General features: G+C 26.9%; 1 protein-coding gene, 1 long non-coding RNA gene and 2 pseudogenes across 6 annotated transcripts; 1 reads left to right on the top strand and 3 right to left on the bottom strand.

Moving 5' to 3' along the window:
• Nucleotides 1-5,173: 5,173 nt before the first annotated feature.
• Nucleotides 5,174-8,030, bottom strand: LOC126555290 (uncharacterized; annotated as a pseudogene).
• A 20,536-nt stretch (nt 8,031-28,566) lies between these two features.
• Nucleotides 28,567-30,615, bottom strand: LOC126555289 (uncharacterized; annotated as a pseudogene).
• An 11,634-nt stretch (nt 30,616-42,249) lies between these two features.
• LOC126555291 (death-associated inhibitor of apoptosis 1-like) lies at nt 42,250-43,739 on the top strand. Of its 5 annotated transcripts, none has more exons than XM_050210231.1 (3): nt 42,250-42,627; nt 42,845-42,859; nt 43,590-43,739. In XM_050210231.1, the coding sequence occupies exons 1-3, from the start codon at nt 42,285-42,287 to the stop codon at nt 43,667-43,669; spliced, it is 438 nt and encodes a 145-aa protein (XP_050066188.1). In that variant the 5' UTR covers nt 42,250-42,284; the 3' UTR covers nt 43,670-43,739. The 5 variants fall into 5 exon arrangements, with proteins under 5 accessions (XP_050066188.1, XP_050066187.1, XP_050066190.1 ...); XM_050210230.1 differs by having other exon boundaries at nt 42,845-42,863; XM_050210233.1 differs by having other exon boundaries at nt 42,845-42,863; nt 43,459-43,725.
• Nucleotides 43,740-43,930: 191 nt separating this feature from the next.
• Nucleotides 43,931-44,854, bottom strand: LOC126555292 (uncharacterized). The gene is made up of 4 exons (XR_007606803.1): nt 44,727-44,854; nt 44,490-44,581; nt 44,219-44,421; nt 43,931-44,122 (listed from the first exon to the last, which is right to left on the bottom strand). It is a non-coding gene; the product is annotated as an uncharacterized LOC126555292 (long non-coding RNA).
• Between the last annotated feature and the right edge of the window lie 10,171 nt (nt 44,855-55,025).

Raw genomic sequence — 55,025 nt, 5'->3', positions numbered from 1 at the left:
ATAAAATCATAAACCAACTATTCTGAACGGAGTAAAGAATGTATTGATTTTACAATGATGTATGTTTTAGATTCTGAACGAAGTGATGAATGTATTGATTTTACAATGATATGTGTTTTTTTTTTTGTGTCTGTGTACAGCATAACTAGTCGAAATAATGCTCCAATTTCAAACTATGGGGGTGGTTTCCGATGTAAAAGTGAATATCCTTGGTGCATTATAGAGGTAAAAAATTAACATTTTCCAACAGTTTTCAAAAAAATCGAGAAAAACAAAAAAAAAAAATGACGGAAAAACGGCAATTTTTACGCAAAACCAGTTTTCGACCAAATCGATTTTTTTTTATTGTTGTAATTCAAAAACTAATCACTGAAAATACTTGAAATTTTCACCAAATGTTAATGTCAGTGGTATCTGTATATAGTTAAATTTTCAAAAAATTTTGACTTTTTTTGAGTTATTTATAGACCACTGAAATTCTCGATTTTTTTGAGAAATTTTTTTTAAAGTGTCGATAAAAAATTGTTGGATGACCAAAAAGTTTTGAAAATTTAATACAAGGTTCCTTATGAGTTGTTTTTATTGTAGCTAAAAAAAATTAAAAATTGTTAGTCACAATTTTTTTTTATAAGAGTTTATAATTCAAATTTTTACGAAATCTGTCGAAAACGCGAAAATTTGCAAGTAATTTTGAAGTTGAAAAATCATAAAATTTTTTTCTTTTATAACTAAGTTTTGAAAATTTGGTACAAGGTTCTCCATACATTTTTCTTCAAATATCTGTAAAAAAAACTCAACCGGATTCAGACAAAAAATTTTTATGAGTGTTTGAAATTTAAATTTTTACAAAACCACGTTAAATTACGGTTTAGCGTCAAACGATTTTTGATATTTGTTATTATTCAAAAAGTATAAGTCGTAGATACATGAAAATTTTACCAGTTATTTAAATTGGCATTTTCTTTACATGATTTAATTTTCAAAATATTTTGAGTTTTTTTGAGATATTTATAGACAACTGAAATTTTCAACTTTTCTGAAAATTTTTTTTTGAAGTGCCGATAAAATTTTTTTGGCCCTATCAAAATACTTGAAAATTTTATACAAAGTTCCTCATATGCTATTCTTATAGTGATTAAAAAATTATAAGAATACATAGGCACAATTTTTTTTTATTAGCATTTGAAGTTCAAATTTTGACAAAAATTCGTCAAAATCATGAATATTTGCAAATTATTTTGTAGTTCAAAATTCATAAAATTGTTTGTATTTATATCTAACGTTAAAAAATTCAACACTAAGTTTTCCATAAGTTTTGCTTCAAAAAGCTATAGAGAAAATTTTAAGTGTCATTATAGGAAAAATGTTTTGAGCGTTTGAGTTTTAAATTTTTATGAAATCGGAATATTTGTTTCAAAATAGAATATATGACAATATTTAATTATAATATATTCTAGACTGACAAATCATCTCCGTTCAGAATCGTTTTTCGTATACAATGATACCTATCATTGCATTCAAATTTAATCTACCCTAGTCCGAGGTCCACCCCACCCCCTAATGTACAGCAGAGCGGTACCCACTTGCCGACTTTTTATTTTTACTACTAAAAAAATAAAAAAAATTTTTTATATTGTACGTGTAGTGCAAGGATCTTTTTTTATTTGTATCAAATAATATTAATTTTATTACAACTTAAATGTAATATAGTATATCCTAGGACCGAGGCTGACAAATCATCATTTTTTTTATAATTATTGTAGGTAACCAAAACTTACGGACAACCTTCTCTTTTCAATTCTTAGCTACAATAAAACTTATACATTTTGAACTATAAAATAATTTGAAATTTGCATTTTATACATTTTTAACTACAAAATGATTTTCAAACTCACCGCTCCGCTAAGAACCTGAAATTTGTCTACAAAATTTTATGAAATTTGAAATGTACTTATATAACATATTATTGTTACTAAACCCTTGAACTATATTCTTACGGCCATTACAATTATTTATTTTAAATTTTATTAATTTTAGGAATTTCTGAAAATGAAAATGAAAAATTGAAAATGAAAAATTGTTGCAACTAAGTCCTAATTATAATGTATTAACTCCTAAAAAATGTTATGAGCATCATGCGACGTCTGATGTAAAGGAATTAATATTTTCAAGTCCTATTATGACCACACCCAAAAGACGAATACAAGATATAATAGATATGCCCAGTTCTAATTTAAAAAAAAATTCTTGTGATGACGATACACCTAGAAAAAAGAAATTAAAAGCACAATTGCAAAATCAATCGAACAAAATGAAAAATAAAAGATCGCGTATTAAGTAAATTAAAAAGAAGTATACAAATGTTTAAAGTCCGTAATGATGTTAATAAGGTTATTGATACGTTTCCATTCCCTTCAATTAACTCAAAAGCACTGGTAACAATGCAAATAAGGAAAAACCGCCGACGATGGTCACTGGAGGAAAAACAATTATCTTTATCTTTATTTTACAAGTCTCCAGCTGCATACAATTTTTTAAAATTGCAAAACGTCAACTTACCAGGTACGTCAACCATTCGCAGATGGATTCGTGAATCTAAATTTTTACCTGGTTTCAGTAGCGTATTTTTAAATCATCTAAAAAAAAAGTTTGAGTATAAGACCGATAAAGAAAAAAAATGTACAATTTGTTTTGATGAAATATCTATAAAAGAGTGCCTAGAGTTTTCAAAACATTACGATTTTATTGAAGGGTTTGAAGATTTTGGACATCTTGGCAGATCAAGTAATGTAGCAAATACCTCATTAGTGTTCATGGCTAGGGGCATATTTTCACCTTGGAAAATACCAATAGCATACTACTTAGTTCGTTCAGCTGTCAAACATGGCATGCTTAAAGACTTAATTGTACATGTACTTCGGACATTATTAGAAGCTGGTTTACATCCTAAAATTATAATTTGTGACCAAGGCACTAATAATCAAAGTGCACTTAGGGCATTAAACGTTACCGAGCATAATCCATATTTTTTTATAAACGATAAAAAAATATATGCTATATTTGATGTTCCACATCTTTTAAAAAGTGTAAGGAATAATTTAATTGGGTCCATATTTAAAAAAGGAGAAAAAAACATTTGTTACTCAGATATTAAGAAAACATACTATATCGACAAAAATAACAAAAAAAGCAGAGCTTTATTAAAAATTACGGATACGCACATAAATCCAAATTCATTTCAAAAAATGAGGGTAAAATTTGCTGTTCAAGTTTTTTGAAGATGAAAAAAAACATAACATTTGCTTCTTATTGACAAATCGCTTGAATCAAGATGTACTTGAAAATTTGTTTTCAATTTTTCGACAGAAGGGGGGTTACAATAGAAATCCTACGTCAAGAGTTATAAGAACATCGTTTAGAAGCACAGCGATTTATTCGTTAGTTTGTACTTCAAAGGGTACAAATTGTGATCAGAATTTAGACACAGAAGTAGATGATACAATACACACAAATAACCAACAATCTAGCATTACATGTTCAGATAACAACATAGACTTAAGTGACACAGAATCTTTATCGTCGTTATCATCTAATGATTCACATAATAATTTAAATAAAGATAATGAAAAGGTGGAAGTAACACTGGAGGACTGCACTGTTGTTTATTTTGCTGGGTATTTAGCACATATTTGCTTAAACAATTTTAATTGTAATGTTGTAAATTACAGTTAATAACCAACACAGATATTATAATAAAGATCAATTATTTCTAATTAATAAAAATTTTGAAAATATTAAAACAAATGGTCTTAAATCTCCATCAAAAAAACTTGTGGAACTTGTTATTTGTGCGATTGATATATTTGAAGATAAATTTGGCAAAGTCCAACATAAAAAAAATATTAAAATAATATTTATGACATGGTTTAAACGTCGTAACCTAATCAAACATTGGCTCCATGAAAATGAAGAATGCGCAGACCATAAACTCTTCATTCTTGACAAATTATTGACTTGTAAAATATTTAAGAAATGCAAAGATCATTCAATAACAACAAGACAATCGAAATTAAATAAGTTAAAAATTTTATCTCATGTATAGGTAGTATTATTATTTATTAATAAATTAATTATTTAATTAATATCCTATATATTATTATGCTTATTTTTATACTTGTCGATTGGTTTAGTCTAAAACATTTCATATTAATAATATAATAATTATTATTATTGTAATTGATGATTTAAATAATATTATTTATTATTTCATTTCATAAAACGAAAAAAGCCTATCTAAACCGGTTTTATAATAATCTAATCTAAGAAAGCCAACACCGTCGGCCGTCGCGCGTCGTGAATCGTAAATAATAATATTATTTTATCGACTATAAATAACACTATGCAGTATGCGATCTATCGGATTTTTGCTTTAATATTATTCGTGTTTCTAAATAAACAGCCGTATGGCTTATCTGTATATTATAAAATCAATGGCCGTGGTTTGAACATTATAATCTATACACCCACAAAGCAAAAAATAATTTTAAAACCATTTTTCAGAAAATAATGAATATTTTCAAAACATCTTTTAATGATCAACATTTATTTTCAAAATGTTTTCAAGATATTTTTTGGCCTGAAAAAATTATCTTCAAAATATTTTTGTTTTATTTTCAAAATATTTTTGGGAATATTTTTAAAATATATTTATAATTCGATTTTAAAAATATACTGTAAACAATGTTTTCAAAATATCTGATAATATTTTGTATTAATTTTTAAATTAACTTGAAAATATAGTTGAATGTACTTTTTGCGTAAATTGTAAGTTAAATTTACTGAAAAAAAAAATTAATATTCATGTTAGAGTTGATTAATTTAAGCTTTAAAGGAAAAATCATTCTAGTTATAAAAGAGGATTTAAAATGTTGTTTGGATTCTTATGGCATCAGCGTAAAAATAATGAAGGTGCAATCCTGTAATTAACATAATATTAAAAATAGGGTTTTGATTATGAATAATAGACAATACGATTTAAAAAAAAACTTTTAATTGTATTTATTGTAATTAGGTGATTAACAAATTTATTTTTAGTACTCATACTGATTACAATCTTCTTAACGTTAGCAAATAAAACAAAACATTTAAAATTATATATAATTATAACAATCAAAGAGAGTGATTTTTTTGTTGTTTCTTTTCCTCTGAATTTGGCATTTGCCATGAAGAATTTCGTTGGTTTTAATACTTCTTGATTTATGCAGTTCCGATGCTTTTGTACACTTCTTAGAGTTTCTAAAATATTAAGTATATTTTGTTTTATTCATATAGGCAGTACAATATAATATGGTATAATATTATATAAAAACATCTGTGTTCTATTGTATATATTATCAAAATGGTTCAAGTTAATGTAAAATTAATAAATAACTTATGTTCTTATCTAAAACATAAAACCAGTTCTTTCTTATTCTTATTAGTTTTTTTAAGTTTTAGTAATTATACAACAAATACAATTTGTAACTTAAATGGGTAGGTAGGTATATTATAATAAATATATTAAAAAAGAAATAAACCAAATCATTTAAACTTTATAATGTAAATGAAATATAACTAAATTGTATAATTAATTAATTTTAAAAGATTTGTACATTTAGAAATAATTGAATAGCTAAATACCTATTAAAATTGTATTATATTATGTAATTAAATATTTAAGGTTCATTATTAATATTTAATTAACCTATTATTATATGATATTAATTAAAAAATTAAGTTGTAATTGTATATATTTAAGGTATTAGCAGGAGCATGATTTCATTAATAATATACTGCAGTAAAATATAATATGTGTTATTGGTTTGCATACCGATACCGTACCATATGAGAAAACTTCAATATTAAGTCTTTTCTTTTGGATAATTCTATTTATGTTACTCTTTATCAGTTGACAGCAGTTCTGACACATATTATTGTATAAACAGTATTTAGTATACAACGTATTATAAACTATATACATACAACTAAAAAAAAAAAATTACCAAATATGATGGAACAGGAAAGAAGCGTAGAAAATACCATTTTATGTTTTTGTCCTGCATACGAAAATTGTGATAATAAATTATTATGAAACATTTTGGACATTATTTGACGTGTCATATCTGAGACATTATCACGTTCTAATCTACTCAAGTAATTTACCTGTAAAATAATAAAAAATAATAATTATGTTTTACTAAAATTATAATTCAATTTATATAAAAATTATTCAAGATTTATGAAACCCACCACTTTCTGTCGAAATTCAATGTCACCTAATTTTTCTTCGAATATATTAAGCTCATCAATACTTGTCATTGGGAATTTATATATACTTTCATTGACTAAACAATTAACTTCTTTAGAAAAAGATTTATTTTGAGATTTGTATGTATATCACTCAACATATTTTCAATCCTATCAATCTTTATCATATATTTTTTCATATCGTACTTTATGTTAGTAATGGAACGAGTCAAATTTATTAAAATATTTTTTAAACCTGAAAAATTATAATCAATTTTCATTTTACATAAATTTAACAAATTATAGTTATGTTTTTGAATAATACACAAATTATTTATTTATTATATTACCATCATTAGTATAAGGACTACAATAAGACATAGGTGACGGGTTAAATTCAGCTGGAGTAGTAGCAACGCCATCAATATTGTGATCATTAATTTGCCAGTTTCTTGTAGGAGACTTAAGCACATTTGTATTTATGATTTCTTAAAGTAAAAAATTAATATAAGGAAACTTTTTTTGATTCATATAGATCAGCAAATGTAAATTTGATTTTACCAAAATGTTTTGGAGATTGACTGACACGGCGATTACCATTACGATTCCTATTAACTTTTTGCAACATTGAATCAAAATTTAGTTTTCTTTTTGACGACTTAGTGGAACTTAAATTATTATCATCAGTTACTTTCCATGTTCCTGATGATGGTGAGTTTAAATTAATAATATTTGAGCTTAGTCCTATAATAAAAATATAATAATAATAATGACAAAAATATATATAGTTTGATTCATATATAGTTAGCATAAACAACATCTAATGGTGTTTCTAGTTTTTATGGATGTTAATTTAAATGTAATACTATAATTACCATCATTAAATAGCTTTTGAGAAGACGATCGATAAATATTGCTTTTTGACATGTTTTGTTGCTTATTATCACTCATTAGTTTTACTTCAAAATGTTTTACAGGAGACTTCTTTATACCTAACAAAGTTGAGTAAGGTACTAAGGTTAATTAAATGAATATATTACCATTAAAATAAATAATTATTGTAATTTATTCATATCTTACATGAATTCATAATCGGAGGAATAAATGTACGGTCAGCATCAGAATCATCATAATCTGAATGTCTAAAAAAAAATTATAAATTCAACATTATATTATAATAACTATGTTTAATTTTACTTTCAATGTAGGTATACCTGTATCAGCAATTAATTTGGGAGGACTAGATATTTTTGACGGTTTTATACACGCGGAAAGATTTTTTCTTTTTTTTTTTTAAATAAAAACCATAATCATTATCATCATCAATTATTTTGCATCGAAGTTTTCTAGTTTCTTTATTTTCATTTTCTGATAAATCTGAGGTAAATGTAGCTTTACTACATTTGGTTTTGGCCTCTTTTAAATTTGCTGAAAATATTTTAAATAGTAATATTATAATTAACAAACTATGAATAGAAATAGACCTTATATTAATTAGACAATTTTTATTGCAAATTAACAACTATTTCATTTGAATATTTTTACTTACCAATATCTTTTGCTAAAATACGAACATCATACCAATTGAAATCGAATGTATTAAGATTTGTTTTTTTCTCAATCTGTTTTTTTGGATCAAGATGTCTATGTGGCCAAGCACAAGTAATTCCATCTTTTGACAGCCAATGAGATGGTACAACTTCAACTGCATTTTCTTTTTTGAATATAACTATATGATAAGTCATACTTTTTATTAGTTTAATACAAAATATATAACTGTAAACATAAAATTAAACTAATTTAGGTTAAATAGGTACAAAAAAAAAAAAAAAATTAAACTACCTAGGTGTCTTCTAAAATTGTTTTTTTTTTCAAAAGTTTAATCATCATTAATTGAATGAATAATAGGCAAAGCTATTTTTTCATTACATTTTTCCAATAGCATAACCTTTTTTTTTAATTTTTCATTGGAATCCAACATAGCTCATTAGATAAATTATCAACAATATAAATATTAAAAATATCTGAGCTAAGTGGCTGTACATAAAATGGTCTTTTAGATTGAAATATTTTCCCAATAAAAACTATTTCATTAGTATCTTTAGTATGAGCAATGTTTAAGACTTTCATAATATTATTGTCTATAGTTAATATAAATTGATCAGCTATACATGTTGTTTTGATTTTTGTGTTAAGTAAATGAACAATTTTAAATTGTGATGCTATTAAATCATTTAACATAGGCCCATTTGTGTGTTCATTTTTAAAAACAATTTCTGTGTTAGTATCTTTTTGAGTATTTATATTTTTTTGTTCATAGAATCTTTTTATAATTTGTTGTAATGGTTTATCGTGTTTTTTAATCAATTTTTTAAGGGACTTCATATAATTTTCAAAAGGAAATGCGCTTATGTTGTCGAGAGGACCAAAATGGGTATAGTTATCGGAGATATGCAAAAGCCCATGAACATTATGAGAAATAAAATGCCTGCCATAGAGATTTTAAAAATTTTGAACAAAATATTTGAGTAAATTTCTAGCAAAATCTATATACTTTTTTTTTCATATTATCAGTTAATAATATAGTCATAGCTATGTCAAGTGCCATGAAGTGCATATAACAGCTGCTGTTTATGTTGTCTTTGAAAACGACCTGTCCAGTATATAAAAGGATTTGTCGCAGTTCTGTGGCCTTAAATCTTGGCAATTCGTTTAAGACCCTGGGTTTTCGGGAAAAATCACAAGGAACACTCTTTTTAAATGATACCAGTTGGTCTGATATTATATTTACAACACAATTAGGTATTCGGACATTCAATGGTCCCTTGTTCATCCATAAATTAATTAATTTTTTCATAATTCCTATGCAAACAAGATGCATGTAATCTAATGCAAATGTATCTACAATATTTACACCAGGTAAATCTGATAAAATAGAGATTGTATTCCCAACATGATGTTCTTCATACTTCATATTAATGTTGTCATCATGTGTGCGTTTTTTTTCACTACTTGCTGTATATGGAAAACATGACCTATTTTTCAAATACTCTCCTTCTTCTATGCACCGGGTGCATGAATCATAACCACTGTGACCTTTGACTTTTAGAACAAACGATTTAGCAGGGGCGTCTAGAGAAAATCCATCGATTATAACTTTGAAAATTATTCCATTAATACTAACTCCATTTGTTAACAACTCTTTAGCTTCTACAAAAAATTGTTTTAAATATAAATTAGAATCTTCAGGCTTCTCATGGCCCCAGTATATACCAATTGGAAACACAGAATTCTTGAATGGGCGTATATAAGCCAAAATGGGCCATAATTGACTTGCACTGCTTTTAGATATAGGCAAGCCATCAATGCCAATAACTATTTTGATAACATCAATATTAATTGATGAAATAAATTTAAAATGTTCCAGAATAGCTGATCTCAAACCAAAATGGTAATATAAACCAGGGTTTATTGTAGTTAAGCACTGTGTTTCATTTATTTTTCTAGTATCTAAAATACTACGTAAATCTTTAGGAAGTTGTGATAATGTTGGATTTTTTTTTTAAAATAACCAATAATCCATCCTAAGCATTATGATTAATGTTAAAATTGACTGCCCATTGGCATAAATTATGCTTGAATAAATCACATTAATTAATAGTTTCAATTGGTTCGTTAAATGCATTATTCTCAGGAAACTATAAAAAAAAATGTTTTTGTTTAAAAACTGAATATTTTATTTACATTCAAAAAGATTCCCCTGTAGATAATATACTAAAAATTTAATTTAAAGATTGGCAATTGAACTTATTAAATACACTAAATAGTATATAATGTAATTTTCATTTTCATTAATAACTATACAGGGATAGAAAAATGGTATATTTAATGCCAAAAAATAGACATAGGTTAATTATTGGAGACTCTATCCTAATATGATTATAATATGATTCATTTACATTACAAAATGTTGTTCCAGCTCTGAAACAATTTTCTTCAATATTTTGTTCATAACTATTACATATTGGAGTACTGATATTTTGTTCATAGTATTTATCATCTGGATTATAAGCAATAAAATCATCATTGGAATTCACATTCACTTCTTTACAATAAGTACGTTGTCTTTTCTTTTGCAATTTTGAAAAGTTAAGATCAAACTGCATAGATTCTAGCTCTTCCTTAACTCTTCTTCTTTTTGTTCTTTCACTTGTCATAGTTTAAATAATATTTTCAATTCTAGGTTTCAACAAATCATAATCAAATAAGATAGGTATGTATATGCAGCTAAAGATAATTTTTGAATATCATCCAAGTACCCTACATCATTTATTTAAACATTGGTGATATCAAAGAATTTACATAATTATATAGTTTATTATTTATGTTGAAAAATTTACTATATTTTGGATTTGGCTTCCCCCCCATTTTAAAATAATATTCAGCTATCAACATACAATATTATACTAACATTTATTTAAAGCCTTAAAATTTTAGATAGATAAGTAGGTAATTTAAAAGTTGTGCAGTTAAAATAATATAAATTAAATATTTGAAATAGACAATTCAGCAATTGTTCTAAATAATTCATTCAATAAATAAATTTAATAAATTGATTAGTTAATACAATTAAATAATTACAAATTACAATACATTTTTCTCACATACATATGCGAGTACATATGTAACTAAAATAGGTATTAATATAAATGATCTTTTTTTTTCTATTCTATGTTTATATATTATAGGTACAATATGTGCGTATAATAGAGCATTTAAATTAGTAGGTAAAATTTAAAGAAACTATGAAACTAAACTCTTCAGTAATTGCTAAAATTATAATATAATAAAATATATTCTAATAAATTAATGCAAGAATATTAATGGAATAATCCTGTAAAAGTTTGTTGTATCAAATGTCTATTATTTTATGTTCAGTGTCTTACATTAATAAATTGTACACTTTTGAATCAATATAAGTAATAGTTCCTAAAATATGTGAATTGTGTGTTATTGTTATGTGTATGGTTGGTAGGTACTTTGATTATAATATTAGATATTTCAGATATTTGTCTAGTATATTGTTATGGGCTATGGGATATCTATAAGATATCTACGAGATTACAAGGCTAAGTTAGTATGACCATGTCTCGTGTCAAGGGTAATGCGGATGCTACTATGACCATGACACGTGTCGGGATAGTAAGCGCACCAATAATTACAGTGCACTAATGATGCATTTGAGATGTTATTGCACATTCTCAAATTCGTGTCCAAATTTGCAACAACAACAACAAGGACACCTGGTTTCGCCCAGAAGGTGACCACACGACGTAAACAAGAGACGCACCACAATATATAAGGAAGCCCGAAGACAAGCAACGGCAGATGTACCAAAGCTATCAACAACTGAGCACTTTCACGTCACTCAGCCACTTATTTTATTTGTTACATGTATTAAGTTTATATGCAATAAAGACATATTTCATTATTAAGTTTAACTTTCATTCAAATTAACCATTTGGATTCAAATCTGATACTGGCACGCAACAATATTATAGGTACTATATAATATAATATGGTTATCCAGTTTTAAAAGTAAGATTATTATTTATAACGTTAAGAATGTAGGTGAATATGGTATAGATATTAATTACCTAATAACATTAAAATCCGTGTTTCACACGGAAATTCAAAATTGTGGTCACACAACTACCCAAATACCCGATACAACTTTAGAATTAAACAGATGACCGCATAATTGACCGTAAATAATTTACAGTATTTGGTAATAGGTACCCATCTAATAAAATGAACAAGTTATAATAACTTAGTACTTACCTTAATATTGTTGTTTTCTTATGGTAAAAACCTCGAGTTTCGAATAAAAGATTCCTGTTCGCACAACACGTCAACACAACCGTTAATCGTTTCACCAAAAATGGCGCACACACTACACGCACAACAAAATGAACACCGTCACACCACGGGCAGATAGACATAGCTATTATGTATCTTAAACCGTGGTCAACACCACGATTATAAAGAACGATTATAATCTCTTTATAATTGTAGTCAATACAGATAACATAATAAAGTATAATAATTTTAATAATAATATTATGTCAATAACTAATAAACTTAATAAACGTAGTTATTATATTTATAGAACAAATGTAGTATAATATTATTATGATCCGTATTACTGTGGCCGAAAATCATAACACAAGCACATACATGGCTAAATAACTAGGTATGATCGCAACTTTGTGATACGCAGGTGTCATGGCCGCCACTGGCAGTGATAGATAAGACGTATACCAACCAACGTAGTACGGTAATAAAAATCACTGCCAGTTAAGATTTCTTTCCATGCCAAATCGTGAATAGTACGTGCGCAGCCCAGAACGCAAATGCGTCTTAATGAGATCATATCCAGTTATTTAGCCATGAGCACATAGCTATAAAGATGAAAGAACGTTTCGTAACGTTTCACACCACAGATATTATAATATTATAATCTTTACAAAAATTAAACACTGCACCGTTTCTACTGCCCACCCAAGGTTTATAGATAATAGAGGTTGCCTCATAGTCATGTAAATAAATCGATCACCCCGCACCATTCCTTATCTACTGACGTCACCCGAAGTACAACATTCAAGGCGGTGCGTTGAGAAATGCTGTCAAAGCATATACTTTATATCTTTATTTTTATGCTAGGTATTTTTTTTTTATTATACTTATTGATTTACTGCTATTATTAATATCGATGAATTGTTATTGAATATTTATTTTATTATTTAGAAATATTATGCTTTATGGGTAATATAATTCGTTATTTTTCGCTATTTTTTTGGACAGGTTTTAATTACACCAATAATAGACAACAATCAAAATAATATTATTTAACTATTTTTTAATTTTTACGAATTGTATCTAGTTGTAGTAACATGTAATTATAAGCATCTATACTCGCTACTCATGTACTAAATTTTTTTGTTAACCCAAAATTGTAATTCAACTATTTGAATTGAGTTAAAAAGGTTGATTATTATAGTTATTACTTACGTAGAATTGTATAATTATGAAAAAATATTGCTATGAGACATGAATACTTTCTTTAAAACTCCTATATAAATATGTAGTGTGTTATCATTTTTCTAAATTTTTAGAATAAAATTTACTAAATTAACAACAAATATATAAACTTATATCATATTTGATATCACATTCATATTTTTCAATAATTAATGATAATTATTATTAGATTTTCCTCCAAATTGATTATTATTATATTAATTAGATAACAAATTAATCTAATGGTTATATTTTCTTAAAAATAGTTAAAAATTGTATGAGGGAACTCGGGGACTCACAAAAATTTAAACACGCAATTATATCACTTAATGCATGCCAATATCAGAGTTGAATCCAAATGGTTGTTTAAATGGAAGTTAAAACTTAATAACAAATAATGTCTTTATTACGTATAAATGAAATATATGTAACAAATAAAATAAGTGGCTGAGTGTCATGAAAGTGCTCAAATGTTGATAGCTTTGGTAGGTACATCTGTCGTTGTTGGTCTTCGGACTCCCTTATATATCGTGTTGCTTCTATTGTTTGCGTGAAAGTCTGGGTGAAACCAGGTGTCCTCGTAGTTATTGTTGCAAATTCGGACCCGATTTAGAATGTGCAATATCATTGTGAGTAGCATGATTAATGACTATAATTATTGGTGCAGTTACTTTCCCGGCACGTTTCATGGTCATAGTAGCGTATGCATCACCCTCGACACGAAGCATAGTCATACTAACTTAGCATTAATATCTCGTAGATATCTTATAGATATCTCGTAGCCCATAACACCTCCCCACAAAAAAAAGGTTTATGTCTGCAAGACAGAAATCTTTACAATTTTTTCTTAAATGCACTCAGTTACACTTACAATTTAATTTTACATTGATCACTTAATAATAATGTTAGTTGTATCAAATTTAAATCAATTAAGAATACAATATAAAGTATTTCAGTATAATATATATTATTTATAATTTTTTTTTAGTATTTAAATCTCCTTCACCTTGATTATTACAATTAAAATAATAAAATAAATTCGTGAACAATTAATTAATATTACACACGAATGTTACATTCTACCCATATACCAAATTAAATAACTGAATAACTGAACTTACACATAGGATATAATTAATATTTATATTTCAAAATGCTTTATTAAGTTTTCATATCGTTGTTTTTTTATCATAATATGATTAAATATATTATATTTAGTAAATTCTACATCCATTCTTAGATCTTGAAATTGTTTTAGTATAGGTAGTTACTTTCTCTTCTTCCGTATACTCTACGTTTTTGCAGTTTTAGTATATGCAAACTATAATTTTGGTTTTAGTCTTACGAAATATGTATCGTAACATTGACCTTATTTTTTTCACATTCTAACTCGTCATTCATATCTAGTTTACTATTTATTTAATTTTTTTTTCAACAAACCTTTCTTAAATCTATTCATTTATACTATCATCTTATATTTAATTATTCATTTGCTTTATCATTTTAATACCGTTTTACATTATTTTTATGTACGGTAATTCCTCGTTGGCCATGTTGTATACTATATTTTCATCTCCCATTTCTTCAATTACTTCATATGGTCCTAACCATAGTGAATTAAGTTTGTTTTTATGTGCGTTATCTTTTAAAAGTACTAAATCTTTCACATGTATATCTATAGGATTCTCATTTTTATCATATCACTCTTGAGCTTTTACTTTATGTTCAATTAACTTCTTTCTCTCTCACTAATTTATGCGACACTTGCATACTTTGTTTCAAATCGTATAAATAATCATCATAATTATATTGTGGCTCTGGTTCGGATTTTAATTTAATCGGTTTTTCTAATGTACGCCTATACACTAACACTAACGCATATAGTTGAAAATTAATTGATATATGTACCGATGAATGATATACAAAAAATACATACGGTAACAAATGATCCCAATTATTTAAATTCTTATCCACATAATGTCTTAAGTACTCGGCCAAAGTTCTATGTGATTTTTCGAAACCTCCATTTGTTTGTGGGTGATCTAAAAGGACTAGTATTAACTTTATTTATTTTTAAAAATTTGCAAACTTCCGTAAATGTTTTGCTAAGGAAATCCGTTCCCTGATCTGTCAATATCGTTCCCGGTATTCCATGTACACACACGAAATGTATAACAAAAGCTTCCGCGACCGTGTTTGCCTGATGATTAGGTATTGGTACTCTTTATGTGTAAAGATAAGTTATCTTGCATCGTTAGAATATAATTATTACTATACTGCGTTTCACAACAACTGTGACTCGACGCTAACGCACCTCGTGGTGTTTTTTCATCAGGGTTTCTCAAACTAGCGTATAATAATCCGCGGAAAATTTAAAATTGATAACGAATATTTTACACTTTTTCAAATCATACATTTATTAAATAAGATAATCAACGAATCATATTTTATATTACACTTAATTATTTTTAAATAACTTAAAACTATAAAAATACGTAAAACAATTACATAATATTTACAGATGGTTAGGTTGGTAAAAATATGTATGAAATATATAGAATATATTTCATATCTATTTTTATTAATAGTCATCATCTTCGCTTTCACTGCTATCGTCTGGATTAATTGTCATGATTATTTGTTATAAAATTTCGTCACGTAAGCCCTCTTTGACGTAATCATTGTTTAGCAGTTTATTGCAATGTAACACACACCCCTTCCAGTCGTCAATTATTACGGAATCCAATGCATCATGAGCCAATTTTTCGACGTCCGCGATTTTAAAGCTAGTATTTTCTTCGGCGATTTTTCCTTTTACTTGCGCCCAAATTAGCTCTATAAGATTATATTGGCAGTGATACGGAGATAGCCGTATCACCTCATGACCCATTAACAACGCAACCTGATCCAGCTCATATTTTTTTTCTTGTGGTATTAATTGCTTGACTCGCTCTCGTAACTCCGCTAACGTTTCCAGGTGTGAAAACTGAACTCCCTTTCCTTGTAGCTATTTTTGGATATTGATTTTTTTTTCATTACTCTTTGGATAATTGTCACAAGACCAGAGTGGTATGGTGCATTGTCCATAACTATGACACATGGCTCTTCCAAATTGTTGAGCATTTATATGAACCAGTCTTTAAATATAACAGAGTTCATATGGGAGTGATAGTCTTCAAATGGACCCGATTTACACCAAAATACTAATTTTGAATTATTCACAAACCCAAATGAACTCGAACCAGTGTGGCAAATGATAATCCGATCTACCTTACCTGTTGGTTAAATCCTTCTTTACGCTCCAAATTTTGCCAAATGTAATTCCGTGTATGATTTTGGTTCACCGATGTCTCGTCTAAATAGACAACTGGTCGAACACCATTATTTTTACGAAGGTTAACCATTTGTCTCAAAAACCGTACACCATAGCGACAATATTGTTTCTCTCCATCAAAAATCGACGGCCGTCATTGCATTTTTTAACCTAAATTTTAATGACTTCAAAATTCTCCACATCGACGTTTTAGAACCTTTATAGTCAGTTTTTTCTTGGAATTTAGATAAAATTGTTATGGATGTAGGAAACTCACCTTTATCATAATACTCGTGGACCGTCCGTCATACAACCTCTTGGTCAAAGTCATCAATATCTGTAGCAAATTTAATTCGTTTGAATGTTTTACGAGGATAGGTAAATTTCGGTCCTTCAGTTTCTGGATCTAAAGGGGCTTTAGAGCCTTCCGATGTTATTCTTTTAACGTTGTCGATGCTAATACTACATGCTTCAGAAGTCTTTTGTTACGCCAGTAGAAAAAAAATTGCTACTTCAGGATTCGTCTAGTCTTTAGATAATTTTTTAAAATACGAATATACACTAAAAACCATTTTTTTAGTTTGAGAGTGAATATCTACTGAATGGTAAGACATTTTTAAATAAATAATTAACTATATTAAAAAATATATATAAATCGCACATACGTAATACGTAAGTAATGCGTAAGGAATAGTCAACAACGAACAACAGTACAACAGTACGCACTACACACTGGAGTCTGGATGGCACAATAACTATAGATGTAACAGGGGTTGTTGTTTGACCACATTCCTACGCATGGGGTCGGTAGGGAGTATCAAACCTACTTATACACAATAGTGGTACATAAAATAAACATTCTATACATTACAGAAATCTCATCTAAAAATATATTGGATGTTATTAGTCCTGATATTAATGATGGTTTTCTCATAATTCCTCCTGTTGCATTAATACTGATAGTTGGAGTTTTAGTTGTTTTTGAATATGTACGGTACAGAGTAATTTCTGCTGTAGACCAATAATGCATAAAAAAACGGTCATACCTAATATCATTTATTAACTCATCGTACGGTGATAATTCATTCATAATAAATAATGAAATAATTGGATCATCATTATGCAGTCCTTGTTTTATGGCTTTGCATTTGATAACTCGTAAAGCATTAGATGATGGTGTTGTATTATATGTATGAATATTTTATAAAAGATGTTAGTACGTAAGAAATAAGTTAAGAAAAACTATAGATAATAAGTAAAACAGTAAAATTCAATAAGTTAAGCAATACTTAATTATTCACACAAATAGGTTAAAATAACAATTGTGCAATTCAGTGTCAGTAAACTTTATATTACAGTTAGCATAGTAAGCAAGATATAATAATAAGAAATGTAAATAAATTTGTTTAATAATTATTAATCGGGTTAAAATAACAATTACATAATAATCATAGTGTCATAGTGTCTAAACTGTAAATTAACGTAGTAATAGAAAAATGTAAAACAATCGATAGTAATTCGATTGTAAGTGTAATATATAAAAGAGATGGCTAAGACAGCAAAGAGAGTCAGTGGTGGTGATCGTGTGACTCGATCACCACCGGACGTCGTGTTCAAACTTCAAATAAAGTACTTTGCGTTATTTTGTGTTTTACTTTATTTTGGTATACGTCCGAGTAATCGGCGTATACGACAATGGTAAGTGGCTTGGTTCTTGATCACCAAAGTTCATCAAATTTTTTGCCATCTCTCGTCTCACATATGAAGCAGATTTACATCCTGTCACCATTTTTGCATTTATTTTTTGCTCTCCATTTATTCTGCGTTTACTCGAGGGTTTGCAGGTCTTAAAGTTTCCAATCAACGAACATTTGATTACAACACGGCTATTAGGTTCTGCTTGCTTATTAACAACACCTTTAAAATAACTCAAACATGTTGAGCAATAACCTAGTATATCTAAGTAAAAATTGCCATTATTATAAATTTTTGCCCTTTTATAAACAATTGTACACGGTAGCCTTGTTTGCACAAAAAAATTCTGATGGATTAAAGGTGCCCAAACATTACACTTTTATGTTTGGTATGATCTAATACAGCGGTCCTCACTAGGATTTTAGAAAGGGACAAATGTAACTTTTGAAAATTATTTGCGGGTCGCATACATTATTAATGATAGTAATTAAAAATATAAAAATTATATGTATTATATATATGTTAGGAAAGGGTATTGTAGTGCTGTTAATAGTGCGGGCCGCACTAAATCTGAAAGGGCTGAAGCACGTGGGCCGCGTAGTGGGGACCACTGATCTAACAGGAAATTTCTTATCAGATCGTTTGTACAATGTTTCTGTTGGCTCTTGAATACTGTTCCATTCTTCTTTTGATAATGTTATGTTAAAGTTTAATATAAGCTCTTCGTAAAATTTGTAGTCATCTGAAAAAATATTTAATTCTTCATCATCAATAACCTTCTTTTCAATTGTTGTTGTAACAGAATCAAAATTGTCCATCAACTTATCGTTAATGCCATATCTGTTTAATTTAATAACGGTATAAATATATTTTAATGAAATATTATAACTTAATTGTTATGCTATTTCACTCCAGCAATCTGATGTAGGAAGATTTATAATACCGTTTTCAAGGTTTATGATTTTAGATTTATTTGAAATCAATATTGATACCTAATAAAGAATCAATATTGAATTTTGATTGTTCATCAATAATTGAATAAAATTAAAATATTTTAAATATTCGTGCTCTGAAATTAATAATAAAAATATTTATAGCTAATATGGCACTGGGATTTATTAATACTATAATATATATATGTATTCTTTTTTGTATTAACTAATTAATTTAGAGTATCAACTATCAATATTTGTAATATTTTGTTTATTTTAATATTGTCAATTTATAATATAAGGTTAATTCATCATTTTATTTTTTTCTATTATTTTTATTTTGTATTGTATAGTTAATAGTTTTTAAAATATAAATATAATTATTTATTGATTTGATTGTTTTCTTTGTGGATATTTGTACCAATTGCCAAATCGTGGTATAACCTTAAAAAGGGAATCAGTATCACATACGTATACTTACTATACTTATTAAAATATTAGATGATACAAACATTATTGTTTAAAATCTAAACATGCTAAAAACCTGGTTTTGTTTTTATAATGATTGTATAACTGCATAAATGTAAAAATAAAAATATAAAAGGCCAGCTGTTCAAATTTAGGATTTTATTTATTTATTAGAACCATCCATACTTGGATGGAGGAGGGAGACGTAATTTTTTGCTACGTATTCGGAACCTATATTAGAGAGTAGGTATCGTAACAGAGTAATTAACAAAAACAAAGACAAATTACTAGATAGGCATAAAAAAACAAAATTTCATCACATAAGCAGTTTTTAAAACTAATTAAGTGGAAAAATTATAAGGAAATGTTAAATTTTAATAACGTGTCACTTATCTACAAACAGAACACGGACAAATCAGAATTCTATATAAACCCGAAATTAACCCAATCACAACAAAATGTAAAATATAATGAAATGCATTATAAACAAAACGAAAATACTTATATCATTTCAAACAATGTCATTCGTCAATACGGAATATATATATACGCTTTAATACTAAGTTATATAATTATTCATTCAACGATAAAAAACTAATGTTGTATTGTGTGAGAGAAACAAATCGAGATATTATTAAAACTCAAAGAATAAGAGGTCGAGATAGAATAGTGAAATATTATCAATTAATCATATATGTAATTTTATTTTTAAGCATAAGGATAATTTATTTACTTTTAAAAAGAAAAAAATGTTTAATAAAAAAAGTGTAAAAGCAAAAAAAAAGAGTGAGAAAGTTCTTAAGATCACGAAAGTATCGATTTATGGCTATATCCATAAACCATAAGCATCGAATCCAAGACATATGGTTCAATCACGGCATTTCAATACACTACAGTCATACCCGTACACCAATCCGAGGACAGATATTGGTAACATATATCCCTAAATTCAACACAAGTTTAAGGGCTGGTGACATTCATGGAGATGGATATTCCTAATCAATCGACTGAACGGGTTCCTGGAGGAATGATGTTTCGAAGCATTAAAATTGGATAAAGGAAATACTGTAGATTTATTATAGGTTAATTATGAGATATAAATGTATATAATATATACAGGGTGATTTTTTATCAAACAACACTCATTATTTCAAAAAGTATAGATTTTTTTTCAAATTCTTAGATACATGTTTTTCTACAACTGTATAAATTTTTAATTTTTTTCACTCGTATATTTAATAGTAAAATAAATATCAACTTTTGTTTTTCAAATGGCAACCTATATTAATAATTACATAAATTAATAAAGGCATTTTTTTTCATGAATTTTCATTGATCCGTCGGCGAGTTATAGCTGCTCAAAGTTGGTTGGTTTTATAAAGTTTTTACGTGTTATCCTTCAGTACTAATTAATTAAAACTAGGATTTTTATTTGTTAAGTCCAGTAGCTATAATAGTTATGAATTCGATATCATCGATCCATGGTGTAGCGGAGAGTGGTGATAATATTAATTTTATACCTGTTATGGTTTATTATCAATTATCATATAATTATAATTAATTGGACTAAAATTACTACTATTAATACTATTATCACAGAATAGATTAAATCAGAAGGGACACTTTCAATGTAAACAAAAACGTGGCGGCCATGTTCCCGTTGACTATTTTTATCAATTAAATGTTTCAGTTCTTATCCAGCGTTTGTCACGGATAGTTGTTATTTCGTAGTGCTCCGTTATCGCTGTTTTATTTAATATATATTATATACACTTTAGTCAAGTTATTATCTTCGTTTTAAATTACATTTATAATTATGTACAATATGTCAGCTACGTGTCTGAAATGCCACGCAGATTTAACTCAAAATGAAGATAAACTTGAATGTTCGATATGTAAAGATATTGCTCACTATTATTGTGCAGGGTATTCTGAACATAACTTTAAGAAAATGTCTAATAATACAAAAGCCAGATTCACCTGTGAAAAATGCCTAGTTATTAAGCATAATTCTCCAAAAGCGAATAACCCAAATAAAAATTTCGGAACGTACTTAGAAAATAATATAGAAGAACTTATGAAATCTGTATCTTTTATGAGTGAGCAATTCGATGACTTTAGTACAAAACTTTATAACGTAATTATGGAATTGAAAAACATGAAAATTGAAAATGATAAAGTTAAATCAGAGAATATTCGTTTATCTGAGGAAGTAATTGTATTAAAATCTAAAATTGACGATATTGAACAAATTAATTTAGGTATAACAGTTGATATAACTGGAATACCTAAAACAACAAATGAAAATTGCAAGTTAATTGTTGAAGAAATATGTAAGAAAACGAATACAGAAATTAATATACTTGAAGCATACAGAATTGACTCATTTTCATCTAAACGTAGTATTATAGTTGCTAAGTTAGCTACTCGTGACATGAGAAAAAATTTAATCCGTAATGTGAAGTCTGTTAAATTAACAACTGATAAAATAAGTAACAGTTGGCAGAAAGATAATATTTTTATAAATGAACGTCTTACTAAATTAAAAAGAACACTTTTTTATCAAGTTAAATCAGCTGCTAAAGAAAAAGACTACAAATTTGTCTGGTTGTCCAACGCAGATATTCTTGTGAGAAAAAATGAAAGCACGAAAATTATAAAAATTAAATCGTCTCAAGACATATTCAATTTATAGTTAGTATACCTTTATTATATTATTTATGTTATATTTCTATGTATATTCCTAATTTTAAAATAAGAATTCTAACTTATCTAATATAGATCACCTTTTAAATTTAAATAATGTCAAATCCACTTATGTAGATTCTATAAATAATATAATATTGCATAAAGGAGAATTATCTATCTTTCAAATAAACATTAGTAGTATTAGTGCTCATTTTAATGATCTAGAAATTTTATTGAGCTCATTTAAAAGTTATTTTGATATTATTGTGTTGTGTGAAACGTGGCTTTTAAATGACTTTCAATTTAAGTTAAATGATTACATAACTATAAATTCTTTAGGTACTTTTAACAAAAGTGATGGTGTTACAGTCTTAATTAGACAATCCATTAAATTGTTACAAATTGAAAAACAAATATTATTAAACTGTAATTCAATACAACTTATATTTCAAATAGACAAGTTAGTATTTTCACTTATTTGTATTTATAGATCTCCAAATGATAACTTGGAATTATTTCTTAAACGTTTAGACTTATTTTTACCGGAAATTAATGTTCGCTATAAAAGTATTATTTGTGGAGACATAAATATTAATATATTGAAAAACTCTAATATTGGCAATGATTATCTAAATATTATGGCGAGAAATGGATTTCTGCCTTGTATCAACAATTTCACTAGAGAAACTAATCGATCAAAAACTTGTATTGATCATATTTTTATTAAAAACATTGTTTCTACTACAGTTAAATCTAATATTTTAAAGTGTGATATAACTGACCATTATCCCACAATTTTGATTATATCAAATATTAATAATAATGAAAAAATTACTTGTAACAACTCAATAGTTAATAAGATTGACATCAATCACTTAAATTTACTAATCAGAACTGAAAATTGGTATAGTTGTTTGAATTATGATAATGTAGATGATATGATAGAAGTCTTTAATTCAAAAATAAAAGAATTTATAAATTACTCTACTAATTTTAAATATAAGATTAATAATTCTAAAAAATGCAGAAACTTAAGGATTGGATTACTACTGGTATTGTAACTTCTATTAGGAAAAGGGAAAAATTATATATTAAATTAAGATCCAGACCTTTTGATATTAGATTAAAGCAATATTACAATTTGTATAGAAACATATTAAATAAACTTGTGCGTCTATCTTAACAGTTATATTATCAAAAAAGATTACAGTATGCTCAATCTGATCCTAAATTAGTTTGGAATATAATAAATGAAATCACTGGAAAACCGAACCAAATTGTTAATAAAATTAATAAGATAAGAAATAATGCGGGTATTGTCACAGATTCTAAAATTGATATCTGTAATGAATTTAATGATTTTTTCGTTAATGTAGGTAAAAACTTAGATATAGAACAGATAAATGCTAATATCACATTACCTCAAAATAACACTGACATTAATGATAGCTTATTTCTAAAACAAATTGACAAGGATGAAATTACTAAACTAATTAATAAAATTAAAAATCATAATTCTTATTTCGAAAATAATCTAACGAATTATATACTCAAAAATGTTTCAAATTCTATTGCTTTGCCTTTATCAATTATTTTTAATCATTCATTTTCAACGGGTAAATATCCTACAAGCTTTAAAAAATGTATAGTCATACCATTATACAAAACAGGAGAGAAATTATCATGTGGAAATTACCATCCCATATCATTATCATTAACTTTGTCTAAAATTTTTGAAAAGTGTATCAAAATCAGAGTACTTGATTATCTTGAAAAAAAATCATTTTTTTCAGTTTCACAATTTGGTTTTAGAACTGGTCTGTCAACAAATGATGCACTTTTTCGGGTTGATAATTTTATTAGAAAAAATATAGATAATAAATTTAAAGTAATGGGTATTTTTTTAGATGTGCAAAAAGCATTCGATTGTGTTAATCGTGAATTATTATTAAGGAAATTAGAAAACTCTGGAATACGAGGAGTTTCAAATAACCTCTTTAGATCTTTTTAAGTGATAGAACACAAAGCGTTAAATGTAATGATTTTTCTAGTAAATCTCTTAATGTATCTTGTGGTGTACCACAAGGCACTGTATTAGGTCCCTTGTTGTTTATTATTTTTATAAATGATCTATTACAACTAAAAATAAATTCAAGTTTAGAAATACTAAGCTTTGCTGATGATACAGCTATTTTATTATCCGAATTAACAGTGGATATATTATATACAGAAGCCAATAAATTATTAAATACTGTTTACACTTGGTTTTGTAAAAATAAATTAAAACTGAATCTGATTAAATCTAAATATATTTGTTTTGAACAGCAAGTATCAAATTGTTTGTTAAGAAATAACCTTATTGTTCATTCGTTAAATTGTAATTATAATCTTAGTACAACTTGCTCTACTAAATGTATTATACTTGAAAAGGTAAATGAAATAAAATATCTTGGGATAATTGTTGACTATAGATTTAAATGGGAAAGTCATATTAATTATATTAATAATATTCTGCGTAAATTCTTTTTCTTCTTTAAAGAAGCAAGATACATATTTAATATAAATTATAAAAGATTAATTTTTTTAGCATTAGTTCAATCAGTTTATTCTTATGGTATTTCTATTTGGGGAGGTGCTGCAAATAATGTTTTATCTAAACTTATAGTTACTATTAACTGCATTATCAAATTTTTACTAAATCTTCCTATGACAACTAATACCTCTTCAATTTATAAGGAAATTAATGTAAAACATTTAAAATGTATCTATAAATCATCAGTGCTTGTCCAATTGTATAAACATAAAAATTTAATTACATTGCTAGATCATGAGCACAATACAAGATATAAACAAAATATTAATATACTCCTACCAAACCTTAACAAAGTATTTAGTCAACACAGCATGTTGTATACGGGTTTGAAACTATGTCTTTCACTAAATATTAATATTAACAGCTTTAATAATGTATTATTATTTAAAAATTATGTAAAACATTTAGATTTAGCTAGTCTATAATAGAATAATTTAAGTATTAATTGTTTTGGTTTTTATGTTAAACTCTATTTCAATTTGTTTGTTTGATTTTAAATTAATTAATATTCAATATTTATCCAGTTTGTATTAACTTTAAATAATAAGAACCGTGCCCCCAGAACAAGCTTTGCTTATAGGGGGTGCTGCAATATTTTAATCCATTTTTACTGTAATTACTATATATTATATTCCATTGTTGCAATGTTTAATAAATAAATAAATAAATAAAATAAATAAATCGATCGGCCGCCGTCGCACCACTGCAGACCCCCTGCCCGACCTCCGCCACAAAAAAATGTTATCAGGTAAAATACTGTTAGTTAATAATTTAAGGTTACTAAAAAAACAAGCATTTGTTACACGTTTTTTAGCCAAAAATATATTAGCCGAACCGTATTTTAGCCGAAAAATATTTCACCCGACAATATTTTAGCCGACAAATATTACGGCCGAAAGTATTTTAGCCGACAATTTATTGTTACATCTTATCAATTATACACAACCATATACCTGAACTGGTGGTCTGTTGTTAATTTTGTGGTGATACGGTAGTGTACTATCACTGCTATCACCACAATTTTATTGATAAGTGATAACAATAACAATATTATAGTTATATTAGAGGCCGGTAAATCTCAATTACAGATGTTTGATTTGGATGTTCTTTTTTAGTTTTTGTATGTAAAAATTAAATAAATACAAAAAATGGTAATTGTCAATTGAGTGTCTAGCTATCAGTCCTAAACCGATGTAATACCGTGTTCCATTGCGTGCTCAGTTTTTTTTGTATATAAAAAATGTATAGCGAAAATGGTAGGTATTTGAATGTCTAGCTATCAGTCATCTGACATCTCATAATGTAAATCGATATCCGAAAGTGCAATACTGCAATCCTCCTGTACGGCGGATTGTCATACCTCCTGACTTCGAAAGTTTAATGTTGTATTGTAGGATAAGTTAAAGTCGATTAACATGTGAACATTCAAGTTAAGTTGTCAGTTATCAATTTATCATTGGGAAAAATCGATTTACTGGGTCAATGTACTAATATGCATTTTATATTAGATGCTATTGATTTCAAAGAAATATTGAATATAGTAAAAAAGTCTACATCATTGATGAAAACCAGATGTTATCGGCTTAAAGACCTAAGTTAATTATAATATTATTCATTTTAAATTTAATATTCATGTTATAATTTTTTATAATATAAGATTAATAATTATATGTTAATGTTATGGCAATGTGTTAATAAAATGTTACTTTTTGCATTTGTTTTCTAATTTATTAGTAATTACTATAGATGCTACAGATATATTTTATGTATGAACTGTAAAGTTAAATATAATTTATTAGTGTTGGTTGACAAGTATTTTTTTTTATTTATGTAAACAATGTTTCATTGTTTCAATTCATAATATTAAACAATCTAAAACCTCTTTTTATAAATTATTTTCGAGAACATCAGTAAAAAGAAAAATTAAACTTAAATCACAGTATCCAAAAGTATAAACATATTTTATTTAATTGATGAATTTGAAAACTAAAAAGTGTGAAAAGTTAAAATGTTATTGTACGCTAGGTGTTGATTATGGTTTACGTTGGGTAGAGGCCAATTTTTTTTTCAGAATAGTCAGTCAATTGGGTCGTAGTCCGCGCCTGGTAGTAACCAATAGAAAAAACTATTAAAAAAAACCCAAAGTTCTCAAACCGGTAACTTTATTTGTATTCTTGTTATCAAAAAAATTAATAAAACTAAAATAATTAGAAATTTCAAATATCTACAAATAATAGCACAAAAACAGCCCAAGTATTTTTCAAATTGTATTGGTAAAGGAAATATTAATATTTTTGGTGAAAATAACCACCATACTTTTGAGTTTTAAATAAATATCGATTATTTTTAAACTAGTGTTTCGTAAATATTTTCATTGTTCCGTATGCCCCCCTCCCCTAACTATAAATTAGAAAATTATATATTATTGCATTTTAGAGTACAAAAAACGAATCTGAGTATAGGCGGTAAGCCATAGATGATAGATAGTATATATCATATACATATTATACCTAACTAAATACTTCTATTAATTAATTTAGTATTATTTATTATGTAATATTATAGAAGCCAGAAACCGCAGAAAATTATGTATAATTATGTATCTACCAATGAAAAATAAAGTTATTTATAGATTTACCTATAATTAAGGTAAACAGCTTTACTCGGTACCCATCATTATATTTAATAATATATAATACTTATCTCATAGAAATATTGCTAGTGCATTAGTGCCTATTTATTATCATTTATCAATATTATAACATTATGTGGTATTACCTGTATTATACCTAATATTCACTTGTTAATTTGTCATCATTGATCATAGAAATATCATTGATAATTGATCATACTGTAGTAGAATGCATGATACAATAGATTCTATTATTATTTATCTTTTAGATTTATTTTGTCATGGTAGAGTGTAGATCATAATAGTCATAATACCATATCTATTCTATTAGTAGGTAGGTATACTAACTAGGTACTAACAGAAAGGTACTCAGTACCCAATAATCAGTAGTAATCACTAATCACTAGTCAGTAGGTACTCAGTTGTAGTTACTACTCACTAGACATATTTTGCTTTTGGAACTTCAAACTTGTACAATCGATAAGAAAATAATCTACAACTGTTTAAGAAATAAGGTATTAGATAGGTAAGAATTATATTATATTATACTTATTAAAATTAACATAATAATATGACGACTAGACATCTACATAAAGAAAGTACCTATTATACTTTTTAATAGTAAGGCTCGAAGATATTATATTATATTATTATATATTGTTATTACCTATTTTATGAAATTTCATTTTTATTATTTCACATAATATGTCAAATGTTGTCTATTAATCTCAACAAAAATAAAAGAATCCATAAACAAGTTGAAATTGTGTCTACTTTTTAAACAATTTATTTATTATTATACTAAACCTTTTTTTAAAATTTTTTTTTTTCAAGTTTAAACCGACGACAGCGTGGAAATCATAATTACCTAGGTACCTATTTACCAAATACGTAATGCCATATTAAAATTATTATTACATAATGGACATCGTTGTGCTTGTAACTGTGTTACTCAATCTACACATAACACTTTATGCCCACAAGGCACAAGTGCATGAGTCCTCTGTTCCACTCTGCACACAATACAAATATTTGTTTCATCTGCAGGAGGATAGAGTTCATATAAATTTGGAGGAACTTCTACAAAAGGTATTTCTTCTTCCTCGTCGGTATCATTCCAAAACTGTTGCCATATATCCAATTCCCTATCTTCAGGAATAATAAAGTCCATATCATCATAATCTAGTAATAAATAAATGATTTAGTTATAATTTACTAAAGGTACCTGATTAAAAAATTGTTTTTTTTGATAGAGGTACCTACTTTATTATTGGTATTATTGGTAAGTATATATCTATATAAATCAAATTAAAAATATTATTTTTGAAGTCTTTATGTAGATATTACCTTCTATGTTATTAACTTCTTCATTTCAGCAACTGGAATGAAATCTTTTTCAACTACACCTTCAGCATTTCCAATGACTGGAATGGGTGCATTTAGTAAATCGCCATCCTGGATCTCATTATCAGAATCTGTTATAAAAATCAATATTGTTGTTTTCCATAATGTAGGTATATATTGTAATTTTTGTTAACTATTAATAATTATTAATTAATATTTATAATAATGACATAACAATTTTATTTGTCATTTACTAAGTATAAATATATATAAGAAGGTAATTTATTTGATTATTTTTTTGAAGTCTTATTATGTAGATATTACCTTCCATGTTGTTAACTTCTTGTTCAATATTCATTTCAGCATCTGGAATGAAATCTTCTAAAATTATTGGATTGACTACACCTGCAGCTTCTCCAGCGGCTGGAATGGGTGCATTTGGTATATCACTATTCTGGATCTCATCGTCAGAATCTATTATAAAAATCTCAGAGAATTAAATCGATATTGCTGTATTCCATAATGAAGGTATATATTGTAATTTTTGTTAATTATTAATAATTATTAATTAATATTTATAATATGGCATAACAATTTTATTTAATATTGACTAAGTACCTATAAATATATGTAGGAAAGAAGGTAATTTATTTGATCATTTTCTCATTGGATTTACTTGAACAAAAATTATTCATCATTTGGCAAATACTGATCTGTGTACTTCATAGGATTTTTATGCATACAAATTAATCAAAACATAATAGTATGATTAGTGATTACTATTCACTATAAATAATATTATTTTTCATTAATTGAATATTTATTTGAATTTATAATTCTTTTTTAAAATTGTATTTTAAGTTATTAGATATTGAAAAGAATTGATCAAAATTCGCTCAATTCATGAAATATTTAAATTGTTTTTTTGTTGTTTTTTTTTTTATAGGTACATACCATCAATAGCATCATGCCAATTTAGCTCTCTAGTAACTAGAGTCTAGTTAAATATCCATCAGTGCAGTGTGAACATTGTATCAAAAACTCCTTAATTCTAATGACCCCAGTACTGAGTAGAGCTGTAGAATTTTTGATACGCATAGAGTTCAAAAACGATTGGATCTGCGCCGGGACAAATCCCAACGTTCCAAGTGCTTATCACGCATGCGCTAGGACTTCTTAACAACATAATTTCTTATCAATGATGAATATTTTCCGCGCAATATTTGAAATATAAAATATTTTATTTTTGTTTGTACCTATATAAGTACAATAATTAATTAATAATAATAATTTATTAAATAATATATAATTACTTCAAAAAAGTAACTCAAATCACAAATAAATTATTTACAATAAAATGTAATTAAATTACCATATTGGAAACTGTTTGTTCTACTTAATGTGGATTACAATATTATTATTAGGGCTCGAAAGTTGATGCATTTAGCATTTTTTTTTTTGGAACTTTTTAGACGATGCTCTCCTGGCCACACATCAGGTTCAAATATTATTTTTATTTTGCATTTTTTTGGTGTTAATTACTTTTAAAGTCGTTTTTTGACATGTTTAGGTCATTTCCCCACATTTTTACTGATTTCACACTAGTTATACTTATCGTTTCTTTTAGACCATTATACTGATATCTTTAAACTTGAAAATTACGACAAAAAAATATTTGTAAATTTTTTATTTTCTTATTTTGTGGGCATTTTTGTCATTTTTATGTCATATTTTGAGTAATTCTATGCTTTGATAAGTTTATAAAGAATTTTGTAGTAAAATAGAGTAAAATATTTAAAAAAATTTATTTTTATTGATTTAAAACTAATATTTGTAATTTTTTCAGGTCATTTTTTACCATTTTATGTCATTTTTGCATAGTTTTTAGGTCATCAACTTCCGAGCCCTAATTGTTATATTATAAATAACAACACAACGTATTTTATTTGTAATTTATTGTTAACTGTATAAATTGTAATGATGTACATAAAAATACAAAAACTATTTTACCAAACAAAATAAAATGTATTCTTAAATGATTTTAAGAACTTATAGAAGGTTAATAATAAGCATTGAGATACAATAAGATAAGTATATGATATTAAATATCAACAGATAGGTAATAAAATATATAATATCCGTATTATTTATCTAAGTTATTATATATCTAACAGATAATACATTTATACAACTATTTATACACATAACTTGGTATTGGAAATGTTAAATAATCTGTTTTCATCAGTCTACTGTTCATCATATTTTTTTTTTGTGGTTATGAGTGTTTGATTTCTTGAAACTGTTTTAACTGTAACAAAAAGTTATTTTTAAAATGTCCGTTAAATGTGAAATATGCAAAAAGGATTATTCAACAATGTCTAATTTAAATAAGCATACGAAGAAAAAACATTTGGATATTTTATCTGAGGTATTTAATATAATTTTGTCATTTACACAAAAAAAACCATCATACTGAAAATCAGAAAATGTATACTGATTAATATTTTTTCACCATAGGTTATAGACAAAGTATGTTACAAATGTAATTACTGCAATGAAACTTTTAATTTAAAAAAAAAAACTAGCTAAACACATTGATCTCCATATGAATAGCAGTTAACTGCATACAAACATCATATGCCAATTTGACAATTGTAATATAAAGCTAAAAACTTTCAAATTGCTCATAAGCCACTTACAAACTGACCATAATCAGACTATGAAAGTAGAATCAATCAACTTTAATACTATGGAAGGTAAATTTTAAAATTGTTTAAAAAAAGTTAGGAATATGTTTTAATTTAACTTAAGATAGATACTTCATACTTGGTCACACTTATCAGTTTTGAAATAATTATTAATAATATATTATGTTTAGAATTTGATGAATGGAAAAAACAAATAGAAGACAAAAGTAGTAGTCAATATGTTATTACATCAAAAAAACAGCCCGATAGAGTAGAATATATATATTTTGATTGTCATAGATCTTATAATCCACGTCTTTCAAGCAAGGTAAAAGTTGTATATTATACATTTTAATTTATTAATTTACATAATATACATAGTTGTGGTATTGTAAATTTGTATGTTATTTATAAAGGGAGAATCAAAGGCAAGTATAAAAATTGGATGTGTTTGCCCATCACGTATACGCTTACATAAAAAAGAAAGTAATATAAATGTACAATACTACAGTACTCATCTATGGCACGCCAACGAAATAGGAAAGCTGAGATTGCATAAAAATGACAGATCCCAATTAGCTGGTACCTAAATAATTTACATACATATCAATTTACATTATTATCATTAAGCTACTTACATTTTACATTATAACACTACTTCTAGGTAAATTATCCATGGGTGTACCAGTACAGAGGATATTAAATGATGTCCGTGATTCTGCAACTGGAACAGAAATACAACGCATACATCTTTTAGAAAAAAAAGATTTACATAATATTAGAAGAGATTTTAATATAACATACTCTACGAAGCATCATGAAAATGATGCTGTAAGCGTAAAATTATGGGTAGATCGAAGAATAAAAGGTAAAGGTGATCATAGTGCAATTTTATACTTTAAACCCCAAGGAGGAAAAGATCCACATGTCCCACATTTTACAGAAAATGATTTTTGTTTGATTATAATGACACAATATCAATCAGAAATGCTTGTACAGTTTGGTCATGATAAAATATGTATTGATGGTACCCATGGTTTAAATAGTTATCATTTTCAACTATATACAATTGTTGTCATTGATGAATATGGAAATGGATATCCAGTTGCTTTCTGCTTTTTCAATAAATCAGATACTAAAACATACAAACATTTTTTCCAATACATTAAAAATGTTGTTGGTAAAATCAATCCATATATTTTTATGTCTGATGACGAACAAGCATTTTATAATGCATGGAGTAGTGTGATGGGGCCAGTTCAAAAGCAGTTATTATGCACATGGCATGTCTTAAGGAATTGGTTTAAAAACTTATGCAAAATACGTACCAATGAAAAAAAAAATCTTGTTTATAAAACTATAAAAACATTATTGCATGAAACAGATGAAGAATACATTTGGTATCGAAATATCTCAAGTAACATCACAACTCTTAAATGATCCAGATACAGTTGAATTTGGTAAATATTTTGTACACAATTATTCAACAAGAGTAGAAAAATGGGCTTATTTCAACAGAAAACACTGTGGAATTAACACTAATATGTATTTAGAAGCATTACACAAAATAATTAAACATTCTTACCTTGACGGAAAACAGTGTAAGAGATTGGACTTGGCTATTTATGCTTTAATGGCATTAGTACGTGACAAGAGTTTTGAAAGGATGATCAAAATGTCTAAACAAAAAAGATCTTCAAAGTTAATACAAATTATCTAGTATGATTGAAAATATTGAAGACTGCTGGATAGTTACATCTGAAAAATTTAAAACTATTACATACAAAGTAGAGAAAACAGTTGCAACTTGTAATAATTGTGTACTACGCTGTAATGTATGCCAAATTTGTATCCATACATACAAATGTACTTGTAAGGACAATGTTATATACTTGAACATTTGTAAGCACATACATGCATGCGCTAGAGATATTAAATTAATATCAAAAAATATACCAAATCATACATCCATAACTTCTCCAATAGTGTTTAAAAATAATTTAGTCATAGATAACCAATTAAATTCTTTTGAATTAAAGAATGAATCAGAAAAAAGTTTTCAAATAAGAAGCAAGATGGATATGATGATTGGTATGTACAATAAATCTGATGAAAATGATGAAAATAGTGTTATGAAATATTGTGATAAAATATTAACTTTACTTTCCAAAAATGAAGACACAAATTTTAAGAAAACTGATATTAGTAATAAAAGAAAAATAGAATCTCAAGTACGTTTTAAGAACAATAAAAAAGTAAAAACTTCTGAAAATATAAATATGATTTCAGTAGAAGAAAATATTATTAGAACATCTTCTATACTACTTTATAAAATTAAGTCGCTTTTTTTTGTCCGGGCTAATCTCCGAAACTACTTATTCAATCGTCGTGCAATTTTTTTTAAATTAAAGAGAATGTCGGGGAGTGGGTTTATAGCATAAATTATGGACCTAACTCCTGTGAGTTATAGATTTAGAGACAAAAACTGAGTTACATCGGTGGCGCCCTCTAGTAGATAAAAATATAAATATATATATACATAATCTATATACATATAGGAGATCTCCCCGATTCACTCATCAACGCCCAGACCAAACCGCTGGGTATAGGGACTTCAAATTTTGTACAGAGGTTCCTTAAGCAACGTATAGGCGCACTAAGAAAAGATTTTTCAAAATTCGCATTTTAAAGGGTTGCTAAAACGGGGATTTTGAGATTTACGATGGAAATTTTGTTTTTAATTTTTGTTTATAAATGGTTGCTATAACAACTTGATTTATGTGTTAACACATTTATCACTTTATTATTACAGCTAATTAAAATTTTGTACAGAGGTTCCTTTTTTGTTTTTTGTTTATAAATAGTTGCTATAACAACCTGATTTATGTGTTGATACATTTACATTTAGTTATTTTTTTAAAATTTGTATACATTTTATATAGCTATATATATATGTATTTTTTTCAAATTGTTAATCGCTGTTCAGTGTGTTGATACACTGTAAAGTGTATACAGAGTGTAATTAATCTATATACATATAGGCAAAGTTATCGGCGACTCGCGATTGCAACACACAATAAGTACGGGCGGTAGACGGTCAAAGTACAAAGATAACGCGAAATGGTGAATACGTGCTGCCTACAACTCCGTCGGCCTTACTCACCCCCCACCATTGACAATCCTGACCTGGCTTATGAGGCAGAAAAAACTATAGCTCTTGGTTCTATGAACCACAAGTGCGAATACTGCAATGCTCTAAAATGGAAAGAAGAAACCCCCGGAATGTGCTGCAATAATGGAAAAGTGCAGCTTCCATCTTTTGAACATTTGCGGAACCTCTCAACAGCCTGCTTATGGACAGACACCCCCATCATAATCATTTTATGGACCTTATACGAAAATACAATGGGTGTTTTAAAATGACATCATTTGGGGATAAAAAAATTGTAACAGAAGGATTTATGCCTACCTTCAAAGTTCAAGGACAGGTGTACCATTTGGTAGGAAATCTCATGCATAAACCTGATCAGAATGCCCAATTTTCACAAATATATTTTGTAGGAGAGGATGAGAGGGAAGTTCGCACTAGGTGCGCCAATTTTACAGACGTCAAACCAGGGTTGGTCAAACAATTGCAAGCATACTCCAGGAAAAAAACAGTTATGTCAAACAATTTAAGACCACGATTAATGCGGTGCAAAAGAACTGTAAAGAATTTAAAGTGGTCATCCGTGAAAACAGAAAACCAAATAATGCTCATGTTGGTCGCTTTAACGCACCAACACAAAATGAAATAGCTCTGATAATTGGAAGTCAACAATTTGAAAATAGAGACATTGTACTTCAAAGTCACGATAATAAACTACAGCGTATCAGTGAAATTCATCGAGCATACGACGCTCTGCAGTATCCACTTATGTTTTGCCATGGCGAGGACGGATACTCTATTGACATACCATTGTGTAATCCCACTACGAAATTGCCTCTTGAAAAAAAAGTTTCTGCGGCATCCTTTTATGCTTACCGAATTATGATTAGGCAAGATGAAGTTAACCATATTGTATACTTCCGTTCCCTCTTCAGTCAATTTTTGGTCGAATTATACGCAAAAATTGAAACTGAAAGGTTGAATTGTATTAGGAATCATCAGAAACAGCTTAGAGCTGAGAACTATATTCATCTCAAAGATAATGTGGGGAGTAATGATGTTAATGCAACTAATCTAGGTCAAATCATAGTACTTCCTTCATCATTTACGGGCGGACCTAGGTATATACATGAACGAACTCAAGATGTCATGACATATGTCCGCGTACATGGTCGCCCTGATCTATTCATCACATTTACATGTAACCCTACTTGGAAAGACATCATAGATGTACTGTTTTTAGGACAAAAGCTGGACGATCGTCATGACATTATAGCGAGAGTATTTCATATTAAAGTAAAGAAATTAATGGCACTCTTGACTAAAGAAAAATTATTTGGTGACGTAAGGTGCTCTATGTATGACATTTACATTTAGTCATTTTTGCCACAAGTGGAAAAACAACCAATGTAGTATATAAGGAGGTGCTAATAATAATAATAAAAAAATATAATAATATTCAAGGCCTATAAATGTATGTTTTCAATGAATCTTTAACACACCCACACACACAAAATTAAATTGAGAATTTGACGTGATATTGGCACTATCCATACAATTAAATTAAAAACTAATACACGACATACGAAAATGCAAAAAAAGAAAGTAATACACGGGCAACGCCGTGTCGGGTCAGCTAGTTACTAAATAAAAATGATGATGTATTAATTGTAAGTGAAGACAAGTTTAATCATACTTCCTTATAGTTTTCATAAATGAGAATATTGACCAATGACCAATGACCATTACTTATTATTATTAGGTATTTATATAATATATTATATCATTATTTTTTGTATTTTTGTATATTATAATGCAATATTTATTTATTATTATTTATTGACGAAATATGAATGTCGAATATTGAATTAAGTTGTGTAATGAATTATTATTTATATAATCATTGATATTTGATAAGAAATTATGTTGTTAAAATGCTTGATCCTAGCGCATGCGTGATAAGCATTTGGAACGTTGGGATTTGTCCCGGCGCAGATCCAATCGTGTTCAAAACACGATGTAGAGAAGAGAAGGTGATAACACTCGACTTGATTGGAAGAAAAATAGTGGCTTATTTTTCGACGGCAATTTTTTAGTTTAAATAATATCCACAGGGGGCACCACAAGTATTAAAGGCCGGTTGTTATTCAATATTTCATTAATTTAGCATTATAACCACTATGCAATAATGCATTATTTTCATTAAATCGTAGTGTATAAATAAATAAATATTTTATTTAAGATGAAAAATACCTGTGTGTGCCTATACATATATAATGGTATATGAAACATTTTATTCAACTGCCTAGATGTCGACAGTTGGAAAGTATAGCAATATTGCATTTAACAGTATAAAATTCATTACAAAGGTAATAATTTCTATATTTTGCAAGAAACTCAAAACTATTTATATATACCTACTTTATTATATTTACTTCTACTTTAATACTCACCTTATAAAGAGCTATCAATATAAGGTAAGTATTAAATAATAATATTGTTAGTATCTAGGTATAATATAAAAAATAATATACATACAAATAAGCTATTATATAATATTAAATAAGTAGTTACAACTTTGATTGTTATGATAAATTTTTTTGTTTTTTGTTTTTTTGTCTCATTGAATTAGCTTCATTGCACGCAAAGTGCATTCGGCATTGAGTATAAAATATTATTATGCTTTGAGTAATTTCTCGAGCATGTTCTTCACATCCTAAAGCATTTATATTAGCTTCCATCATGATATGATTCATTATACTGTTGCGTGCCAGTATCAGATTTGAATCCAAATGGTTAATTTGAATGAAAGTTACAATTAATAACGAAATATGTCTTTATTGCATATAAATAAAATACATGTAACAAACAAAATAAGTGGCTGAGTGTCGTGAAAGTGCTCAGTTGTTGATAGCTTTGGTACATCTGCCGTTGCTGGTCTTCGGGCTCCCTTATATATTGTGGTGCGTCTTTTGTTTACGTCGTGTTGTCGCCTTCTGAGTGAAACCAGGTGTCCTTGTAGTTGTTGTTGCAAATTCGGACACGAATTTGAGAATGTGCATAACATCTCAAATGCATCATTAGTGCACTATAATTATTGGTGCTCTTACTATCCCGATACCACGGTTATGTACACAGGTTGGAGCTCGTGCAGTTACGTGTGGTCATAGACGGCGGACACGTGAACTAAAAGCGCTAGTTGTTTCCAACCCGGATCCGGATGCTATTAAAAAAAGATACAGTTTCTACAATCTGTATAATTAAATAAACTTCTCGCAACCCTCCCAACAATTGACTCACAACCCCCCCCCCCCCAGTAACACATTGTAGCACGTTAACCACAAGAATATATTTTTACTATAAAGTAAACCACAAGTAAAGGCATCATAAAACTAAAAAAACTAAAAAATCATCAAAAATTGCATTTAGTTATAAAATACAAGATTATTTTATGGAAAATTAAACAAATGTATATGGTACATTGCTTCTCCACTGTGAATTAGTTGTAAGTGTAGTACAGTTTTACCTCTGTAATTTAACTAATTATAAATATAGAATAATGTTAATTGTATTTTTTTTATAATCTGACAATGTTCTTGTCTTATATGGTTAGGTTCTCAAGACAACTGTATTGTTTGGATATTGAGCCTACAAAGTACAAATTTCTAAACACAAAGAAAAAAATCAAATCACTCTCATTGAATATTATCACAAAACACTCCTGTTGTTATGTGACAGGAATAATTATTGATTCTTGTAGCCTGTAAGATAATGAAAAAAAAAATAAAATAAAACTCATGAATTAAAAAGAATTGAAAAAGCAGCATGCAAATTTGAAAGACATTATTATACAAGCAACTTGTTAATAAGCACTGTTATACTATGTATTAATTTTTGATAATGATTAATATTGAAAATAAATATTTAAAATATAAATACATCATATTTTATCACATATAAATACAAATAAGAAATCATTAAAAATATTGAAAATTGATATTATAGTTAGATAATGAAATTTTAAGTTACTTAATTGTTAACTATGTATTATACAACTTTGACACTTTTTTTTTCTCTCTAAATATTTTTTTCATTTTAAGATTTTCTTGGAATGAAAATTGTCTTAATCGCATCTGGATATAATATACAACAATTTCTGTGGTAATTTCAATTACATGCTCCTCACATGGGTACTTAAAATTAAAATCAATTTCAGTAATATCATCAATAACTTTATCAAACACATTGTAATCGTGACAGTATAAGGAAAAAGAATGTTCAACTTTGCTTAATAGTTCATATAAATGTGTATTAGGGTAAACTAATTGTCCTCTAGACTTTAGCGTAATAAGTTCAGCAGCAGGATGATAAGCATCATTATTTTTAAAAAAGCTTATGCACTTTGGACATTTTTTAAAGCGTAAAAGTTTTCTTGTGACGTACCCACACACATAATAAACTATACAATCTCTCATATTACACTCTTCATTGTAATTGCAATTTGGAAGGATGTCTGACGGCTCCCATAGCCCATCTTGAATTAGTTAATCCAATTTATTTTTTAGTTTATTAATTTTCTCTTCTCTTTGATTGTGTTTGTCATGGAATATTTCATGCAAATCAGTTAAAGACAAAGAGGGAGCATCTGAGTTAGTAACAGAACAATTGCCATATTTTGGTGGTTTTAAGACCGAATATACAGAAAGTATTTTATATAAGTGTAGAAACGTTGGTGTAGTTGGGTGATCGTTGGGACCTAAAGCTTGTCTGATTACACCAAACAATTCCTGAAACAAGAACATTGTACAAAATTGTGTTGGTTGTATAAATTATAATTACTTATTGATAAAACATTTAAGTATTTCATAATATTTTACTTCATAGTATGAGCATTCATATTGGGATTTTATATAGGTATACTTACTTCTAGAGGATCTTGACACATTTTCCCAGTAAGAACATAGTCATAACCACACTTCTCTAACAAATACTTTGACAAATCAATTGTAGAGTTTAATGTAACTCTTAATCCTTCGGCAGTTTGGTTTGTCAAAAATTCTTCTTGTTTAATATTACCTGCTAGCATTTCATTTTCCCAACAATTTAAATAATTTAATGCATCTTGGAAACTCTGAGTAAATATATTTAAATCATTATATTAATAGGTTAATTTTTATAAAATTAAGAAATAAAAATATTAAGTATTACTTGAAATGATTGACTGTCATCTGATTTAATCCCTTGCCTAGGCAGGTTTCTATTAAAATTATCAAAAAGATTATTCCAAAATTCAGTGAATTTGGCGGTTTCATCTGATCCCTTTAACATTAAACACCCTTTACTCGAATAGTACTTCATCGCTTTAGCCATACTCATGCTAAATACCTGCATAAATTATCATAAAATAAAAATGTAATTAAAAAAATGTTTATACATACCTGTGTGCACAGCCGGACTCTCATCTTTGTCATTGATGTAAGTTCCAAATGTTAGGTTAGGTTGTTGTTAGTGTTGTTATTCTTGGAACAATTCTCAAGTTAGCTGGGTGTTTGACATCTTCTAGATATACTTCATTAAAGTACCCCCAAGCAATGTTATCAGAATCTGGATGAAGCTACAGTAAAGTTAATATAGTAAAATCACAACTTTGAAATTTTAGAAATAGTGACAAGTTATAATTATTTATTGTAAATTAAAACAATTAAATACATAACTATAAAAATATCTTACTCTTAAACTTTTATTATTATAAAGGCGATTGCGGACACATTTAAACAGGTGAATAAAATCAGAAAATGCATAAACTTTTTTGTTTGGTATTGAAGGGTGTTCAAAATAGTTTTTCATTTCATTTTGAGAACCATTAATGCCAAGTTCAGACCACATTTTCCGGTTTGTGGTAGCTCCATCGCACACAATTCCTTCTACTGAAATACCAATGTTATGCAGAAGTGATATAGCTTTTAACACTAGTTGTGCTATAATGATACCTATAAAAAGAATTTTACAATTAAATTTTATGATAAAGTTATAGTAAGGTTTGAGAAAATATTTAATAAATTAACCTTTAACTTCACTTTTAGATGCGAAACATCCAATTGTTTGGTAGAAACTTGAGCCTAAAGACTGGAACATAAAAACCAATGCATGATCTGCATGTTCTTTATGGTTACTTCCAGGTACATCCTCACCATAGTCCTCTAAACCAGAATATGTTAAATTTGATGTATTTACATGTAAACTTTTCCTGAGATTTACAGCATCAAAAATAAGTACACCATGTTTTTCTTGCTCTGTCATAAGTTCAACCTTTTTTGCTAATAATCTTAGAAAATCTTGGTCAAATTCACAAATAGTTTTCACTAATGACAGATGATTTCTCACACTTTTTGGATGTGGTAAAGGTAGGAGTGAACTATTGCGTGGATATTTATAAGCCGCTGGAGATCTTGTATTAAATAGTAAGCACAGCATCATCCAATCCTCAGAATATCGACGGCTTTTTGCATTCTTTACTCTACTGGCGGCAAAGCACTCCCTCAAAAGTATTTTTTGTGATTCAGTCATATTTTTACACTGGTTTATTTTCTTTTCAATACATTCATCACTCATTTTAGCCATATTAATTTGAATTTTACTTAATTTTAATTTCAAATCAGTAATTTTTGTTTTGGCTCGATTATACCTCTTTTGCAAGTTAAATTTGGTCCTTCGAAGTTTGTCGACAATAATTTTCTTTGTAGGTGAAAAATGACATAATTGATTTCCTGTTTAGTAGTATACATTTGTATGTTCTGCGCACTTTTGACTGCGGAGATTGCAAATTTTTAAGGGGGATTTTTCCCCTCAAACTTTTTTTTTCTCCGCTCTACCAGACTGCGGTGATTTTAAAATTTTTAGGTGGATTTTCCCCCTCAAACTTTTTTTTCTCCGCTGTACCAGTAAAAAAACACTGATTTTCAAAAACCATAATGTATGTTCTGCGCACTTTTGACTGCGGAGATTGTAAAATTTTAAGGGGGATTTTCCCCCTCAAACTTTTTTTTTCTCCGCTGTACTAGTAAAAAACACTGATTCTCAAAAACCATAATGTATGTTCTGCGCACTTTTGACTGCGGAGATTTTTAAAATTTAAGATATAGTTTCCGCCTTTAACCAATTATTTTTTCCCCTGTTACACATAAAGTTTAAACAGTGTATACACACTTCAACACTATTTATTTCCCTTGTAAGTTAAACATTCAGGTTACACAATAATTTCATTTTTTTTTTTTTAATAAATTATAGATAAAAGTCGTTTTATTGAATTCATTTCAGTTCAGACAGTTCAGTTAATATTCAACCATCGTTCAATCAGGTTCTGTTAGTTTTAATCAAGTTTAATTCATTTAAGGTTTTTTATTTTTTTTTTTATAAAAAATGAATTTTCAACAAATTAACAACAGTTTTTGTTCACTTGTTTCGTTAGTACGAAACAATGCATATCCTACATATCCAGAATTCACTACATTTATATCAAGATTGAAAACATTCAATTTATTTCCGTTGACTTCATCTCAAGATAAATACTCATTAGCTGAAAGCGGTTTTATATATTCAGGGAAAAAAGATATTGTTGAATGTTTTTGCTGTGGTATTATATTGCATCGTTGGGAAAAAGAAGATAATCCATGGATTGAACATTCAAGATGGAATCCGAAATGTGTTTTTGTATTATTATCAAAAGGAAATCAGTTTGTTGAAAATGTAGTAAAAAAATATGGTAAGATTATCAATATTTGTGATTGTGATTGTGGATCAAGGTCATATGATACTGTTGTTTAGTTCATTTAACTTTCTATATTTCAATAAAAAAAAACCGAATTTAATAAACTTAAATGTGTTAATAACTTATTTAATACCTCGTGAACGTATAGCCTAGTGGGATAACGCGTCTAATTTAAATTTAATATGTTAATGATTTTTAAAAAATGTTTCAGGTTCTATCGAATTAGGTAGGTAAGTATAATAACTCTTTACTGTTTATCCAACTAGACACTATACGTTCACATTTTTTTTTTCTTTTTTTTCTTTTGTAACCTTACATTTGTTTAGTATATAACATGTATGGATAAACAAAACTTGTTAGTTTGAGCTAAGCTGTCTAGTGATCATATTCATATTTCTAGAAAAAAAATACTGTTTACTGTTTTTTTTTTATTTTATCAATATGAATCCATCAATCGTTGTATCAAAATCTGTGTTCGATATTCGTCCTTTTAGTAAGAAAAGTGTAACCGTTGGACTTCTAGTTAATAAGCAAATTTCAATTATTATATTATTAGAATGTAAATTAACTAAAAAAGTTGTAACGTTAGATCTTGATCAGTGGTGTAAGTTAATGTGCGAAAACAATTTTAATACAATTATCGAAAATTTGCATACTCGTTGTAAACGTGTTAAGATAGCTGATAATTTTTTCTACTCTGTTAATGTAAACCAATCAACTATAGTCTTATATTCTAATGATAATTATATAACATTATCTCATATTGATCTTCATCGTTTGAAACAATTACAACATTGTATTGACTTGTATATTGTTGAAAAACAGAAAAAATTGGAATCATACCAAAAAACGTTTGATACAGCTTATACGTTAATTAAGTCTGACGTAAATGGGTTACCATCATCTTGTCAACGAAACGAATTTACAAATCAATATATTCAAAATTATGATTTCAGCTACAGCAATATACAAAGTGAAGATTGTTCATTTATGTACGAGTTATTACAATTTCATTTTAATTCATTGTCGAACATGATATTACAAGATTTAGTGATGTAATATAAAAAAAGTTTCTTAATTTATTTTAATTTATCGTTCTTGTAAAAAAAAAAAAAAAAATGTGAAATAATACCACTTGTATACTAACTTTCAATATTTTTATTTTTATTTTTTTTTTGTTTTTATTTTTATTTTTATTTTAACCTATAAATGAATTATTATTATTTTTTTTTATCTAAATAATAAAAAATAAATATAAATATAAAAAAATTTTTTTTATTAAATAAAATTAATCCAACACCATATCCTATTACATACATTTTATAAGTTTATTTTTTTTGGTTTGTGTCTGATTAGCTTCTTGGCGGGATGTCGCATCATTTTGTCGAAAACAGATTGAATGAGCGTCACCATTTCTTTGGCTGTAGTTAAATCATCCGGATGCTGTCCTGTTAAAGATATTTTGAGTGAGCATTCAGCATGCTTCCATCTAAAAAAGTTAGGTTAGGTTAAATTAAATTTTTATTATAAATATTTCACTTTAGTTAAATATATATATTATTATTATTATTATTATTATTATTACCTATCTTGCAGAGCAACTTTATCAATTTTAGCACATTTATAATGTGCTATAGTCCAGTAATCTACAGCCGTATTGTCTACAGGTGTCTTAACCGTTAATGAACAATCATCCTTTTTTATATTCAAGGTGTTCTCTGCATCGGTTGGTATAGTTGGATCTGTTATTAAATCTAATATTTTGTCTGTATAACAAATAGCAGTGCTCTATAAAATAATAATTAAATTATATTTTTTTACTTTTTCGTAATATGTTATAAATTTATATAACTCACCTTTTTCGTCTTTTTCGATACTGGTTTCTTCTCCGGTTTTACAGCTAACCTTTTCGATGTACCTTTTTTTGAGATGTTGTTGCAATATTATCCTATAATTAAAATAGACGATAAGCTGATGACGGTTTACAAAATAAATTTTCATAAAATATTTAATGTCTTTTAATTAAAATAATTATATATTATATTATAATAAAAAAAAAAAAAAAAATAAAAATAAATGTTTTTTTTACTTACTTCGGAAAATACAACCGACTCCTCGTCATCGCTTTTAAATGAGTAGCAGGACATTTTTTCAAAATTAAATTAATTTTATTAAAAAAAAAAAGTCTAGATTGTAAATCTGTTGAAGTAAACTGAATATACTGTATCGATGAGTCTCTTATATATATATTATATAAACCACTTCTACTCCTCCTCTTAAGTTTAAAATAATCAGTTCAGCTAAAACACTAACTAGAATAAAATTTGAAAGGTACGTCTTTTCAATTCGAAAAAATAGAATGTAATAACAAGTGCAATTTGTATCTAAAAGAATGTAATTGACTTCTACATTTCAATGTCAGATTTGAAAGGTTATATACAATTTAGCAAGGTACGTAAATTTAGCAAGGTAAGATTAAAATTAAATAATTGGTGATAGTAAACATGAAATAGAAACGTACGTATATTTTGGAGACTACGCCGCCCAAATAGTTTAATATAAAAGCGGTTGTGGTAGTATTAAGAATTAGACATACAGCTAGTTCATATGTAGAAATCCTGCATATTACATTACTTCATTCCTGTTGCCCTAAGCTGATATTAGTTGGTTAGATTTAGAATAATGAATATTAATATATTAAATAATTGGATTACGAACATAGTTTAAATAATCGTTTATATATATATATATATACACACATATATTTTAAAGATTAAAAAGTATGTATTTAAATAATTGGTTATAGTAAAATATGAAATAGAAACGTATAGTCGAATTTCCTGTTTATCATGACACGTACGTATATTTTGAGGGCTACACCCAAATAGTTTAATATAAAATGGGTTGTGGTAGTATTAAGAATTAGACATACAGCTAGTTCAGTAAAAACACTATGTAGAAATCCGACATATTACATTACTTCATTCCTGTTGCCCTGAGCTGATATTAGTTGTTAGATTTAGAATAATGAATATTAATATATTAAATAATTGGATTACGAACATAGTTTTAATAATCGTTTATATATATATATATATATTTAAAAAAATATGTATTTAAATAATTGGTTATAGTAAAATATGAAATAGAAACGTATAGTCGAATTTCCTGTTTACCATGACACGCACGTATATTTTTGGGGGACTACTCCCAAATAGTTTAATATAAAATGGGTTGTGGTAGTATTAAGAATTAGACAAAGTTAAGCTTCACTTACGCATAGACCGATGACATTGTTCTATACTTAACAATACATCGAGCTTGCTTTTATTATATTCAGTGAATAAATAACTTTAATTTTAAATTTCTTACACATACGACAAAGTGGACTTCGTCGTTGAATCGTGCTGAACCATCTTCACCAAGACCGTTCACTACAACTAGAAGCCAGTATATTTTTTTTTCAAGCATCTCCACGCTAACAGAAATGTAAGTACTATTACTTTACTACTATTAACTAGCTTTAAATTAAATATTTACTATTATAATTTTCTACTATAAAAAATGATTCCATTTAATAATGGTATTTTACATAATTTACACCACAAATAGGTTCATTTGTATCAAAAATATAACATGTATTTGCGTTACATAAATAAATAAATTTTAGTTTTTTTTTTTTTTTACACCACGTTAAAAAAAAAACGAAATGAAATATGTAATTTGTACCAGCCCTAAAATTGAGTATAGTACGAAACATTTTGAATAGTTCAAAAAGATTAGTGTATAGTACAACATTTAAAAGTATGTCATTTATTATAATAATAATAATATGTTTAATTTTATATCTTCACATTTTTTTTTTTTCCAAACCACATATACACAGATACATCGTAAACAATATTTTGTGTTGTTACGTCTTATACACTTAATTTTAGTTATTATTATTTTTTTGTTATAATTAGCTTAGTTATAGTAAATGTACGGTATGTAGGTACACGGAATATATTCTGTGGTATAATATATATATATATATATATATAAACAAAAAATAGTTACTAGCTTTTTCTTTCAGAGTTTAGTTGATATAAATAATTATAAATTATGTTTTATTTTTTTTAAAAAAAAAAATAGTATAATATACTTAACAAGAATTTACTTATTTAATATATATATATATAGAGTTTGTTTTACTTATTTATAATTAAAGTATGATTGATTTTATATATTTTATGAATTATTGCTAAACAAAAATTTACTTACCTATTTAATATATATATATATATATAGAGTTTGTTTTACATTTATTTATAATTAAAGTATGATTCATGGCTTAAATATACAAGGTTATTGCAATAGTACCCCCACTATATCATTTTATCACGTTAAGAAATTAAAATGGCAGCGTAAGGGGTGATGTTTTGATTGGCTGTGTATTATCAGAAATGGCGGCATATTTAAAATGTTTACATATTCAACATTCATGAAGTATTAATATACTAAGCTATTACTATTTACTAAACCGAATAAAACAATAATTATTTTTTAGTTTGTATACTACCTATAATGTTATAATTGTCTTGTATATTAATATTTTACTTATTACTCAAGTTGTGTGTAATAAATTGTCTTACATTTGTAATAAATACATCATACGTGTCATATTTTACGTTTATTTATTTATAATGAAATAAACTTCCTACATTTATGAGTTAAATATGTTATATGTTATTATGATACGTTTGTAAATGAAATATTGTTTTACCAACTCTGTCAACAACTCAAAGAACTTAGATAAAAACTATGTATTCACTAAATCAGACAGATAATTATAAATTTCAATCACTTAAATAAATAATTGGAAATAAAAACTAATATATTAGCGGAAATATTTTCATGTGTATAACACTTGTTACATTCATTTAATTATAATTTTACTTGTCCATTTCAATTGTAAGAAATATATTAATAACTAATTCACAGAATTAATGAATAATATTGGAAAACAAAATATGCTCTTAATATATATTGGCATAATGCTGCTAGTCACAACAAACAATTTGAAATTGTTTTATTTCCTTTAATAAGCTCATTCTACATGAACACACCGTCATTACTCATTGTTATAACTAGTTTATTTTTATTATTCTTTGGACATAAATTTTAATAAAAGTGGCATAAACAACAAACTTAATATATTTTTTTGATTTTCTTGATTGTCATAAAAAAAAAAAAATGGGAAAGAAAACATGTGCTGTAAAAGGTAATAGTTATTTTAACTTTTTAGTTATACTTTTATTATAATTAATTTTACAATGGTAGACAACAAGAAATGTATTATTACTGTAATAATAACACTTACAATTACAACACTTTTAGGTTGCAACAATTGCAATTATTCCAATAAAAATATTTCCTTCCATAATTTCCCTTTAGACCCTATACTTAAGGCAAATTGGATAGAAGCAACTGGAGTTGGGAAAGGTAAATTGTGTTAAGTAATGAAAACATTTTATGTAATGTAACAAAAATCATTTAATTTGAACATAGGATATATATGTTCAGTACACTTTGAAAAAGAAATGTATCTGGTATCTGAAGTGGAACGAGAAAGATTAAGATTAAAAAAAATTGCTGTTCCTACACTTTTTATTGATACAAATTTTAACAAGTCTTCATCTTTAATGACACAAACACAGTAAAAATATAATAAAATATAAATCACATTTTTCTCACTTAAATCTATTATAGTATTGTATTTTAATGTAGACATTTGGATGCAGTTGATAAAATAGAAAACATTTCCATACGCAATGGTGTTACTTCTCCACATTTACTAGCTATGGCAAAGTAAACTAATAAGATAATATCAATTAATAACAATGTTTATACATTTACTAAACTGTTTACATTATAGGAGTTTAAGAACAAGTAACGATAAAACTTCAATTAATACCACATCAAGTTCAGAATTATGTGCACCTAGAAAGTCACTATTTCCATCTTGTACTATAAAATATGATTTTCCTCAATTAACCGTGCCATATAATATAGATGAAATACAGTTAACACCTCGGACTAAACGATTAAGAAAAAGTTTATGTGGATTACCCAAAAAGGAAGACCAACAATTGTTAAGAAGTATGTTAGTTAAATTAGTAATATTTAATTCATGAGTAAATAATAGAATATTAGTTATTGATTATTGTGTTAAAGTGTACAAAAAATTGAATTAATGTTTTTCATATGTCAATTTTTACAGCAATACTCCAGAAACAAAATTAAAAGAGCTTAAGGCAAAATTAAAAAAAATCGAAAATGTTAACCAACAATTAAGAAATGATAATCAAAAGGTACAGGAAGAGAAAAAGAAACTGGAAAATGAGCTTATTGAAGTACAACATAAATCTGATTTAAGAGCCAAGTCAATAGCTTCTGTTTTGTCAAATTTTTTTTCACCTGGTCAGGTGAAAGCAATTCATATGGGTCCAGATTGGAAAAAAAAAATTCGGTGGTCTCCTGAGGATATTTCAAGTGCTATCAGCCTTCAAAGTGTTAGTCCAAAAGCGTACAGATATCTCTCTAAAAAATTAAATTTTCCATTGCCTTCAATATCAACACTCTGTCGAAGAACACAAGTAATGACATTGCGTCCAGGTTTTATTGATGATGTTTTTTCTGTTATTAAAGGAAAATCTGAAAATATGACAGACCTTGAGAAAATTACAATAATATCATATGATGAAATGTACTTACATAACAGGATTGAATATGAACCCCAAGAACAAAGAATACTCGGACCTCACAATAATGTGCAAGTTATGTGTGCACGTGGATTATTTAGCCAGTGGAAGCAACCAATCTTCTTTGATTTTGATTGCGATATGTCCGTTGCTATTTTAAATACCGCAATAAACAAACTCAACGATGTTGGACTTTTAGTAGTCGCTTTTGTGTCAGACATGGGACCAAAAAATAGATATCTTCACAAAAAATTAGATATAACTCCAGCCAAACCATATTTTGAGCATCCAAGTATATTAGGTGGCAAAGTATTTTGCTTTGCAGATACACCACATTTGCTTAAACTAATATGAAACCATTTATTAGATAATGATCTTACTCTTGCTGATGGTCAAATTATAAATAGAAAGCCCTTGGATAAATTAGTGGAAATTCAAACAGCACAGTTGAAACCAGGATGGAAACTATCAAAAACCCTACTAGATGTTAAAGGAAGTGAACGACAAAATGTTAAAGCGGCAGCAAGAGTTCTATCATCAAATACAGCAAAGGCAATACTTTTTGTTGGTGACAATAACCTCTTCAATGGAACAGATGCAGAGAATTGTTACAAAATAACATCCCAATTCATACAAATGGTGAATGACTGGTTTGATATTCACAATTCTAACAACCAATTTGGACCACACCCGGCATTCGGAAAGGATCTTGAGAAACAAATTAATATATTGAATAACATGTCATCAACAATAGAGTGTTTACGTGTTAAGAAGCATTGTTCAATGTTACCTTTCCAACATGGTATACTGATAAACAATGCATCACTTATACAACTTTTGCCACACTTACAAGTAAAAATATTTCATTTATTCCCAGTTAGTCTAAGTTTGTTCATATTAACAGTTGAATGTTCTACAATAATAATAATAATAATAATATATTACTTAAGTACCTATACATTTAATACAATTTAACTAACTAAAATAGTAATTATAGATAATAATAACAAAAAAGCTTATAAGTACTTAAACTTGTAAACACTAAATTTATATTAATTTATTCTATTTTCAGGATCGATTTAATGGTATATCATACATATTAACTCGTCGACTAAATCAAGATATTTTAGAAAATTTATTTTCATACTTAAGAGCTATGGGTCACTCATTTGACCATCCAGGACCATTGGAGTTTATATATAGACTGAAAAAATATATTTTAGGAAAACACTCATCAGCAGTATTTAGTTTGCATAAAAATTCTGAAGATGATATCATGACAAATAATTTATCCTCTGAACTTCTGGAAAATAAAAATATTTCAAATACAAATAATGAAATTGAAAAAGATATTATTCTTACTCAGTCAAGTTTTGATGCAATACTTGATGGCAATGATTTAATATTTGATGAACATGAATTTGATTTTGAAATAAAAAACATGGATGAAAACATCAATAATAACATTGTATCAATGGCAGGCTTAGAATATATCACTGGATTTGTAGCACATCATTTTAGAGCTAAGTATCCAAACTTGATATCTAATGGTGATATGAATAGTTCTAGTTGGATAGCTTATGCTTCAAGAGGCAACTTAACAGTTCCTGATAATAAATTGATGGATGTTGCCAAGGTAATGGAGCATTTTTTTACACAATTTCATGGTGAATATTTTTCTAAAGAAAATTCAATAATTACAAAAATAGCTGATAAAGTCATAAGTTATTTCAAAGGAGACTTACCAGTACCAGAAAAGGTCTTAGTATATTTAATACGTACAAGAACTTTTATTTTAGTCCGTGCTATTAATGCCCAACATAAAGAAAATTATGAAAAAATTAAGAAGAATAAGAAGAAATTGAACAAAGTAATCAACCTAATACCTAAACTACAATCATCATCCAGTAACTAAGTCATTTTTATATCACCAACCAATTCTATTAAAAGTAAAAAAAATAAAAGATTTTAGTTTTAAATTTTTATCTAATAGAAATTAAATAATTTAGAAATATAAAAACAGGTAAATATAAAAAATAGTTGTTCGAAGTATGTGTAGAAAATAATTTTTTTTTTATTATGTTCTCTATAAATCTCTCATAATATTACTGTTATTATACAGTTTCAACTCACCTTTATTACTATGACTTATTAAGTTATATTAAGTTATATTAACTATTAAGTAAATATATTTAAGCCATGGTTGAGTTAATAAAAAAAGTAAATAAGGAATAATTTACGAATAAATCTTACTTGCTAGTGATGACTGATCCAACTTCAAAAAAAATAATATTAGTAAGATTTATAAGACTGGTAAAAACTAAAAGGTATTACATGGCTACATAGTACATATTATTAGATTAATTATAAATAGAACTATAAATATTACATTATTAAGTGATAAAAATAATTGATAATAGGCCGTACCCTTACGCTGCCATTTTATTTTATTTGATAACAGTATAGGCTATGTGCAATAACCTTGTATATTTAAGCCATGGTATGATTGATTTTATATATTTTATGAATTATTGCTAAACAAAAAATTTACTTATATATATACATTTTATTATAATTATAATTTTAATAATGTGAACAATGTTACAAATTATAATTTTAGTAAGTACAGATTAGATAATGTCCCTTTTTTAAATTTTATTTGGTGTGAATTATAAACTTGAAAAGTGGTACAAATTATTTTTTTTAGATGTGGTGTAAATGAGATATAGTTTTTACATTACCTTTTTTATATTTAAAATAAAAAAATAAACGAATAAATATTTACCTATAATTTCAGAATTATAAAATGGAATCTCCTCAAATCGTTTACCTCCGATCTTTGATTGAAGATTACATTTGAATGTTTTAGAAAACCAAAAAAGTGTTGATCAAGATGAAGAAAGAAAAAAAATAGATATAAGAGCTTTAAATAAAAAAATTAATAATTTATATAAAAAAAATAATAGATCTAGTTGAAATAGATAGGTTAAGAAAGGAAAAAAGGGACGTTTTAGATGAGTTTAATTTTCTTATTATATTGGTGAAAAATGTAATAGACGTATACGTTATCGTTCCACAATTTTAAATAATCAACTAGAAGATTTAATAAATAAATAAATTTGTTTAAATAAATCTATTTTTTTTAACCTGATTTATATTATTTCTTTTTTTTATACACCTACTTATATAGAAGTATTACTTTGTTCATAATAGCTTTTCCAAAACATAAAAAAAAAATGTTTTTTTTTAGAAAATGGATTTACTTAACCATATCTTAATTGAAATTCATCGATTGGATGAAGAAATCGATGATAATGATGAGAAGGAAGTACAAAGTAAACATGAACAAAGAAAAACTATAATTTTAATCAAAAGAAAAATTAAAATATTAAGACATGAAAAATACTTAGCTAAAACACTTTTACAAGATATAAAAAAAATAAAAATCTTAAAAGAGAATATAATAAATTTGAGAAATGAAATATTACTTGTTAATAAATATTATGATTTATGGTTATGTTAGATTTCGAAAACAGACGTTAGCTTATCATCTGCATAGCGATTATTGTACATTATTGGATGATCTAAATTTATTAACAGAATCTTTTTGTTTGAATCTAAAATGATTTTTTTTTTTTTAAAAAAAAAAACTAAGTACTCATTGTTTATTTAAGAATTTTATTATTATTATTTTTTTTTTAAAAAATGTAAAACAAAAAAAAAACATACATTTATATATATATATATAAATTTAATGTGTTTTTTTTTTATTATTTCAGTCTCATTATGAACAGAAATATAATAACAAAAAAACAGCGTATGAACACACGATTGGAAGTGGACTTATTGAAATAGAAAGATTTAGAAAAGGTTCAAAAACTTTCATAATTAAGAACTGTGAAAATTATATAGATTACAAATTATTTTTTAACTATATTTTACATGAGTTAATTTTAAAGTTAAGACAATCGTGTATTAAAACGTCGATCAAATTTAATTTACACGTTGACGCTACTTACACACGTCTTATAACACATGATAAACAAGATGTGGCTTTTAAAACTTCGAATGTTTTAGCATGTAATTCATCCGATTTCGCTAGTTTGTTAAACATAAAGTTTGATAAAATATTAGCTGAAGAATCTGAATTTATTGCTAAAGGTTCAGGATGGACACTTGTTTCAATAGATGGGTTACAGTTGAGAATCAATTTAGTAAATCCATTAAAAGGAGGTACATATTTAGATTTACCTAAATTTATACGAGAAAAAAAGGCTATTATAAACGTTAAAAATAAAGATAAATACTGTTTTAATATTCTATACTAACCAAATATGATAAGCGTTCTAATAAATCACGATTTAACCAAAAATATTTTGATTTTCTTGAAAAAAAGAGTGGGTTAGATTTTAAATGTATTGATTTCCCAACACCAATAAATCAAATTAAAAAATTTGAACGTTTAAATAATGTTTCAGTTAATGTTTATAGTTTAAATAATAAAGGTACTATTTTCCCTCTATTTATAAATAATAAAGAAGAAAAAAATCATTTTGATTTATTCTTTGTCAATAATCATAAAACATCACATTATTGTTATATTAAAGATTTTTCAAGATTTATTAGAAGTCAGAAAACTAAAAATTGTTTTAAATTAATTATTTGTAAGAGGTGTTTTACAACTTTTGGAAATAAACCATGTAAAAATAAACTTTGGGGTGAAACAGGATTAACTGAACATAAAAAAATGTGTAGTAAGAATAAATTAGGAAGACCGATAATGTTTGAAGAAGGAAAAGAAAATAAATTCATATTTTTTAAAAGTTATAAAAAAACTTCTAGAATACCATTTGTTATTTATGCTGACTTTGAATGTATTTTAAAACCTAAACAGACAAATGAATTCACTAAAACTAGTAAAACTTATATCACACATTTACATGAAATTATGAGTTATGCATTTTATGTAAAAGTTGACTATAATATTATCACAGAAAAGTTAATGCAACAGTTTAAAATTCCAACAAACATAATAATTTATAGAGGTATTGATGCGGCAAAAAATTTTATGGAAAATATGATTGATATTTCAAAAAAAATAAATGATATTTATCAAATTAATGTACCAATGATTACGTTGACTGAAAAGGAGGAAAAAGAATTTCAAATAGCAAAGGTTTGTAAAATATGTTTATTATCTTTTGAAGAAAATGAATTATTTAAAGTTAGAGATCACTGTCATATTACTGGTAAATATAGACAATGTATTTGTTTTAAATGTAATTTTGAAATAACCAACCCATCATTTGTTCCAATTTTTTTTCATAACTTATCTTACGATAGTCACTTTATAATTCGAGAACTTGGTTTTGATGATAAGAATATACATGTTATTCCAAATTCTGTAGAAAAATATATATCTTTTAGTAAAGAGGTTGCTCCGAGATTTAGTATAAAATTCGTTGATACATTCCGTTTTATGGCCTCCTCATTAAGCGAGCTTGCAAAAAATTTACTTGAAGATAAATCAAGGTTGAAACTTTAAAATTATTTTCTAATAAAACATTTGATTTAGTCACACGAAAAGGGGTTTTCCCTTATGAGTATATTGATAGTTAGAGTAAATTAAACGAACTCGATTACCTTCAA

Source organism: Aphis gossypii, unplaced genomic scaffold, assembly GCF_020184175.1.
Source record: "Aphis gossypii isolate Hap1 unplaced genomic scaffold, ASM2018417v2 Contig00783, whole genome shotgun sequence".
In the NCBI taxonomy this organism is placed as follows: Eukaryota; Metazoa; Arthropoda; class Insecta; order Hemiptera; family Aphididae; genus Aphis; species Aphis gossypii.
The sequence above is the reverse complement of the archived record's forward strand: the minus strand, read 5'-3'. Positions and strand labels throughout refer to the sequence as shown.

Excerpts from the sequence above, each read along its gene's own strand:
- LOC126555291 (XM_050210230.1), top strand. The coding sequence starts at position 42,285 with ATGAATTTTCAACAAATTAACAACAGTTTTTGTTCACTTGTTTCGTTA.